This window comes from Silurus meridionalis, chromosome 1 (genome assembly GCF_014805685.1).
Source record: "Silurus meridionalis isolate SWU-2019-XX chromosome 1, ASM1480568v1, whole genome shotgun sequence".
Taxonomy (NCBI): domain Eukaryota; kingdom Metazoa; phylum Chordata; class Actinopteri; order Siluriformes; family Siluridae; genus Silurus; species Silurus meridionalis.
The window spans coordinates 5,757,812-5,818,759 of NC_060884.1; the positions used below are offsets into that span (position 1 = coordinate 5,757,812).

General features: G+C 38.5%; 2 protein-coding genes across 4 annotated transcripts; both read left to right on the plus strand.

Annotated features, from left to right (window-relative positions):
- The first annotated feature begins 14,926 nt into the window (after positions 1 to 14,926).
- On the plus strand, positions 14,927 to 16,798 carry LOC124388690 (myeloid-associated differentiation marker homolog). The gene has a single exon (XM_046853622.1). It carries the CDS (start codon positions 15,159 to 15,161, stop codon positions 16,023 to 16,025), a length of 867 nt encoding a protein of 288 aa, XP_046709578.1. The 5' UTR covers positions 14,927 to 15,158; the 3' UTR covers positions 16,026 to 16,798.
- A 3,687-nt stretch (positions 16,799 to 20,485) lies between these two features.
- Positions 20,486 to 60,446, plus strand: LOC124385254 (testis-expressed protein 2-like). Of its 3 annotated transcripts, none has more exons than XM_046848473.1 (13): positions 20,486 to 20,638; positions 21,172 to 21,264; positions 43,060 to 44,540; positions 46,866 to 47,066; positions 48,089 to 48,401; positions 49,902 to 50,119; positions 50,506 to 50,655; positions 52,604 to 52,703; positions 54,147 to 54,267; positions 56,473 to 56,595; positions 57,248 to 57,457; positions 58,031 to 58,151; positions 59,676 to 60,446. In XM_046848473.1, exons 3-13 carry the CDS (start codon positions 43,080 to 43,082, stop codon positions 59,820 to 59,822), a joined length of 3,165 nt encoding a protein of 1,054 aa, XP_046704429.1. In that variant the 5' UTR covers positions 20,486 to 20,638; positions 21,172 to 21,264; positions 43,060 to 43,079; the 3' UTR covers positions 59,823 to 60,446. The 3 variants fall into 3 exon arrangements, with proteins under 3 accessions (XP_046704429.1, XP_046704447.1, XP_046704439.1); XM_046848491.1 differs by having other exon boundaries at positions 56,479 to 56,595; XM_046848483.1 differs by lacking the exons at positions 20,486 to 20,638; positions 21,172 to 21,264 and adding an exon at positions 32,216 to 32,301.
- Positions 60,447 to 60,948: the final 502 nt, after the last annotated feature.

A 60,948-nucleotide genomic window follows, 5' to 3' on the forward strand; every position in this document is an offset into this window, starting at 1 on the left:
GAGTTTTGTTTGCAGTTTTAAAGTCATGTGAACGGTTAAGTCTTCCTGCTGTTCTTGTGGTTTTGTGGCACCAAATTTCTTCTCAGGGATTAAATTCACTCTACTCCACTACTCATGTCTACTCACCAATCCACCTTTTTAGTCCCTCCACATTAAGTCCTCATTTTCTTTCATTATAACCCCCATTCCTCTGGGAATATATTCCACTAGATTTTGTAGTGTGTTTGTGGAGATTTTGCTTCAGCCACAAGGGTGTTAGTAAAGTCTTATGTAGGTGAGGTGAGGTGTTAAAAGGGGTTTTGCAATGCTGGAACAGGTTTGGGTCTCAACATGAAAGGAAAATGTAATGCAACCGCATCCAAATACATACTATATAGTTATACAGTGACAGTTGGGGGAGAAATCACACATGGCCATATACTGTAGGTGTAAATAAATACAAAAATAGTACTTATAACAGCACAAGCATTTAGTTGTGGTGTGGTGTCTAAATCGTATACATTATATCTCAAGATCTAGGTGAGATATAGTAAGATGACTGTAGAGCCAACTGTGTCCTAATATCATTTCCAAATATTTTAAAGTAAAGAAAAAAAACTTGACCAGCTTGTATAGCAGTATAGATTTACTGTCCTTTAAAAATAACTCAACATACAGCCAATATTCTCTAAATGGCTGACAACAAAAGTAAGTACACTTTTGTGAACATGTCAAAAATGTGTCCAAAGTGCCAATATTTTGTGTGAGCACCATTGTTATCTAGCACTGCCTTAATCCTCCTGGGCATGGAATTCACCAGAGCTGCACAGGTTGTTGCTGGGATTGACATCCACTCTAAAATGACATCACAGAGCTACTGGATGTTACACACATAGCACCTCCACTTTTCGCTTGAGGGAGGCCCACAGGTGCTCAATAGTGTTCAGGTCTGGAGACATACTTGGCCACTCGATCACCTTGAGCTCCCTCAGCAATGCAGCTGTCATCTTGGCAGTGTGTTTCGGGTTGTTATGTTGGAAAATTGACGTTTGGGAGGGCATCATGTTCTGCTTAAGAATGTCACAGCACATGTTGGAATCTATTTTTCCCTAAATTAACTGCAGCTAACCAGTACCAGCAGCACTCATGCAGCCTCAGACTAGCTACCACCACCATGCTTCACTGTAGGTAAAACAGTGTCCTGTTAAGCAGACAAAAACATGAATGAATAGGACATGCGTCTTTACATTGTTAAACGACGTACATCACTTAGGGTGTACTCACTTTTGTTTCCAGCTATTTAGACAATAATGGCTGTATGTTGAGTTATTTTCAGAGGACAGTAAATCTCTACTGCTACACAAGCTGCACATTGACTACGCTAAAATATCTACAAGTATCATTTCTATAGTATTTTCCCTTGAGAACATATACTAAAATGTTTCCTAAAATGTGAGGGGTGTGCTCACTTTTGTGAGATGCTGTATATAGTAATAATCATTTTGCCCTTTTTGAAACTCCATTTTTCATCTACATTTTTCATGGTTATAGTTTGTAAAAAAAAAGCAAAAACATACAATTTAGCTTGACAGGAAGCTGCATCATCTGAATTTCATAAAGGTCATGGATGCTAGTTAACTACAGTTCATGTATTTGCTAATTGTATGCAAAAAATCCCCTTCAACTGTTTTAAGAACAAAATGCAGCCAAAGAAACCTTGATAAAAATGAGATGTTGATGCCAGGGATAATTGACCACTATCTTCCAAATAGTTAAATCTATGTTGTTGATTTTATATTTTTTCTTAGCTGTATTTGTAAAATAGAGGCCCAACTGTAGAATCCCCCATTTATATCACAGTTGCATTTATTCTTTAGGGCAACAGTTTATAGCCCGAAAGCACTGTATCATCATTTCCTGCTAAGCATAATGCTAAGTTCCTACCTCCCCAGCTCATTTCGATTTTAAAATAATACACTATGCCTTCGTTTTTTCTACCGGATGTTCTTCGGGACGCAATATCAATCTTTCCATGACATATGTTCAGACTATTAGACGTTTAGAAATTCTTGAGGTTCTTACATAAGCTGCATAAAGCATCGCTTGATTTATTAATACCTCCGCTGGCCTAATTCCTTCTTTCATGTCCTTTTCTTTATCTGGCAAAACTTAAAAGGAGCAAGAAGGAGGAGTGAGCGATAGCACACTAAGACGAGAAAGAGCTGAGCGCAGCACCCTAAAAGTGTGATTAGGAATTCACATGCGCTTCGCCTTGAAATCTACAGGGGTCCTTTGAAGGTTCCTTAATGAGAACGAATCAGAAGCAGGGTGGAAGCAAAGTGGAAGCGGAGGAGAAGAAACGGGAGGAGAAAGCAAAGAGCGATCCCGTGCTTTGATGGCGGCGGATCCTGCCGGGGTGTAATGGGGAAACGCTGTAGTCCAGGCAAAGGTGTGGGTTTTAAGGGGTGGGGTGGGGATGCTGGGTAGTTTTTGGGTAGTGAGTATTTATCCATAGCAAGATCACTGTTTGGGCAAGTGTCACATAAAAAAGAGGAAACAAAGAGAGGCTTGATGAGAATATGATGTAAAATACATAAAAAAAAAGCATCTACAAGGCAAATGATCCCTGTAGAACAGTTAAACTCCCAACTCTCTCAGCTATTAAATCTTAAGACCCTTACAGAGAGCTTAATCACCACTGACATAAATAAAGTAGCGATTTGAGACAAGGACCATTAGACGTTAGTTTTGCCTTTAGACACTACACTAAGTGTTTTTACTGGGTCATTCGCTATCATAAGGCATTCCCCAAGGCTCAATTCCTGGTCCTTCTATTTTTTAACCAGCATATGCTTCCATCAACTGGTGCAATTAGCAAATGTATTGTTTTTTTCCCCTTATTATAGGCAGATGGCATACAAATATATAATATATTTGTCTTAAGCACTTAAGACAGTGCTGTTAAGAAAAAGGCAGACATTGTTTTTAAAGGAAATGAAGCATAAAGCAGAGGGTTCTGAGAACGTTCGCAACCAGGGACCCCTTTAGCAGTAAAATGCAGATTTATTTTCCCGAACATTTTCTGAATGTGTACAATAATATTTTGTCTATGTGTTGGATTTATAGATACTTCTTAGGTCCTGAATTTCCCACCAAAAGAACAGATTGGGTTCTTGTTGTATTATTGGATTAAACCTTATTCTAATTAGTATAAGTCTGATTAATTATATGAATTATATAAATGTTTTTTTTTATGAATCCTATTCAAAGAGCATTATTACTATATATATATATATATATATATATATATATATATATATATATATATATATATATATATTTTTTTTTTTTTTTTTTTTTTTTTAAATGAAATCAAAACTTTTACTTATTTATGCATATACATATGGTTGGTGGGTGAATCTAACAAATAATAAGGCTATGTTGATAATTAGAGGCAGACCAATAGTGGATAGTTAAAACAAACAAACATTTCATGTGAAATAGTATTGAACTTTATTAAAAATAAAAATAAAAAAACAGTACTGAATCATGAAAATGTGCTAAAGTGAATAAATATGACTAAATTCATTAATAAATAGAATTATATAATTAATAAATTATATATAATAAATATATAGTAGCTCTCTCCGTGCAGCACGCAGTCTCACATGAAAAAAGTATGTGGTGTCAGTGATTCGCCTCTAGAGGCCGCTCTCTAAATGACAGTGAACCGTAATCCAGTAAAACAATCTGTATGGATTTTAGCCCCAAGTTTAAGCAATCAATCATTGGTACCTCAAGCTCTATTTTTAACAAAGACAAAATTGAAGGCCAACCTTTATTATCAAATACATATGATAGGAGTAAAACATATTTCATATACAAATTTTAAAATATGATTCTGGCATTGTTCAGAGGGCCATTCCAAATGTGGGGCCACGCACTGTAGTTTGGGGACCACTGCTCTAGAGATTATACCCTATAGCACAAAAAACAAGAAAGAGGATAATGTCCAGATGGTATAAAGCTGATAGGAAGGCTACTGTAAGTCAAACAACCACTCTGTATACTCATGGTGAGCAGAAAAGCATTTCAGAAAACACACGAGGCAGGTGTTTTTATAAACCTTTTAAAGTTATCATTTAAACAGGTAATTACTTGTTATATTTCTCTCTGTGTCGTTTACTAAAATCACTTATTTTAAAATTACATAAAGTTAATTATGTTCATTGTAGAATGACTTTGTGCAGTGTACATATGTACAGTGTGGAACATGGTATGAGAGAGAGACCAACACTGAGAGAGAGAGAGAGAGAGAGAGAGAGAGAGAGAGAGAGAGAGAAAAAGAGAGAGCTCCTGCACTTCTGTCTTATCTTTCCGAATCAGTGGGAGTTTGGTGACTCTTTGAACCGGCTCAGTTTTGAAGAGGGTTGTTCAAAGGAACCTGTTCGCTTATGAGCCGTTCATCTTTTGCCTCCGTCTTTTCTCTTTCCTCTGACAGTCTTTGAAATCTGTCACATTCTCCTCCAATTTAGCAGCGGGAATCTTCTCCCTTTTCCCCCCACAATGCACATCACACTTTTAGAACTGCTTAAAAGCTTTTTGCCAGCTCTTTTTCAAGAGGATGGGATTAAAAGTTTGCCAATCACACCTGATTATAAGGTGCTTCTAGGCAGCTCTGGGTTTTTTTTTTTTCTTCTTTTCTTTTTTTTTCTTTTTGTGGTCAGAGGACAAAACTTTGAGTAAAACTTTTCCATGAAGATTTAAAAGGTCTCTGGTGTTGATTAATGATAAATTAGTTGCAGATTAGAGATCATTTTAAGGCGTTTGTGTCTGAACAGATTTTGAACCAGTTTTGTAGTTGTGAAGTTTCTTAAACGAGTTCTTTTGCATCAAGTTTCAGTTGTCACCTTCCTGATGGCCTCATATGAGATTTCAGTAAGTAATCTCTAGCTGTCAAACTTCCACAAACATTTCATATTTTTCTTTCTTTACTTATTTTTGTATTGTTTTTAACTCAAGCTCTCACACTGAGCTTTCCAGTGCTTTTTGCTTTATACCACCAGGGGGCACTAAAGAGGAAACCTGATAGGGTCTCAGAAACAGCTTAATTGGTCTGCATGCTATTACACTCATTATCCAGTCTCCAATGCTCATGATATGATCAGCAAACCTAAAATATTTGTGTGTATTTGATTTAACGTGAAGTAAACTGTGAACATTTTGTCCTCAAAGTTGATGTGTTAGAAGCAGGAAAAATGGGTAAGTGTAAGGACTTCAGCGAGTTTGAAAAGGGCTAAATTGTGATGTCTAGACAACTGGGTCAGAGCATCTCCAAAACTGCAGCTCTTGTGGGCTATTCCTGTTTGCAGTGGTCAGAATCTATCAAAAGTGGTCCAAAGAAGGAACAGTGGTGAACCGGCGATAGGGTCATTGGCGGCTGAGACTCATTGATAGTGAAAGCTGGCCCGTGTGGTCCGATCCAACAGACAAGCCCCTGTAGCTCAAATTGCTGAAGAAGTTAATGTTGATAATGCTCGATGGGTCAGGACCAACACAGAATTGGGCGGGTGATCATAATGTTATGCCTGATCGGTGTATATATACACATAAATACATCTATGGCATTTGGACACCCTTATCCAGAGTGACTTACAATTATCTCATTCATACAAGTGAGCAGCTACAGGGTTATGGGCAGCTTGGTGTGGCTGGGATTGGAACTCATGACTCAAGCTATCACTGCTATGATTTGGCACATGCCATTAAACAGAGCATCTTACAACCAAGCAGGTGAGGGTTAAGGGCCTTGCTCAAGGGCCCTGGAGTGGCAGCTTGGTGGTGCTGGGATTTGAAATTGTGACGTTTCCAATGCCTTAACCATTGTGCTCCCCAAATTAATAGTCTTTGGATGTAGATGTCTTTAGATATATTTAAACATTCAATTTTTCTTTCACTTGAACTAGGAGATCCAATCTTAGAGTGTAGAAGATATGGTTTACAGTGGTTGGAGTGGAAGATTTTGAGAGGTCTGCCATAGTGCTCTGAACTCACCATTAGACGCATTAGTGGGTCTAATGGTAGCACCATTAGTGCTCTGAACTCAACCCTACTTTGGAGATGAATTGGAATGCTCTCTGCACCTCAGGCCTCTTCAACCTACATCCGTACCTCACTGTACTAACACCCTTGTGGCTGAATGAGCACAAATCTCCACAATCACACTCTAAAACCCTAGTGGAACATATTCACAGAAGAGTGGAGGTTATTATAACAGCAAATGGGAACTAAATGTGGAATGGGATGTTGAACGAGCACATACAAATCTAATGGTGAGGTGTCCACTAACTCTAAACAGTAAACAGTGTAGCTTTAGATATACATTTCTGTTCTGAAGAATGCTTTAAGAAGACATCAGTGTCAGACAGAGTGTGTTTTATTTAGGTTTCTATATATTCCTATGTCTTTTTTTGTCAGCTTTGTGGGCTGGGATGCTTGTCATCCTCACAATACCTGTGCGTGAAACAGACAGTGTGTGTGTGTGTGAGTGTGTGTGTGTCTGTGTGTGAGTGTGAGTGTTAACCCCTGCAGCGGTGTGTCCTCTTTCTGCTCCTTTTCTCTCAGTGTGTGTGTCTGCAAAAGTTCTCATTTGCTGACAGCACCAACAGGACAGCACCGCTCATGCGGAAAGAAACTTTTCCACAAACTTTGTGTGTGTGTGTGTGTGTCTGTGTGTGTGTTAGAGAGAGAGAGAGAGAGAGAGAGAGAGAGAGAGAGAGAGAGAGAGAGAGAGGAGGAGGGATTTAGTGCAGAGTTTGGCACTAAAGCTGTAGCTGCATCTGGTGTCCTGTGTCTACACTACATCTTTGATCACCTGTCAAACTAAACTCAATGACTGGATTAAAAGAATGAGAGAGAGAGAGAGAGAGAGAGAGAGAGAGAGAGAGAGAGAGATGTTGGAGAGAGAAGAAAAACAGTTGGTCGTGGTTGTACATTTGAAATGCTTGTGGAAAAACCTAATTTCTCCTCCTCCTCCTTTGTCTCATATTCCATCTCTTCCTTCTTAATCTCTTTGTTGTCATCCATCCTCCTTTTCCTCTATTTCTTCTCATCTTTAATCCAGTTTTTTTATACAACCTTTTCTTTTTGCTTTGCCACCCCTTCCTTCTCCTCCTCCTCATTGCCTTTTATTCAAGTTCCTTTTCTTTCCTCTTATTGTTCCTCACTTGTTTCCCTCTCCTTCATTCTCCTTATCCTCATCTTTCTTTCCTTTTTGGTCAAAATCTTTGTCATTTTTTCTCTTTTTGCTTTTTCAACCACCACTGAATTATTACAATCCTCTTTTTCTCGTCCTTTTTGTCTCTTTTTCTTCTTCTCCTTCCTTTTAATCATCATCAGGATCATCATCATCTTCTTTTCTTCTTCTTCTTCTTCTTCTTCTCATTTATCCCACCAAATTTCTCATGTTTTGGTTTCCTCTTTCTCTTATTTGTATTTGTATTTTTCTCAATTACAAGCTCACGCCCAAACGCTATTTCTTTGTCCTGCCTCTCACCCGATTTATCTCCCTTTCCTCCAATTTCCTCTGACATTCTTCTCCTCTACCTCCTCATCGCCATCACCTTCCTTCCTCCTTTTCTCCTTCTCTCTATCCTCATCATCCCCAACTTGTTTTTTTTTCTTCTCCTGCTTTTTTCTCCACTCCCTGACCCTACTCATCTACCTCCTTTTTTTTTTCACTTCTTCTTCAAATCGTTTTTTTCCTCCTCCTTCATAATTTTCCTTCTGATACAGGAAGCACAGACTAGACTGATATCAAGAGCTCCTCTGTCCTTTCAGTGTGGGCTAATAAATCCCACTTGATTAATCAGCCTGGCCAGAAAGAAAGAAAGAAAGAAAGGAGAAAGGAAAGTGGAAAAAGAGAGCAAGGTCAATAACAGAGAGGCCCCGGGGCCCATGCAGCGTGGCTCTATGGGAAGCCGGTGCTGTAAATCCAGACCTAAAACACAATCCTTCTGTGGCTTAAATACCTGCTGCTGCTGGCAAAGCTTCCTTCAAAAAACACACACACACACACACACACACACACACACACACACGGTCTGTTTCCGTCACTACTCTCCAGTCTTCACTTTTCACTTTCTTTCTTTCTTCTTTTAACTTTCCTCTCTGTTTTTCCACCGTCCTCTCTCCTTCCCTCTTTCTTTTCTTCTCTCTTCCTCTCTTTCTCTCTCTCTCTCTCTTTCTCTCTCTCATCTGTTTCACATAAAAGAAGGAAGCAGCATGGTCTGGACCCCCCTCCTCAGTTCATCTTATTCTGTTTTTTTTTCAAGGAGAGAGGCAGAAAGAGCAACAGGGGGAGAGATGGAGCGCAAAAGAAGCCAAGGCCAGCAGGACGCCGCGAGGGTGAATAAAGATCTGCCCTGTTCAGAGGGCCGGCGTGAATAATGGAGTGCTTAAAAGAAAGAGAGTTTAAGCTCTCCGACTGCACCGCGGAAGGAGGCGCATAACTTGGCTACTAGTTTCGCCGATTTTCCCAGGAGTTCGAGCCAATTTGACTCTCTACTCATGTGTGCGGTGTCTTTTAACAACATAAAAAAGGCACAGTATCATGCAAACAGTCCCGTACACCCCACACGGGATCACACAATGCAAGAGGCAAGACTAGAATATACTATAGAACTAAAATCAAAGCCTCTGAACTACAGTATATTCTATTCTACCTTATATATCATTTAGATTTGATATTATAACTTGCCCAGAGGTGTGACTGGGTGTGACCTCAGCATAGGCTCTGGTTCTGACTCTGAAGATAAACGAATGGCTTAATATTCAATGACCAATGAAGACATCCGTTGTGAGCAATGTAACAGATTTTTGATCGAATTCCAAATGCTTTACAAATACTATCCGAATTTTTAGTCAAGTCTCCAGCATCTACACTTCTGTCATCATGTTATAATGCCATAACCTTAGCATTGATCAGTGTATATACATTTATTCATTCATCTTTCATTATTTTATCCTGGTCAGGGTTCGAGGTGGAGCTGGAGTTTATTTGGTATAAGGGAAGAGAATTAGATTTTTAGCTTAGCCGTTCAGCCTACTTGCATGTTTTTGGATTATGGTGGAAAGAACAGAAAAAGATAAAGAAAACACACAGGTACAGTCCCCAAATTTCAGCATCGAACTGGCATGAAAAGGCACTAGGGCTACCAGCTCTACCACTCTGCTGGCTCTGATTCTTCAACCATGAACCCAATGTATGCTTGGAACAAAAGCACGGCAGCCAGTGGCACTCTTTTAGTTTGGGGTGTTTGGTGTTTGGGGTGCAAGTACACAAAGAATAATTAAGTTGTACGGTTAATTACATCAACTACACATGAACCACACTCTGGCATTCAGGGTCGTTTTGTAGCTTTTGCTGGCTTAGTGTCTTTTGTTGCTCCTCTGGCTGTTCTGTCTGTCTGTGACTGTGTCCTGAAACAGTGGCGACTCTTTGATGTTGCATCCACACACCCCTGCCGTCTTTCCCCTGCACGGCGTGACAGAATGTCGCTCTGGTTCAAAGCCCCGTGTGTGTTTGTGTATATATGTGTATGCGTGTCTCTCTTCTTTTTTTCTTTTTTTTTAACGATTAGCTTGCTAAGCTCCACATAATGACATGAACCGACTGAAGTGTGCAGTTTATTAATGGCATAAAGGCGATATTATTAGGCCGGTGAAAGACTATTGGCCGGTGGGCCTTTGGGCTGAGCAGCAGGGGTCACCATCGCTTTGATCCCAGTCGCTGTTAAATGCCTTTGTGAAACGCTGGCAACGACAACAGAATGGTAGAGGAGTCAATTATTAACCTCCCTCCTTTCTTTTGCTATCACTACTGTTTGTTGTTGCGGCCAATTTTATTTTATTTTTTTGTGTCTTTGGTTTGTTTGTTTTTTCGCCCTGAGCTTTAACTAAATGTTGCATTCCTGGCAGTTTATGGACACTGAAACCAATAATTCACATACAATCGGTACATATACACTGCTGAATCCTGGGCATCATATCCCTATAACCCAATCAGATGCCGGATACATACAAATTCATTTGGTAAACAAACCACACCTTCTTTGCTCAAGAAAATCCTATTAGTTCAGAAAAAACATGCTTGTACCCCACAAGAAATTAGTTTGACATGTAAATTTACAGAATTGTCAGAATACCCAGTGAAGTGTTCCTCGATTGACCGACTGTAAACTGTGGAGTTTTAGATTATGATTGTGGATTTTGCGCATTTATTTCAATTTCAGACACTATTAAAGGAGAAAAGTCCTTGTGTGCCTATGACTGACGGAAGAGTCGGACAGAATGATGTCTGACAGAAAAGTATTGTGGGACCAAAATCAGTTACGAAGACAAGGAAGCATTGTCGTTGATGCAAGGATGTGAAGCACTGTCTCCAGGTCTTGGCTGAGTCTTTCCACTTGCCCATTGGTCTGGGGGGAAATGGCTCTGTCTGGCGATGAATTAGGGACCTCGATCAGACACTATATTGCTGAGGAGACTATGTAGACAAAAAATGTGCTGTAACAGAAGTTGGGCCATTTCCTTTGATAAGGGGAGTTTGGGAAGAGGTATGAAGTAAGCCATCTTGGAAAACCGATCTATTACCGAAAGGATTGTAGAATGGCTGGCCGAGGGGGGTAGGCTGGGTACAAAATCTAAGGCTATGTGGGACCATGGTCAACGGGGGACAGGAAGGGAATGAGGGAGACTAGCTGGTGAGGATCTTAGGGTCCTGTACTGGGCGTAAATGGGACAGGTGGCCATGAACTTTGATGGTGGGCCACCAAAAGTATTGCTGCAGTAGGGAGTGCCCGGGTGGCAGAAAAGGCGAGAGCCTGGGCAACCGTAATTGAAACGCTTGGCCGTTCGAGGATAGAAGGCATTCCAAAAATAGTACGTGATCTGCAAACCGGCAAGGATAAAAAAATTAGAGTCCGAGGAAAGCAGCGCGAATTCAAGTGTGGAAAATAAAACCAGTAAATTTCAGTGTATGGAAATTTATAGCAATGTATAGCATCGAGGCGTGAAACAAAGCTTGTAAAAAAAAAAAACGCATGAAATTACATACAAAATAAATAAATAAATAAATGTTGAAATATCTGTGGAAACATAATATGAATTGTGTAAGAATCATATATACTATATGGACAAAAGTATTGGGACACCTGACTTTTCCAGCCATTTTTTCCCCCTAAAACTGATATCACAAAGTTGGAGGCACACAATTGTATAAGACATTACAGTAGCAAAACATACAGTAGCATTAAATGATCCCTTTACTTGAATTAGGAGACCAAAATCTGTTCCAGCATGACACTGTCCCTGTGCACAAAACAGTTTACATGGGTTGATCCTGAACCCTATTTAAACACATTTGGGATTAATTGAAATGCTGACTGCACCCCAGACACTCTTCATCAGTACCTGCCTCTTCTAACTCCATTGTGGCTTGAGGTCTTTATAATGACAAATTGGGAGTAATGTTGAATGGGATGCTCAATATGCACATACCAATCTTATCTTTAGGTGTCCACAATTTTTTGTCCATATAGGGTATGATTCCTGCTAAAAGAAATGGAGGAGGTGAACACTCGGGTGGTGTTCTGTGCTTGTGCCTCTAGATGGCAGTCCATCCACAACATCCCAAATTGTGTACAATGTATGAAAAAATGGGCCAAACCCAAAAATGACACAATATGATGCTTTTAATGGTATTAAGAATTGAACTATTGGTCAAACAAATCAAGAATGAAACAAACAAATAATAAAAATAATTTAGAATGGTAGAGATTCTCTATTTAATTTGGGTGTTTTGTCTTCAAGTGTATTGTGGGTAAACCAGAAGTTAATTTTAGTGTGTGTGTTGTTCCAGTTAGTGTTGATAAGCATCAAGCAGTTAATGTGGAGTTGATAAATGTTGTGAACCTAAACATGTGTTGAATTTGACATCAGAATTTTACATTTTGTAGACTATACAAGACTATATAAGTAAATTTATCAGAGTTTCTAGCTTTTTTACCTTTAAACAATTTAATGCAGCAAAAGTAAACAGGCAAATGGTGGCACATGAGAGTCCCAGGAGTGCATTTGTTTCATTCTAGCTTATTTTCTGACTTTTCTTTTTGTTTTTAGGACTATTAAAGTTTAATATTTTGCCCTTATGGCCAAATTGTTTTTGCTAAGTACTAGCATACTAGCACTGATAGGAGGTCTTTGAATGCAGTTGCATTTAATTGTCTCTTCACTTGAGTTAGGAGTCTGAAACCTGTTTCATGGCAATGCCCCTGTGCACAAAGCAACAAGTGCAAGATCTTGAGTGATCTGCTATACAGCTTAGACCTCAACCCTGCTGAATACCTATGGGAATACACTAGTAACTGGACTTTACTTACACCCATGTGGCTGAATTATCACAAATCTTCACAACCACACTCCAACATCTAGTGGAACATCTTCCCAGGAGAGTGGAGATTATTATATTATAACAGTAAATGGTGACTAAATATGGAGTGGGATGTTCAGTAAGCACATACAGTCTACATATATCCAGTATACTAGCTATTACAGAGTACTACTAATACATAATGATATACTAAAAATAGCCAGGCACATACTTACAATAAGGGGGAATTTACATTTATCAAGTGACCTACTTTGAAAGGTGGGAAAAAAAGGGGAACTTTTAAAGAAACCTGAACACCCATGGGGAGAATGTGAAACTCCACATGTAAAACACTGAGCTCAGAAACAAACCAAGGATCCATTTATTATTATTATTGTTCTTTTTTTTATTTGCACACACTGAATTCACATATTTGAGGTTAGTACTATATAGTGAAGCGTTTCTGTCATGCTCGATTACCTTGAATAAAAGAGGTTTGATAAAAAGGAGTCAACCAGCTAATCTTGTGTTTAAGGCCCCTTTTAGCCTGTCATGAAACTATCACTATGCAAACAGCAATCATGCATGAGTATAAGACTTCCTGTTTTTAGCACTAAGCTATACCTGGGGATTGTTGTCTAAAAATAACATTTAAAAAAAACCCTGAGAAGTGACAGTTTTCTTTTTTACAGCGTTCACTTGAACACCCACGCAAACCTTTATGCATGCATAAGACACATACACACACGCACATATTGTACACACTAACATGCAAGCCCACATTACAGCTAAAAATAAACACACAGGTGTTCGCAGTTTTTCACGTTTGCTTAAACACATTTGTGTAAACAGAGTTGACATTTTAAAATCAGTTCCCTGAAGCGCAGAATATTAGCATTTTATTAGAAACTCATAGACCGCAATATACAGTATAACAAAATGCATTTGAATCAAAACTTGTTAGTATCATCCTCACATACATAGAAAGTGCATTATTTAATTTGCAATTCACAGAGGTTTTATTCACGTTACTAGCATGTCTTTATATGCCTGATTGATTCTTTTAAATTTAAAATATAAGGTGTTTTTGTAGGAAAATGTTCGGCATTATTTTTCCTGAACATTTGATTGAATTTAATTGAAGCTCATTTTATAGCGCTTTTAAAAGTAAACATTACCCATTTATAATGAGAACTCAAAAGGGAAGCCATCTTTACCCTAGAGTGTTTAAAATCTCTTATACTACATTTTTTCCTATACATACCATATACATTGTGTGTGTGTGTGTGTGTGTGTGTGTGTGTGTGTGTATATATATATATATATATATATATATATATATATATATATATATATATATATATATATATATATATACTGTATATAAACATATGCCAATATTATGGACGTTCTGGGAGTTAATTAAGCTCTCTTTAAACCTTGCAACTTTCATAAAGCAGAAAGGAAAACCGAAACATTTGCACCATGTTGGGTTGCAGAACCAGTACTGAGAATGAGAATATCTGCAATGAAGGAACAAAAGTGTAAGATCCATTTTATAGCGAGTTTTGTATGCAAGAACTTGCCTAGTGTTTTTTTTTATGTGTTTTGCTTGTTGAGGAGGTTAGAGATATGGATATCTAGTTTTCCACCACTACCGGAAACAAAACCCCAAGTGAGAGAGCATCTATTGAAAGGCGTTTCTAAGAACTTTAACAGTTGATGCTGTATTAAACTTATTTGCTTGACCCAACACTTTTTTTTTCATTCACTCCAGTTCGTATGCATGTAAAGTTTATTTTTGGTGAATATGTGTGGAGAATGTGTATCTCCTCGTATCTACTTCCTGCTGTGTCACTTTAACATCCTGATGTGCCTAATGCTTGTACTAGCTCAATGTTCACTTTATTTGGTATGCTGGGTGAATGTGTTGTATGCTGTTGAATGCATGGTTTCACCCCTGATTCATATTCAACTTTTATGTGGCCTTCCTAATTCTAAACTCAAACCGCAGCTTTGAAAGGTGAAGTTCGCAGCTGTAAACATCAGTCAAACCCTTATATCAAAACATACTGTTATTTAATGATAGTTGATACTTGAAGTAACTGACTTTCAACAATATAAATAAAGTGTTTGTATGCTATCATTTGTATTTTAAATGTACTTTGAAATGATTTTGCTTCTATTTGAAGGAGGGAAAAGGACCAAAGCAGAGAACATGAGTCACATTGTTTTCCCCATTGTATTTTAAGGACTATTGTGTGGCATTTAGCAATAATAGACCTATGGAAAGCCTGTGGGTTTGTTTTCTGTAGCCGAAAGCAGGAGGGTGAGTGGGAAAGAGGAAGATTGCAGTGCTCTGAAGCCTTTAATGTGGTCGGCTGCACAGGGGCTACAACAGTACTGAAGAAGCGACTTCAGGAAGTAGGAGTAGGCGTGCAAATATCCTGTTGTATGTGCGGTGTGTGTGTGTGTGTGTGTGTGTGTGTGTGTGTGCACTTGCATGTCTAGGAGTATATTAGAATGAGTGCAGTGACACACATCATCATAACCAAGTCGAAGACTCACTGTGGAGGAGACGTTAGAGCGATCGCATGCCCTGGAGGGATGTTTCTGATTTGGATTCTATGGAAAACCGGAATATACTAGTACCGAAAAGCCCTTTGAATGGATTATGCGTATAGATAAGAACAGGGCAGGATAAATCACCTTATGTCACAAGGAAAGGTGTTGCTTCACCGGTAGCATCATGCCAGTTACATTTGGAGAACTCAGCACCCTTACGACTCCACTTTCGGTAGCCCGTCTGTGCGCTTTGTTCTTCAGCTGCCTCACTTTCAGCCTGGCCCCATCTGTGCACTATAACCCTCAACATATCTATTTTCAAACCTTCTACAGCTTCTGCATGGTGACATGGTGCCTCTTCTTTGTCCTGACCTTCCTTGTTGTGGTCATCCACTTCATCCAATTCCACAACCTGTTACCACTTTCTTGGAAGAACCTCACGGCCACCGTGGCGACTCTTGGTGCACTTATGGCTTTTTCTGCCTTCTTTGCCTTCACGTGGATCCTAGTGGATCAATCGGAAAAGTCTGACCCTAGGAAAATAGTGGTCGCTGTGGGCTCCTGTCTGACCTTGCTGGCTTACATCACAGAGCTTGTGCTGATTCGATCGCAAAGTGATGGCCAGCAACGAGGCTACATGGCCACCGTACCTGGACTGCTCAAGCTGCTTCAGGTCTTTGGAGGATGTGTTGCCTTGGTGCTCCTCTGCATCCAATCGTATCATTCATGGATGACCTGTGTGTTGGCTGTGGCCTACAGTGTGTGTCTGCTTCTGTCTGTGGCCACGGTCCTAGTGATGTTAATGGACTGTGCAGCTCGCAGCCCGGTACCATTTGACCGCGTCCTCGCCAGCTTCAGTCTACTGGGAGTAATCTTTTATACCACAAGCACGGTGGTTTGCTTCATACGAGCACTCGAGCACCATAATGACAATGGCAGTGAGAAATGCAAAGTCTTTATAATGAGCGAGACAGTGCTAGCATGCATCACTTTGCTGGCGTACACGGTGGACCTGGCGTTCTCTATTAAACTGCTGCGCGACCGAAATTAAGGACAGACATCCTGAAAAATGGAGGACATGGATTGTTATCTAAAAGCAGGGGTGATGTTCTTGGTAATCCAGTATTATTTAAACAATGCATGGTTGTGTCTTATTTGTTAATTATGATGAACAGGCAAACAGTCTTGTATTCTGAGAAATACTGTTTACACATTTTTTTTCTTTACTTTAATTCCAGCTGGAGTTTCAGTTTGAGATAAAAAAGAAAAGTTTACGTCAGTCTGGGGGGTTTTTTTGGGAGGGGTGGGGTGGAAAATTTCAGATCTAAAAACACACTAGACTGAAAGTGCTAAAAAATACCTTTCAAAAATACTGTATATGTGTTCTGCCAGTGGCTTAATAGAGTCATCCATATCTAGACTTAGTTTCCATTTAATTAAAATGTCTTCATTCAGCTCTTGTTTAACTGTTTCACGTGAGGCAGCTGCTTAATCAGCAAAATGTTTATTGTTTAATATATTGATTGATTAGTGTTTTATGGATTTTTAGAGATTAACAATGGATATATATCAGATTGGTTTGAATTTGGCTCAGGTGCACTATGTTGTCTTGATTTTGCGAATCTTTTACTACCTGAAAAAGAGTAATGCCAGAAATGGATCATTAACCCCAGTATTAGTACTGTATTGGAGTGGAAAATGTGAGAACGGTGCATCCTATTACCATTTATCTGCTGTGTGTTAACCTATTTTTATTGTGATAAAATAGAAGCAGAAAACATCATAGAAATAAAATACATAAAATAAAGAAATTGGACCAATAAATATGTTTTCAGTCAAATCTTCTGGAGTAGTTTCGAACCCTTTAACTAAGACGACGCACTTGCTGGTGCTGATCTTGGTTTATCTAGTGGTTTTAATATTCTGCTGAGGTTTTTAACACTTCTGCAGGGCGTGCAATGACGATTTGAGTCCTACGTCAATGAAGAGAAGGTGCCGTTGCTTTTGCAGGTTTTCTTTTTCTTTCTCTCTCTCTCTCTCTCTCTCTCTCAAAAAAAAAAAAAAACCCCAACAAACCCTCCAGTGAAAACGTCTAAGTGATGTTTTGGTTGTTTTGTCCTTTTGTAACGCAGAGTTTAGAACACAATTATTCACTAGATGGCAGTGCTTCCTTTTGTCTGCTCAGTTTAGTGTGTTTGTGTTATTGTTATCTTAAGGGCCAGTTGTTTTTCTTTCTTTTTTACTTTCTAACTCTGAAAAGTAACAAAGAGTAAATGATGCTAAAAAGAATAATTAATAAAGCATATGTTTGTATATATATATATATATATATATATATATATATATATATATATATATATATATATATATATATATATAGAGAGAGAGAGATCGAGAGAGAGAGAGAGAGAGAGAGAGAGAGAGAGAGGAAAGACAAAAGTATTGGGACACCTGGCATTTCCAGCCATATGTGATTCTTCCCAAAACTGTTACCATGAAGGAGGCACACAACTGTATGGGATGTCTTTGGATGTAGTAGCATTGAATTTCCCTTTCCCTTGAACTAGGAGAACCCAACCTCTTCCAGTATGGCAATGGCCCTGTGCACAAAGCCAGATATGGTTGACATGATTTGGAGTGTAAGATCTGGAATGGCCTGCTACAGAGCTCTGACCTCGACTCAATTGAATACATTCGGGATTAATTAAAACACTGTCTGCACACTGGGCTTCCTCACCCTACACCAGTACAAATCTCCACAAGAACACTGTGATCTTGTGGAACATCTTCAACAGCAAATAGGGACTAAATGTGGAATGAAATATTTAAGAAGCACACATATATATATATATATAGATATAGATAGATAGATAGATAGATAGATAGATAGATAGATAGATAGATAGATAGATAGATAGATAGATAGATAGATAGATAGATGCACACTTTTCACATTTTCATCAGCTTTTTTTCCTCTCTCAGAGCGCACACTTCTGGTTCCAGCACAAAAGCGATTCTCTGGCAAAAACAATAAACATGCACATCAACATCTAGATAAGCCAGAGGCATTTTGGAAAGAGCTGCTGTGCAATAACATAGAAAGTAAGTTTACATAGAAGGGAGAAAGGTCACCTAGTTAACTGATAAGCATGGGGATGGATATCGGGTGGAATTATTAGAGTTTGCGTGGAAGCTAGGAAAACAGTGAATTGCACAGGTCAAAAGAAAGAACATGCAAATAAGCCCTCTAGCCAGACTAGAAACAGTGAAACTGAAACAGTACAATGACAGAAAATAAATCTCAAAATGTACCATGGACTTCATCAAGAAAGGCAGTCAGAGGCTTTTAAAAGGACCCTTCATAGTCCCTTGGCATGAACATCACTGAAAGTCTGTAGGTAGATTTTGAACATGCTTTGTGTAAAAGACAGCCCAGGAATATCCTAGAGCTAGAAGCATTTTTTGCAAGGGAGAGTGGGTGAAAATGTTTAAACATGAACAGAAAGATTCCTAGCTGCCTGTTTGCCAAAATGTGTAGCCATGTTAATTTGAACCCTGTAAATGCTAATGAGTATAAATTCTGGATCAAAGTAAAAGAAAGTTGTTTTATTTCACTTTCATTGTTGACGTCCAGGATTAAGTCTAGAATTAATGACAGGGCTGCATAATTGGACCCACCAGGAGCTTTTTATATCAAACAACTGGGAATGTAGTCTCTCTGCAGGAAACTCTTCTCTTGTAAGATATTCTAAAAAAGATTGAGAGGGAAGTGAGATCCATTGGAGTGACCATACCATAGCAACGCATGTGCACCACAGCGAAGAAGAAAAACATGTTTTATATGTTCAACATTTTTACCAGTTTTATGTCTTTTTTGAGTTTGTACCTGGAGTGAGCAGTGAGCTGGGAATTTGAATGCTAAATGAATACATGTTGCTTGAAGGTGTTGCTTTAACCAAACAGATTTTGAGTCAGCGACAACCTGGACCATCTAGCAGGCGTACAATGACGTCGACATTTTCATGTCTTTTGATTGGATGGTCAAAGAACACACGAGTCAGAGCTCGCAAGTCACACATAAAGCAAACTGCACATGCTCAAATATTTTCGTGTGGATTAATAGCTTTTTTTTATTGCACAATAGTTGACAGAGGAGATGAAATTGATTTGCTCACAGATATAGTTACAAGGCCATATTCAAGACGGACTCTCAAAGAAAAGGTGGACATTGTGATGAAAGGTCGGCCCAAACAATTCAAAACAGTTGTTAAGATTTTTGAAAAAAAAAAAAAAAGCTTTTGCATTTTCATTTCCCTAGAATTTATAGACATTTACACACAATAAAAAGAATTGACACATTTTATGAGATTAATATCGAAGCTTCTGTTAGAGATCATGTAATGTGTTAATTGGGTTTCTTGCTTTAGTAATGGCATTGATTCTGACTGTATGAGAGACCTGTTGTTATGCAGCGCTCTGTTATACCGCATTTGTGCATAATATTAATGGTTTTCTATAGCCATGCCGTCGTAATGATGGGATTAAGAGGTGGGTTGATTGAGGGAGGACATCATTGAAGGCCTAGGTTTGACCCCACCACTGGGATCCTAGAAAATACTCCCTCAACTTGGACTCAAACGTTTGGAAGTTCTAAGAGGTCATGTAATTTTTTTTTTCTTTCTTGTTTTCTGATCTCATCATTTTCTGACTTAATTTTTTTGTGATCTTGACATAACAAAAGTTGTTTTCTCATTATAATTACTTAATTTTCTATTAGATACAGCATCGTGGATAATAACAATAAACTTTTGTGGTGGCCCACTGCAACAAATGGTTATAGTTATTATCCATGATGCTCTCTTTGGAAAATGAAAATTAAGTCATAATAACTTGAAAACAACTTTTGTTACAGTATGTCATGATCACGCTGCAACTGTAACCATACAATATGTCGTGAATATAAAGTCGTGATCATGACAAAACAACTTCTTTTATGTTCTAAATCAAAGAAAAGCGTCATGATAACGAGAAAACAAGAAAAAAAATATATTATAAAGCGTGGCCTCTTTAAACTTCCGTACAAACGCTATACACGTGATGGGTTTCATGAAATTTACACTCCACGGACTCAATCAATTATCGAAAAGTTCTCGAAATCTACTTTCGATTAGTTTCGCCTGAATTGGGAGTCAATCCGTGTTGTTTCCTTCAAGCACAAACTCTTGTCAGTTAGATTCCAAAGGAAAAAAATACTAAAACACAAACCCCGCCTCCTTTAGCTAACCATTGGCTAAAAGCGCTCGGCTCTAGTAGTTGATTGGATCAATAAAGAACGCCCGGACGATACGTTTGCTAATTGGTCAGGTTGGACGTCATTCATATTGCTGCACCAACCAAAAAGCGCATCGGAATAAGCTAGGCCCATGTCTCAACCAGTCAGAGATTGGGAGGCGGGGTTTATTGGAATATGGGTGGGAAGAAAACAAATAAACGCCTGTTATCGGCAGACAGACAGAGAGAATGTGAGAGAGAGCGGTTGTGACAGCGGCGCGTGCGAAAGAGAGCAACCGCCGCAGGAGTTAGTTATTGTTGCTAGCAGTGCGAAACCGACCCTGTCAGTAGAAAAGTGCTGTTTTTTGGTGATGTAGAAGAAAAATGAGGACGGTAAGATGATTTATTAGTTATTTGTGTGTTTTTCTAGATAAAAAAAAAGCCTGATTTAGGGGGTTAGTTTGAAGCCCAGGCATGACTGCTGACTACTTAGCGTTATTTACTCAATAGAGTAACGCTGGTGCGACTTTTTTCGCTTTTGGAGTTGTTTGTAAAGCTTAATTACACATAAACATGTCAGGAATGTCAATATGACTCCATGTTACAGCTGTCATATCAGTTATTTGTCTTATTTTTTCATTATTGTTTAATTTCTTAAACAGCAACTTTGCCCTTAAAACCCAACCTGTTGGTGCCCAGTGGTCACGTGATCTCAGTCTAATTAATATAAACACATAATATAAATAAAATTTGTCTCTTCAATTTATATCTTCGTGTTTGGTATGTAAGTTTAGTCAGTGACTTGGCATTTCACTTATCATTAGTCATGACATTGCTTTGTAAAGGGGTGTGTGTGTGTGTGTGTGTGTGTGTGTGTGTGTGTGTCTGTCCTCCTATAATGTTATAATCTTGGTGTGTGTTTGCAGGACGTACCTGACATCGTACCTGACATCGTCTGTCCCCGGATGGATGCTGGAGATGGACAGGATTAAATGGCAGTAAACGGTGCTGAGCTCCAGGTACAATTTTACGTATCCCTGTGCGTCTAATTTCCCACACTGAAGTCTCTCGAGGTTCTTGAGCCAAAAATTAAGAGATTGAAATATTTTTGTCAAATATGAGAACAATCCAAGACGAGAGACATGCGGTTGTCAGTATAGATACTAAATTAGTTAGTGTCTCTTTGCTGTAATACAGTGTTCCTAATCCTCCTCTTTATTTTTACATGAATGATCTCAAACACCAGGATAATCTTTTTGCACCTGGAACCGTCTGGAATAATCTTTGGTCAGTTGTTTGTGCTGTGGACGGTGACATGGGAAATCTTTTCAAATTGCGACATCTCGGATTGTCCGAGTGCGTGTAAACCTCAGGCTTTCCTGAACTGGAATGTGTTTAGTTTTTGCACGTGTCTGAATCACAAGTAAAATAGAAAATGACATTCCGGGTTTCTGACGGAGGGAATCTGATTTATCGACGGTTAATCAGGAGTCTAAATGAGGCGTCTAATTAAATGTCATTTTGCTGCATTGTACAGTGTTCAAAGCTTGGAGTTGACTGGAAGAGGATCTCCTTTAGCATGAATTACCGCGCTACACATTCTTGGCATGCCTCTTGTAAAACTCGTCAAAGGTGTTCTTTACTAGTTCTTCGCTTCTTTCTGGCCTTGTGATCCACTTCATCCCTGAGCAGTTCAATAGGATTTGGGTCCAGTGACTGGGCAGGCCAGTCCATGCTAGATAACAGTCCTGCCGACTGTTTGCTCTCTAAATAACATTTGGACGTATGCTTCAGGTTATTGTCTTGTCGTATGGTGACATTCGTTCCAGTTAGCTGTAATCCGGATTAAACTGCATGGTGCTGAAGTTTAAATGGTAGTTAGTTCAGTATCTATTTCATTTAATCCGCATGTATATAATAAGTTGGCATGTTCTTTCTTTATAGTTCTCAAAGAAAATTATTTAATTACATTCATGTAAAAAGGAAATTAGAGCTGGATTTTTAGGCATTTTTTCCTCATTTTTGTATTTTCTTAAGTATCTCTAACTTTTCGCTCAGATTTAGGCAAAGTAATTCAATCCAAATACACCTCCATTGCTAACAGTACAAACATTTAGAGCAAACCTGTGTTAAGAAGTTGCGAGAATTATTACTGATATTCCCGGATCTGTATTTGTGGTGGTGACATTGTATAGAACATAGTATTTCATATTAAGAATAGTGTAAATTTATAAAAGGTTAGATAAATATAATGAGAAATTTTAGCATCTAGTCAGCACTTTTAGAAATTATACAACTTGTGCAGTTGAATCTGGCCACAATACAGTTAGCTCCAGGTCATTTGCAATTCAAAACCATCTTGGCCAGGCCTTTCGAAGAAAAACTGTTATTTCGCAGTGCCAGGGTGGTTCCTGCTCCGTTGTGCTAATACTGCGTGTTCTAGAGGAAATGTCACGGTGCCACTGAGGTTTATATAAGCCACCGAGACTTTATGGGAGCTGGACATGGAACAGGTGAATCATACGGTTGATCTTTGACCACCTGTTCAATGGAAAAGTGAGCTCACCTGTACTGACCAGGATACGCAATCTTTAGCCTCACACCTACCCAAAACTACTGACTGGAGCTATGGGGTCCTTCTGTTATTCCTAAGAGGGAATGGGTGGATTTTTATGGCGGGTTTATTGACCCCAGAAATGAGTCACATCCTTCTGCCTTATTGTGAAATGTCAGGAAGTACTGTAGATATTAAGGTCGTGGTTTTGGCTGATTTTTGCTTGTCATTGAATTGGAAGAAAGCTTTAGTTGTATTTTACAGTTATGATTAAATATTTAAAAGCATCTGAAAATGACCAGAAGTTGGTAGACCCCAGACCATCATGCTCATAAGTGGATTATTATAAGAGCAAATTTAGGTAAACCTAAAGTATAGGATGTAATGTTCGGATGTCCACATATTTTTTCCACAAAATGTTATTTTTTTTTGGAAGATCAATTTGGACTATAAAATGATTGCGTTACATCCTGTTGTAGGAGATGGAAAAACCTTCTCGGAAGCACACAAAAGTAAAGTCTAACAAGGTTTTTAGTGCAAGTTTGGCCTATATACATGTCCTAGTCATAACCTACTAATAATAGGCCTGAGGGAGGTAGTCAGTTGTGATTGATATAAGGCATAGGTAGTATTTCCATCATTGGATTTGGTATGGCAGAGGGGTACAGGGCAAATGGGAAATTTGCTGGTGGTGGCAACAAATGAATTAACAGGAATGTAAACAATGAAACCGGTTGAAACACTGAAATAGTCACTGTTATACAGCCCAGTCAATTGGGTGTAATGTCCAATCACTGTTGGAGTTCTGACCCAATTGGTTCTTTTATTAACAGGAACGTTTGCGTATCCAGGGTTTAAGGAAGAAATTACAGATAATTGAATTTATTGTTTTTGTTTACACATCATAATGTTGTTTTTATGTAGGAGTGTAAATGGATGATTGGATTGCATTGTGTAGAAGGTAGTGGCATGTTAGATCATGATCTTAGGTTAATCTCTGTGGAGATTTGCATGTTCTCACCATGGGTTTTCTCCTGGTCGTTGTCATGCCAACATGACAATAGGTGGGCTGCTTATGCAAGATTGTTATCATGTGGAAGATCTGACTTTTTGTCTCTCACCCAGTGTTCTTGGAATAGATCCTGGCTCCATTATGACCATCATGGATACTAAACGCTCATCATGTTTTGTCTGAATTATTTATTCCTTGATTTATCCAGATTAAAGCTCTACTCGGCAGCGCAACCTTCAGAGCAGATCAGCGTTTCGTGACGGGCAAAATTTGTAACGCTTTTAGCGGAGACATCAGGTGCTTTCGTGTGACGTGAAGCATAGAATCGGCTTAAGCGCCGCATGGATGAGCAAAGCAAAGTTCCCAGAGTGGACCCTCGTATTTCTACTTTTGCTACAGTTTTCTATAAGAACTGATTTGTAGATTTATGTTAAATAGTATATGGACTTTAATCTCTGAACACTGGTGTGTTGGGGCTAATGGACTTTAGTATGGACAGTTTAAGTTCCTCATACCATCTCAGGGAGTTTTTCTCATCACTGGCACCATTGGATCACTCATTATGGATAAATAATTATAAGGAACAAACTTATAAGCAATAAACTTCCATTTTTTTATACAACCTCATAACTGCTTTATTTGTGTGAAGCTGCTTTGAGACAAGGTCCATTGTAAAAAAAATAAAAAAATAGACTGAATTTTAAGTTTAAATCACAAGTGTCCGAGAGCCAGGCCTTTAACCTTCAGTTGATTAGACTGCTTTGTGGCTCGGCTGCATTTAAAGTCGAGAATGTAGGCACTACAAAAAGTTGTTTCGGTTGATGTGTCCGTCATAATCAGTGGACTCTGATCTCTTAGCATGAACATTTGTGCTGCTTCAGTGAGAACTCGAGCATCGCTTAGATACAGCTTTCTATTTTAGTCCTGCAGTAAACCTGCTCATTTTCTATTAATTACTCAATGCAGGAGATAAAAGAAGTCAGAGTTTGAATTCGCAGTAACTGATTCTTCTTTTCAGCTATACATTTTATGGATAAAGGTTTGAGGACCCCTGTCTGTGAGATTGATATGTGCTTTTTGAACACCCCATTCCTCGTGTAGTTTGCTGTGGAAATAACCGTGGCGCTTTTTTATTTTTTGCCTTTTCAAAAGCTGTTTTGGTCAGAGGTCAGAGCTCTATAGCAGGGTACTCACGATCTTCCACTCCCATGTAAACCACATCTTTATGGATCTGACTTTGTGCACAGGAGCATTGTCATGCTGGAACATGGTTTTGCGGTCTTAGTTCAAGTGAAGGAAAAAAGTCTATGCTAGTACGTCTAAAGACTTTGTGATAAGAGTTTGAAGAAGAACCACATATATGGGAATGTCAGGTGTCCCATTACTTTTGTCTGCATATTGTATAGTTGCACCTCTTGATTTAATGTCAAGTGAAAAGTACTAAAATTGAGCAGCTACTGTTTTATCAGTGCTTATTTTTTTATTTTATTTATTTATTTTTTATAATGGCGGACACGAACATAAACATAAAACGGTTTATTTGAGGAAGATAATGGTCATAAAATCGATTAGTCTGTGTTAATGTACTGAGTAGTACTTTGTTTAGCTCGTAACGAAATATAAGGTTGTGCAGCAACATTGGTGTTTTTATTTGCTCGAATGATTTCTGATCTTTTTTTTTTTTTTTTTTTTTTTTAAACCTTGGCGTATATCTGCAACCTAAAACAAGTCGAGCTTAAACATCTTTTATCATGTCGTTCTAATGGATCTTTGTGCAAACAAGCATCGGACCATATCTCTAGGGGAGTAGTGTCCTCGACGCCCGCTGTGACAACATCAGGCATTGCATCATGGTCTAATCTGTATTTATATAGTCACAGTGTGTAATGGAAGGACACCTTAACAATAATGTGTGTTTTTTTTATTTTTTTATTTCATTTACATGGTGGAGTGTTTGAGGGTTGATCAGTTGGCTGGTCAGCTGTCTGTACTTCTGCTCTGGTATTTGTAAATCAGGTGTGACCGGTGTTCTTTGTTCATGACTGACTGGCATGCATTTCCTGCTTAACTGCTCCAGGTGAATTAGAGGAAAAGGCCCAATAAGCAGATAAAAGAGGACAGAATAAAAGGTTTTCTGTCCATCAAGATTGGCTTGTGGAACATCTCGGGTTCTTTTGCCGTAAATCCATGCTCTGTTTGTTTTCTTCTGTCATCAGCAGGATTATTGAGTGACATGAGAAAAGTAAAAGGAGATACACCTGTATCGAGCAGCTTGCACAGATCGGCTTCCTGCCAGGTGGAGGGAGGGAGGGAGGGAGGGAGGGAGGGAGGGAGGGAGAGAGAGAGAGAGAGAGAGAGAGAAAAAAAAAAAGAAAAAGAGAGAGCGAGAAAAAGAAAAAGAGAGAGCGAGAAAAAGAAAAAGAGAGAGCACTGTATATCAAATTACTCTGACTTGGCACTTGAGTGCATTTCCTGTGTAGGGTTTAGACGTGGAATATAGATTTAATTTTTTTTATTTATTCTTTTTATTTTAAATTCTTTGTATTATTATTTTTTTAACGATACATCAAGGATTTCGGCCGTGGCATAGACACCCTTATAATACAACCAAAAATATCCACAACCACGTACACCTGAAGTAGGGTTGCAACATTTCTGGAAACGTTCCATGGTAACTTTATTTGGGGAATTTTGGAAATATTCCAAATTGGAAACTCAAATGGAATTTATGGAAATTCATTCGAAAATGTGGGTAAATTTGTATAAACTACCATATGCAAACTTAATCATTTTGTTTGGTAATTGGCTGATGTATGCACTTTGATTAAATAATTTTGTTGCACAATAGCTTACACACAGCACAAGGAAGTTTTAAACATACATTTTTCATTAATGTAATTTACTCACACAATTATTATTTTTTGTGCCGGATTCAAGAAACGATCTGTTATGTTACGGATGAATGTACAGTGCATGTAGGGGGTACGGCTTGAATAGCCATGCAGGATGTGTGCTGTGTGCATATGATGTGCATATGATGTCCATATGTTTCTCATTGGCTCCGTACAGAACCCAGCTCAGATATGTAATCAGGGTTTAACAGTTCAGCAAATACACAATGTATTGCTATGAGCAACAGCTATTCACAAGAGCACAATGCGTTTATGTTGGGTTGAACGCTGTTCAAAGTTTATTGTCAGAATGTATAGCTGATATTTTTGCCATGACAACCAACTTTAAGCCTCTACAGTGCTGTTTAGGTCATAGTTCAGGTCCAAACTACAGTTGTCATTGGTCTATTGTTTATTTCAATTCGGTACGTTGTGTGTGTTTATTTTTTTTTATTATAGCTAGCAAAGTAGAAGTTTACGAATGTCTGTAAATTGGTACTTGATGGTATTTAGCTTTTGTTGTTTCCCTCTATCCATTTTGAAGCATTTAGGCATGTACTATTCTTATTGAATATAACATTCGGATTAAATGAATAATGTGCATCAGCTGGCTACACCCCATCACCGAAAGTTTGTGGACACTTGACCAAGATTGTGCGTATGTGCTTGTTGAGGTTTAGTCACATGTTTCCTGTTCTAGTAGCCTCCAAACCTCTAGAAAGGCTTTCCACTAGATTTTGGTTATGGGAGGTTCTGCCGAATAGTCAGAAGAATATAAAGGTCTGGGGTGCAGTCTGCATTTTACTTCATCCAAAGGTGTTGAGGGAGTTTGAGGTCAGGGCTCTGGGTGAGTCATTCAGGTTTGCACCAACCATGGCAATCCAGTGTCTTCATGGAGCTCGCGTTGTGTTCAGGCACATTGTCATGTTTGGGGAACATGTTCAGACCTCTTTGTTCCACTGAAGGGAAATGACACATTCTCTTGCCATGGCGTCCTATAAAAACTCCAACTTAGTGAAAATCGTTTGAGAAAATGTCTACATTTGGGCCATTGTCAGGTTTCTACAAACTTTTTGTCCATCTATTGTACATTAGTTACATTGGATCTTGTAGGGTTGCAATTGACAGCATGATGCACGTAGACACTGCATTGGAATCCTATGTTTCTGTTTAGGTTGTTTTCTACTGTGTTTTGGCAGCAAACAGGGGAAATGGTAGCTCAGTGGTTAAGACATTGGACACTGGAAGGTCACAAGCTGCCACAACCCTCAACTGCAGTTAACCAGAGTTGCAAGTCACTCCGGATAAGGGTGCCTGCCAAATGCTGTTAATGCAAAATCCTGATTGTTACTTGTCACAGGATGATTCTGTAGTGCAGCCTCTTGATAATTTAATCCAGGTTGTAGTCCGCTTTGCTTTGGCTGCCATCAAATAATCATGAAATTTCATCTGCTTGATAGTGAGACACAATACACTGAGCATATATTACATTGTGTCACATTTGTATCAGATGTTAGGATAAGTATCTGGATTGATGCATTCCTGTTCACTGGCTTTTATATTATTTTAGCACTAGGGTTTATCTGTACACCCAGCCAGCCAAGCGCAGCCTCGATCCTCCAGAACAGCAGCATTTTTGTGCTGGAATCCAGTCTGCCAGCTTTGAAAAAGAAACTGTTCAGGGTTACTTATCATTTTCTGCATAGTAGGGGGAGAGCTAGATGTTTCTACAAAAAATACAATTAAATAAAGCCTTTGTCATTAATACGTTATAGCACAGTTTCCCCGCTTGTTGGGTAGCTGTAGCCATGATACAGCAGGAGCAGAGGGGGTTAAGGGCCTTGTTCAAGAATTCAACAGTGGTTAGACCCTCATCGCTGAACCACCACTGGTGTGAGCTACGAAATAAGTGTAAAGTAGTTGTAGGAGGATCACAATGAGAGCTATAAAGAGGTGATTGATTCTGTGTTGAAACTACAGACATTGCACCTGTGGCATGAGCAAGCGGAGTGTCTTGTTACAGCAGGTGTCGGTCTAAAAGGAAGCCAGCTATAAACATGAGGAGCAAGGTGTGATACTGCCTAACCTGTGTAACCTGTACACCAGAAAATCCACTCATTATTCTGTTATGTGAAATTTATTAGAGTGAAAAGTTTTTCCCTCAAACAATTAAACGAGACTTGATAGATACTTAAGGAGTGTAAGTGATTTATGTAAAGATGTCTTTCCTTTGTGTTTCTGCTTCTAGTTGCATTAAAGCATTATTTGGCTTTCAGGAAACCTGCTATTGCCTACATACACTATATAGACAAAAGTATTGGGACTTTTTGTGAACTTCCTAGCACAAAGTTGGAGGCAGACAGTTGTATAGGATGTTTTTGGACGCCTTCATTTTTCCCTTCACTTCAACTGGAAGACCCAGGTTTCCAGAATTTATTTTTACCAAGTGTGAGCCCAAGAATCCTTAAACCAAATGTCTTTTTAATTTAAGTACACTATTAGGCTACACCAACAATAACGAACAAAATCTTATGCATATATTCATGTGTTTTATGAAAATCACAGAGCTGGTCTGTCACATGCGATTATCAGGACGTCCCTAAAGATGAGCAAGTGAAAGTGATGGAATGCTGTTTACTCTGCTTGGTTTGAACCCTTGTTGACATTGCTGGCATTGTTTTCAGCATTTAAGCCTCCTGTGTATTTGTGTGGTGTTTTTTTTATTTTTTTATTTTTTTATTATTAATTTATTTATTTTTGGCAGTTATATCTCGGTGAACTTTAAAGAATTTGCTGCGGCTCAAACAAAAAAGTAGTTTCAACATTTACATTCAATTCCACTTCAAGACGTTTTCATTTGCTAGTTTTGCTGTGCTAAAGAGTCTGATCACTTGTGATCTGTTTATACAGGTCTTGCTTTTTTTTTTTTTTTTTTTTTATTGTTTCATTTCTGTTAGAAAAGGTTGGTGGAAGTTCAGTGATCTGCAGTAGAAAGTGACTGGGATTAATGATTTAGCTGATGATTACATAATTGGTTTAGATTATGCAAGTTTTTTGTATGTAGCGGTGGGTTTTTTTTGTGGGTTTTTTTGTTTTTTTTAAGGTGGTATGAAACCTGTGTGGGCAGAACGTTTGAAATGTTATTTATTTAATTAATTATTTTACAGCATTGTTAAGTGTAATATGGTGCAACAGAAAAGCAAGACAAAGTTAAAAAAATAATAAAAATCAATAAGTTAAATATGTCCAGTGTCTGAAATCTTATCTTTAATATGAGGCTTACAATTAATACTAGTTTATAGGTTATTAGTTGCCATTCTGTTTGCCCAAAATAGTCACATGATCTTGTTTGGCTCAATACTAGCATTTGGAAAAACAGTAAACATACACCATATGGACATACGGAAAAAAGTGCTGGTACTCTGATTTTTTTTTTTTAACAACCATATGTGGATCTTCTCCAAACTGTTAGCACAAAGTCGGGTGTACACAATTTTATCAGGTGTCTTTGGTTGCAGCAGCACAAAATTTTCCCTTCACTTGAACTAGGAGAACCAAACCTGCTCCAGCATGACAATACCCCTGTACACAAAGTGAGTTTCATGAAGATGTGGTTTTACATGGTCTGGACTGGAAGATCTTGAGTGGTTACTGAGCTCTGACATCAAACCTATTGAACATCTCTGGGATGAATATGCACCCCAGGCCTTTGCAGCCTACATCAGTACCTAATGTGTTAATTAACTCCCTTATGGATGAATGAACTCTCCAGAAACGCACTCCAAAATATAGTTGAACATCTTCCCAAAAGAGCGGAGGTTATTATAACAGCAAATGGGGCTAAATGTGGAACCGGATGTTAAAAAAACACATGGTCTCATCTTCGGGTTTCACAAACTTTTGGCCATGTTTTTTGGCCATCTATTGATCCATCTTTCTATACTCTGCCAGTTATGCAGAAGCATCAATGTCATTTTTGCTCACATGAGCGCTTTGCTTTGTCATCAGATTGTGGGTTAATGAGCAGAAACCTGACTCGAGGCTGGATTTCCACACGGCTTTGCACCCGAGCCCACCTGCCCTCTCGCTAAGCAACGAACTCTAATGGGAAAAGCAACCTGTCCTGAAGATCAGATACCGTGTTATTGCTTTTCCATGATGTTAATGTATGATAATTGATGTTAGCCTGAGGTGTTCCTTGTGAGCACCAGTGAAACCAGAAACAAATCGCTTCTAAATGAACTCTAATGGGGATAATGTGCATAAGTGACAACCTATTCCCCTTTCTATGTCCAAACTAATCATATGCACCATGCATATTGTGTATTTTATGTCAAATATATTAGTGATCATAATCACATTTTCTTACTATGCTTCTAATGATTAGCAATTTTTTAAAATTTTTTGTGAAAGGCTTTATAAGCTGTGGTGCATGCAGCTGACTGACTTTTACTTCAACTTCGCTCCATTTTAAAGTCAAATATTTGACACTTTACTCAACTACATTTTGCGAAATCAGTCGTTCCTTTTTTATTTATGAGCGGATAAGAACGTAACTGGTCAAACACGCAGCAAGACACCAATCAGGGTCGAGCGCACGCTCCGTTTTTAACTTGTTTTGATTGCGGCTCGGTGGTGTCTACTGAGCAGGAACATACAGTTCAGAGTCAGTTCAACAGCAAGCAGAACATTTTGAGAGCAACATAATTATGGAAGATCTTCTTGACTCTAACTGGCCACAACACCCATTGGTCTTATTTGCATGATTCTTTTTATTAAGTAGTTGAAAAGAAGGTTTTGGGCTCATGATAATTTTAATAGAGATAAATCAGCATTTGACTAATTAATATTAATAGATCGGTGCGCTAACATTGGAGTCTTTTCTCATAAACAGAGTTGATTAAGCAAATCAGTCTTGTGACACAAATGATAAGAAAATTCTAGCCATAATAAATCATACCCAAGTACATTTAAAGGCAAATACTTTTGTATTTTGTTTACTTCGTCCACCACTGAAAACCAACAACACATGAGGAATTCGAATTGAATATGCATTAGACAGAAGACACGTTAGCCAGCATTGAATTGCATGCACATTCTTGTTTATTCGTGACCACGCACAGGGTTCAGATGGCACAGATGGAGCGTTTTAAAAAAACTCTGTCACACGAAATGACGATTTATGCAATAAGTCATGATGGAACACAACAATGAATTTTGTAACGCGCGTGTTTCTCTGATGGACTTTTTTTAATGAAAATGCTAAACGTGACTTAATGCGATAAGACAACATTTTTAAAAGACCAAACTGAACCAAACTGCTTGTCTGCAAATTGTATGTTTTATTTACTCCCTACTGTTGAATGTAGTTCGATTTATTATTCGCATAGACATACCCGACCATGCAAGTGCACGCGCACTACTGATCTCCCCGGTTTCCATAGCGACGATCTAAACAGCGGACGGGGTCACGTTGTATGACCAAATCAATTCGACCTTTCCGCTATAGGAGTAGATGTCGGCAGCCTTCACCGCTTTCCTCGTGTGGACGCACTCGGTCTCACCCGACCATAATTCACATCTGGATACGGTGTTTCAGGTAAACGTTTAGTGTTAATTGTCGCCTCGATGTCTGATTTAAGGAGTCCGGCAAGTCCAAGTTCTGGGTTATTTTTAGCTTTTATAAATATCGTATCTGTTCTGTTTTCGCTAAACTTGAAAAGTAAGTGTTATTCATTCCTGCTTTAAAAATGGCGCCTCCAGAGATGCTTTAGGACCAGACATGCGCAGTGTCGTTACACCGCGTTTGTTACTGTTTACTTCCTCGAAACTGTGATTAATCTGATTTAATCAGTGATTAAAATTCCATGGGATTTAATGGAAGTAAACTAGGAATTTTGCAAAACTGCAGTTTAGCCTATAACAGAGAAAAAATCTTGCAGGATAATCTTGGTTGAACCAGGTATAGGCAGCAATTATGATGCATGTATTTCAAATATAAAATATTTTGTCCTTTTGTATTGATTGAGTTGAAAATGGCTTTATATTTTGTATACTTTAGTTGAGTGTTTTTGTAGTTATAAAATATAGTAAAATACTTTAAGAAGAGACGGTGGCATTAAATAAAAGACAGGAGGTGGAGCTGGAGGTAGCAGAACTGAAGATGTTGAGGTTTTCGTTGGGAGTGATGAGAATAGAGAGGAATAGAAACGAGTTTATTATAGGGACAGAGCATGTGGGACGTTTTGGAGACATGGTAAGGGAGGTGAGATTGAGATGGTTTGGACATGTGAGAGGAGGGACATGGGGTATATCGGTAGGCAAATGCAAAAGATGAAGCCACCAGGAAGGAGGAAAAGAGGAAGGCCAAGGAGGAGGTTTATGGATGTGCTGAGGGAAGACATGCAGGTAGTTGGTTTGAAAGAGGCAGCTGTAGAGGCGGGGGGGGTATGGAGACAGATGATCCGCTGTGGTGACCCCATATGAGAGGAGCCGAAAGAAGAAGACTTTAAGAAGTCTACATAATGACTTCATAGAAATGCGGCCCCTGATTGGCACCTTGGTAGTTTGCTGGTTGAGATTAGAACAGAAATTTGATCCATATGGAAGAAGGTGCTCAAGGTAAGAAATGTGCAGGCTTTCATATAGAATGAATACAGGTGCCATCAGTTGTTTTCTTATGAATGACGTTCGTCATTGAGTCAGTGATGCTGATGCAAAGGAGCCATTCGTTACCAAACATCAAGTAACTAAAGTAGGATACAATTATGAGTCATTCGCAAACTGTTAAACATTAAACTATAGGTTACTTTAAAACTAAAACTTTGGGAGATCATAGGGATTATGTATGTGAATATTTTATATGTTAACTGATATATGTCCGATTTATTGCATGACTCTATTAAACATTGTTTACTTGACTAACTGAGTCAGTGTAATGATGAACGTACAGATCAAATAGGCCAATTGATGAAAGTTTTTTTAAGAGTTTTTTTGCTTCCTTGTAAAAGTGTTTTTAAAATACATAAATACAGTAGATTATTTGATACACTTTTTATATTTATACACTTAAGGTATTTGGTAATTTATTTTAAGATACAATGTCATGTTTCTTTGCCAACCCCTGCTAAAAAAAAAAAAACAGATTTAATGCAATTTTACTTGAATTTCTACCCTGCAACATCAATCACATGCACACAGCACACTTCCTGCAGGGTTATTGAGGCCACGCCCCCTACATGCACTGTGCATTCCTACATAACATACCACAGATCATTTCTGTCCAACATTCCCCACATGAAATTTACAGAAAATTTTCCGTCCCTTTGCAACTCAGAAGTTTTTTGTAAAACTCTGGTCTCCTGGGTCTTTAACTTTTTAAAGTTGATTACCAGGGATTTTGCACATGCTTCATGTTTACAATCTTCTAGATCTAAAATCTCCTCTGAGATTGTGCACCATGCTGAAAACAAAACATTTAAGAATTTGATGGATTCATCTGTGTTCTTGTCTTATTCTGGAAGCAATCACAGCTTTCTTAGATCCTTCATTGAGTTGCAGAGCTACAGAACTGTTGAATATTGAACGGTTGTTGGATCCCATCCGGCTTTAGGTTTGACATTTGTGTTCCGAGATGCTCGTCTGCTAACCACGATTGGAAATAGTGGTTATTCAAGTTCATTGTAAACCACTTTATCTTTCTCTGTCCTGAACAAGGAATTTCTACATGTAGAACATATGCTGTCTGTGTGTTCTTGCATGTTCTGTAAAATGCTAGGCATTGTTGCCACATGAAAATCCCAGGACGTCCCCAGTTTTTGAAATCGGTTCATCTGCCACCAACAAACGCATATTTTTCTACATTGTGCTTCTGCTACATAACGGGCTGAGAGACTGGTGAGTTCTTAAATTTAGCAACATCCACAGCTGTGGGGTTTGTGTCTATAATTCTACCATTATTTCCATTACTGGGTTTATAAAAAGCATTAAATTCATCTTAGTTCAACAGACTGAGAACTTTATTCATAATCTCTCTCGCTCGCGCTCTGTCCCCAATCCTCTTTTCCCGATCAACATAACTGGAGCGATTATAACCTTGGGTTATACCTGGTTTCTGGCAGAGCAGTAACATGCTTTATTACCAATTTGCACAGTGTTACATGATGTCCTTTACAAAAGAGCCTATGTGAACTGTGTGGGAGCCCGAAGACACACTTCAATAGCTGTCTCAGAGCAGCTATCTCATTTCAAAGTGCAGAATTCACATTTACGGGTTTTTTACGGCCTCATCATCTATAGGTTCGTTAGAATAATGCATCATTTTGGATCTCTACAGTCTTGAGTCAGTAGCTACTTTTCACTGAATGGGCACATGGTTGCTTAGTCAAGTGTCAAGCTCTTAGTCACTGTTTACAAAAATGAAAAGGATGACGCTAGTATTTATGTAACTGTGACTGTACAAAATACAGCCAAATGTGCCGAAGTATTACAAGTTCATACAATTCTACATAGAATCTATCACAACTGAGTCATATGTAATCATCAGCCTGCTGAAATTATGAAAGTATGTGGTATTGTCTTTTTTTTTTTTTTTTTTTTTTTGCCTTGTGACGCCTTGTCACACCCTTGTTGCCTTGTGACATAGTGCTTTATACGTGTAAATAACCACATAACCTAAAAAACTAGTCCATGGCCCAAGCTGTACAGATGTTGCATGTTATTTTCATTGAAAAATCCTCCCTCCACAGCTTTTCACATTTTTGGTACCTGGACAGTTTGTTTCTCCACGTTCAGCTGAAATACTTTGCCCGCCCTCTTGTAAAACTTGGCAAAGGTGTCCTTCAGGTGTGAGGTGACTGAGCAGGTCAGTATGGATGTATGCTTCAGGTCATTGTCTTGATGTATGATGAAGTTGGTTCCAATTAGATACAGTCCAGATGGAATTGCATGGAGATGGCTGCCATGTTTATTCAGAAATTCTTTTTTACTTTGAAAATGTTTCCTGGCCCAAAACGACCCCAAACCATTAAGTTTCCACCTCCATGTTTGACTGTGGGTGTTAGGTAGCCTGCTACCATCTTCTTTCCTGCTCTGTCTTGTATCAATTCTTCTGTTAGAAGCGAAAATGTCACATTTTGAAATTATATGTCCACAGAATTATTAATTTTTTGTTTTTGTTTTTTCCCTTTTCTTAATTAGTTGTATTTTAAAAAGGTCCCTGCATGAGTATTTATTTATTTATTTATTTATTTATTTATTGGGGATGAATGTGAACACAATGAGTCATCATCAGGGATGTAATCAAGAGAGGTTAAATACCGGCTATTAATGCACGTAACTAACAAGTCACAATCGCTAGGATTCGTCTCTTGCCTAAGCAGAATTAGAGAAGTCTGGGTCATGGGGAAGATGACGCAAGATAAAGGGCAACGGTGGAAATAACCATGTTTGAAGGTTTTCCTAGTGCACTTGTGGAATAAAAATGCATTAAAGATATTGGCTTATAATTTTTTTATTAAATACAGAATCCTAGTCTTCCTTAACTGAGAGTGACTGAGACTAAACCCAGAGAAAATGTGTGGGTTTATTTATTTATTTATTTGTATTTATTTATTTATTTTTATAGGTCAGCACAGCCAAATTATATTATAATTATTGAGACTGGTGTACCATATGCAAGAAATCTTTGTAGCCGTCATCTGTGTTACAGCAGCGGAGATTATTTAAAGAAAGATAAATATACAGCCAAACTTTTTTTTTTTTTTTTGGTCTGTTTTTGCATTAGAATAGACTCCATTTGATTCTCCTTAATCAGTAGCTCGATAAACATCAGGCTGCGTGAATGGGATTACATCGGCTCACCAGGGTTTAGTCTTTCAGTCCCGAGCAGGAATGCCCGTGGTGACTTGAATCCTTGCTGACCCGCTACAGAACTCTTCTTAAGGAACTTGCAGAGTACCTTTTCAGGGCATTGTGCAATCATCTAGCCTTTTGCAATCTGTTTAAGCAAATACTGTACTGTGAGACAGTGGGTCAAGTGACTGATAAGCTCTTGGGTACTGATACTTGTGTAGCTCAGTAGGTTAGAAGTGTGTTAGTCAGCAAACACACAGATTATCTTTGATAGCAATGACTGTCATTAACTTCGCTTTGATTTGTACATAAACACCATATAATGCATTTGATGTGAAAATGCTTCAATGAGGATCTAACGTTTCCTATCCAACTTTCAGTCCCAAATGATGCTTTAGAGCTACGTAAATGACACGGGCGTCTTGTGTGCGTGTTCCTTTTTAGTTGATGAAAGAGTAGTAGACATTGTATTTGAATTATACAGTAGACAACTGATGCTAATGCTGATATTTAGAAATCAGGGCAGCCATTGGGCCGATACACAAAGCTGTTTTATTTTTATTTTTTGGCCGATTATCCCAAAAAATGAAAATAATAAACAAAATAAATTCCAGTCATTTGTTTTACTATCCCACAATGTTCCTTGCCTGGAATTTAAACCTGTCCATGTGGTGTATGTTGAACATCAGACCTAAATGCTGTTTGGTCAACTGTGATATTATCTAAGGTCGTTAGCACACAGTAGATTACACATGCTTTGTTTTCATGATCATTGGTTAGTTGATCAGTCTGATTCGATCTCATTAAGTTTGTGTGCGTTTTTGCGTGCGTCTTTGTGTGAGTATTGTGAATGGTGGTGGTTTATCTCATTTCTCACATAAATGAGACGGGTTCAGTAGATTAAAGCGGCGCAGTAATTAAAGCGTCCCTGATTTAATCTGACATAGATGTAATTGTGTCTCAGTGCTGTGAATCCTTCAACCCGATTGGTCAGAAGTACATGTTCTGTAACAGCATGGCATGTACGAGGTGGTATCAAGTTTTGAGAGTAGCTCTGTTTACAATGAAGTACTTAATTTATCCTCGCGTACACCTTTTCCCCCCTGCACAGCAATACAATCCCAGCGTTCTTGCCACTTCTAGAACTTGTCCTGGTGGTCTTTCTTTCGAAGCGTACAAGCACCTTCTGCGATTCGCGCTGGATTTCCGCAATGGTGTGAAAACGCCGATCTTTGACCTTCATCTTTGGGAAGAGGGCGAAGTCCGCAAGGAGCCAAATCTGGCGAGTAGGGTGAGTGCGGGGATGAGATCACGTTGTTTCTGGCGAGAAACTCAAGTGTGACAGCGTGCGCACGTGATCAGAAAAGCACCAGTCGCACAGCTCCCGACTTATAAGGGTTGGTGCTCCTTTAGACTGTGTGTGCAGCCTTGTGCTGCCATCTGTTGGCGTGTTACCAAACTCCATTCCAAACTTTTGAAAACCAATTTGTACAGTAGCGCAGTAGTGTTTAATAATGTATAAAAGGAAAGTGTTTGTATTCTTCAGTGTATATGTATATATTATAGTAATTTCCGAATGTTTTGGAAGTTTTGGACTTGTTTTCGAGATCGAAAGTCTGATATGAGAAGACTGATTCAGAATTTCGACTCCGAACACAACACCTTTTTGTTTGAACTTTGAATCGACTCCTGTTTGATTTCATTTACGAGCGTGTTTTTGTTTGGGCACATAGAGACAGACGGAATTAAGGGCAGCTCAGAGCGTAGCAGCGTGCGACATGAGGCAATGCTTCGGCGGCAGCCTGTCGAGGTTTATAGCCGAAGAATAGTGTCATTGTGCTCGTGACCCTCATCAACCAAACTAGTACTACAAGGTTAGAGGTGTCCAATCTGTGTAGGATATCTTTGGATTTTCTTGAGCTAGAAAACCCAAACCTGTTTCTAGCATGAAGATGCACCTGTGCACAAGGCAAACTTCTTTTTATTCATTGGTTGGATTGGAAGATCTTGAGTGGTCTCCTTTGGAACCTTCTTAGGGTTTCTCTGGGTCTTAAAGTTTAAAAATCTAAATTGTAGGCCTTACAAAATCTTAAATTTGCTGTTTTGGGTTTTAAATCATTTAAAATGGGTCTTTATTTTCCGAAGTCCATGTAACGCTACCTCTAATGCTCATTGAAATGCTCCCTCAGCATTTTTTTTTTTATTTAATTTGCTACTACTACACATCTATACGACTACAAATGAGAGCAACAGACAAGCAGCCAATCAGCTTTTTGTTATTCGAGCGAATTGCTCTTGGATTGCAATACAAACTTAAAACAGATTTTATTTTTCAGCTATGGGGAAGTACAAGTTTCGTAATAGTTGGCTTGAAAAATTTATTTAGGGCTTTGTTAAGGCCAGTTTCTAACAACGTATGTGTGTTTTTTATTTTTATTTTTTTTATGTTGTTATCCAAGTCTCAAATTTCATTTTTAATGCTCTTAAAAAGTCTTAAATCGGACTGTGAAACCCTGCTACTGAACACCTTTGTGATGGAGATTTCAGGCCACCCTACTACCTGACTTTATTAAAAAGCCAAGGTGGCTAAATAAACACCCATCATCACAACCACACTCTATAGTCTAATGGAACATCTTCCCAGAAGAGTGGACGGTATTAACAGCAAATGGGGACTAAATGTGGAATGCGATGCTAAAAAAAATCCACTTTTTTGTGGATATAATGTACTTTTTATCGAGTCAAGATGTTGGTGATCATGACCTAGAGCTGGATTGCATGTAATAATAATAATACTTTAAAATATATGTGAAAAAACTTATAGTTACCTTATAATTATAAAGAAATAAAGAGTATTGTCATCTCGATCAAACAGTAATCCTATAATCCAACAAGTAACAATGTCAGATTGTACAGCCAATCCACAGAAAAGGGGGGTTTTTAATAAAAGGAACAATTTGTGAGTATGAAATAATGGATATTTTTGGTCCCATTTCTCATCATTGCTCCTGATCATTCGTTATGCGTGTGACCGTGAACAACGCATTTAGTCATTAAGGCATGCAGCTTGCACAAGGTTCAACTGGTATATAATGTTGTCTTTCTTATCAGTGTTACAGTTTTATTCTAATCTAAAGACTTCTACATCTGTCTTGGATAATCGATTTGCGGTAAGACCAAGAATTTATTATTATTATTTTTTAATAAAGCAGGTTCGAATGCTTTGTACCAGTAGAGTCCAGTGGTTTTTCAGTTCTAAATCCAGTGATGAATTTAATTGAAGAGCCGTGTTGCGATCCTCATTTCAGTAATTGCTTTAAAGCTTGGACTTGGCACAAGACCACTTGGAGACATGTGTGACCCAAGGTGCTTGGATTGTGTTGGCTTTTTTGGCATTATATTATGGTTTTGTCTTTTTAATGAAATTCTTTACATAAGTTTTAGCATTATTTTTTTTACCCTCTCTAAATCAGTCAGCATGGCAGTGCTTTTTACACACATCTGGAAAGTTGACGCCTACTTTCTAATGACCATTACTTTCACGTTGACGTTGGAAAAGATTCCAAGAGTTGCCATATAAAGAAATTTCGAGGAGCTGTCTGCGAAAATCAGTTTTTGCCATTTACCTCCTGTAAATTCAGGCTGTATGAACAAACCATAAAGCTTATTACTAAATCTGCGATGTCTAGGGGGTACGTTAATACACTGTATTGTCAAATGTTTGCGGACACCTGGTCATGGGTATGGTATGTGTTTTGAGCATCGCATTCCACATTTAGTCCCAATTTGCTCATAATTTCCTCCACTCTTCTGGGAAGATTTTCCACTAGATGTGTGCTTGTGGACATCGGTGCTCACTTAGCCACAAGGGTGGTAGTAAAATAAGATGGAGGATTGCTGCGGTGCAATTTCTCAGCGTTCCAATTCATCCCAAAATTGTTCAACAGGGTCGAGGTCAGAGCTCTAAAGCAGAAGATCTTCCACTCCAACCCATGTAAAGCATATCTACATGGAGTTTTCTTTGACCACATTGTCTTGCTGGGACAGGTTTGGTTCTCTTAATTCGAATGAAAATTTCATGCTACTGCATCCAAAGACACCCGAAACAATTACGGGGAAAGAACCACATATGGTTGGGAAAGTCAGGTGTCCCAATACTTTTGTCTGTATAGTGTAGCTAATCCCCTATGTGGGGCAATTTGTGGTGGTTGTGAGCTTTTCCACATTCTCATGAATACAGTATGAGAGTCTTCATAGAACCTGCATGAGAGTTTATATGTAAGTGATATGTAAGGTTTTGTAGTGAAGTGAAGATTTTTTTGACAGCAAGAGGTGGACTGTAATTCTAAAACTTGTTCACTTTGAAGGTCATGGGCAAGTCTGTACTGAATGACTCTCCATGGCTGTGGTCACTCTTCTCTGAGTCGATTATCGCCCATTGCAAAATATAGAAGTATTACATAATGACGGATTAGTTTTCTGAATGTGTCTGAGCATGGTGTAATTCAAGAGAACACCAGTTTTAATCTATGGCTATTTTGTGGTGATTTATGTGTGTGTAGTGTGATTTTGTGTGATTTAATGGCTGTATACACCATTCTGTTCAAGGCCATTAATATCTGTTGTCATCTCTCTTTCTAATGGCATTGGTAAAAAAAAATAAAAGAGAAAGTAAGTAAGATGATAAAATACAAAGACAATGTGTTCTGGGTTTCTGTCTACGCTACCCTTTTGCCGTTCACGTAGGATTTACGAGTGTGGGAAGCTTATTAAAAGCCAGAGGTCTCCGCTTTACGATGGAAATTACAGCTAGGGATTCTTTATTCCGACTACTCACAAACAGCTGTTTGTCCTTACATTTGTAGAAGTCGAGCAGTTTCTTTACTGTGCTCCACGAGGTTGGTTCAAACACAGCCTTCTGACTCCGGAATTGATTTTGTATGCAATATGATCCGAAAATTGCCAGTAAGTGCACTCCAGATCGATACGCTGAGCCTGGTTTAAGCGGCGTTAATTCTTGAGTCAGTCTATAAGAATGGTGAACATCTTTATTTGATCGGGCCACTTTTTACCTACGAGCAAACCTGTACCAAATAACTGGAATTGCAGTATTAGAAAAAATATGTCTTCAAAATACCAAGATTGTCCAAAGGGATATACTTAGATGACTTGTATAATGGCATTTTTATAAACTGTGTACAGTATATGTGTGTACAGTATGTATGTATGTATGTATGTATGTATGTATGTATGTATGTATGTATGTATGTATGTATGTATGTATGTATGTATCAGGGTTTCTATGCATTTAGAAAAATATAGAAAACGTATAGAATTAGATTTTCAGGTCTATGGAAAAGAGAACACTAAATATTGAAGTATTTGCGTTTCCATACCACAGTCAACCCCCAATAATTCGCAGTTTGGAAAATTTACGGGTTCTCATTTGTAACCTAAAATCCGCAGCGGGACCGAATGTTCAGGAACGTTAGGAATAACATTTAAAACTATGTTTTCACTAACAAATTTCATAATTTTTTGTATTAAAATGACATAATGTTTAGATGAATTTTCACTAAGGTACCATAGAGGTGGCGGATGTACGCATTTTCGGAACTCACTTAGGTCTTGGAACGTAACCCCCACGAGTTCCGAGGGACCACTGTATTGCCCTATTCGACTTTCAAAAATATCATAATTTGTTGTGTTTTTTTTTTTCTCTCTTTATAAAACAAAGTCTATGTCTACACTAATCACAAATTAAAAAAAAAAAACGCCACGTCCACACTTTTGTTTTCGAACGCTTTTCAAAAGTTGCTTATCCACACCGAAACCTCTGGGTTGCGTCCCCGTACTACGCATGAGCAAAACGTAGAGCAATCCGTCCTGCGTCTTTAACTTTCCGGCTCCGTCCACGCTGCGACATGATCCATTTGGAGAGCGTTTTCAAAAAGCTGCGGTTTCGTTGGCTGAAAATGGCATCTTGGTGTGGACAGAAGGTCAAAACAAAGAGGAAAATATGCCTTTTCAAACGAAAATTTATTTGTGTGGACATGACCAAAAGGTGTTTGTTAATGGACTATAGTTCTGTTTTGTAATTTGTTGATGAATTGCACATCTGTTGCTGTAGGATTAAATGTTTAAAAATTAAAAGTATGAATAATTAACAATGCACTGTTGTAGAATTGCAGTTTTAATAAAAATGCTGTGCATTGAACAGGTTTGGTGTTAATTTGTGTGAGCTACAGTTGCTACAGCCTTCTGGGCAATTATCTGGTAATATAATAGCACACATCAAAGATTCTGACTTTGACATACAATAGAGATGTGTATCGTAAGGCATGTTCTAGTTGGAATTTGAAATCATTATTTCAGATTTTGAACATGGTCTTAAAAATCTTGTGGGAATATTTAACGCATATTTAAGTTATGAAAATGTATAGGAACTCTGATGTATGTAGGTATTGGCTTGATTTCCTCTGATCTAAGTTTCTGTTCTGTGCAGGCTCTAACCCTACAGTGGTGATGGCTGGTAGAGAGGATGGTCCTGTTGATCCACCCCTGCTCTCATCCGTCAAGCCCTCTTCTGCTTCTAAACTAAATGTGCAGCGCTCGCTATCCCGAGAGACCATCACCATCCATTTCTCTGCAATGGGCAAGGAGGAGGACCAGGAAGAAGAAGGCTTATACGAACCATTAGACCTGCCGAGTCAAGGAGTCGTAACGGCCATGGAAGCAAGTGAAGACCTCATTCTTACAGGAGATGCAGAGGTGGCAGGGACATCTGCCTCTAATGTTGATTCAGCCATGCCAGGTCATCAGAACACTAATAAGCAGGAACAAAGTACCAGTACCTCTGTTTCCACTGAAGCTACAAAGGGGGCCGGTTCCTCTTCAGGCTCTACTAACTCCTCACCTTCCAAATCCATGTCTCTTCCCTCAATGGACAAGGCCTTTCTCCACCTCATGAAGTCTTTGTCTACAGATCTGGAGCCCCGGGTAGGAGTTCCTGCTCCTCCTTCAATGCGCCATCGCCATTTGAAGAATCTGGTCAAATCTTTTTCCACAGACACGACGCAGGATCCCACTGGATCGAATCGCGCTTCAGACTCCCTACTCAGTCTGCCTCTCTTCAAACAGTTTACCCAACCCCGATCTTCTTCAAGTACGGGAGACTCCAAAACTGCTCCAACGTCTCCGTTAACCTCGCCCGACAACCGCAGCTTCTCCTTCAAAGTGTCTGAGGTGGAGGCATGCATCGAAGACACCAAACGGCGCCTTTCAGAAGCCATTTCAGATCCTTTGCACTTGATCAGCAAGATTATTGGAGATGACTCTTCCAGTATTTACAGGCCGAAACCGCTTTCAAGTGCCACAGAACTGACCATTTTTTCCACTTTAAATGGCCATCATGAAAACAACAATAATTACAGCATCAAAGAAGAAGACAGTGACCTGGAGGATGAAGGTGTCTCCCCAGAGGCAACTGAGCTGGCCTCAGCTGTTGAAAGCAAGCCTATTGCACTTTCTCTGTCCTCTCTGGGACTTAGCAAGTGCTCCATGTCGGCATTGGCCAAGCAGGACGACGAAAAGTTCTCTAAACTCTACAGCGATGACTTGGATTCCTCTATGGATCCAGAAGTTCAGCTCGATCATACTGAAGACACAAAGACTGGAAATGGTGCTTCCAAGCGTCCTAGTCAGCACTATAACACTTTTAATGAAGATGAATTAGAGTTGGTATCAGCATGTAGTATTCCATATAAAACTTTGTTAGCTCTGACCATCCTTACCTATGGATACTTTATTCTCCCTTTGCCAACTTACCTTGGGGGAATGTTGCTGGGTGTCGCACTAGGATTCATGTTAGCTGTCGTTGTAGTGGGGCTAACGGGCCCAAATCTACCCCGAATTAGATGTTTAAGAGCGCAGCGGGATCTGTGCAATGTCTCCCAGTTGGACTTCAAAGAGCCAGACATCTTTAAGGTAGGTCTTGTCTTTCAAACAGTAGTTTGCTGAATGAGAGAAATTTGGCACATTGCTTTTTTTTTTTTACTTTTAGGAAGCAGATGATTAATTGCTCTTGAAGAGTTTAGCTCAGTCATTCTTTAACCTCTAACTTTATAAATACACCAACCAGGCATAACATTATGACAATATAGCATTATGACAGGTGAAGTGAATAACACTGATTATCTCTTCATCATGGTAACTGTTAGTGGGTGGGATATATCAGGCAGCAACTCAACATTTTGTCCCCAAAGTTAAGTTAGAACCCGTGTGGTCCGATCCAACAAATGAGCACCTGTAGCTCAAATTGCTGTTGTGAATGCTGTTAATGCTCGAAGGGTCACGAATTTGTCGGCAGCAAAAAGGGGACCAACACAATATTAGGCAGGTGGTCAAGTTATGCCTGATTTCTGCCCATAGAATTATGCCTGGTCGGTGGCATAGGTCGGTGTATGCTCACACTCATGACCAGAAAACTGCCCCAGACAGTTCGTGCTGTGTTATAAAGGGTCATTCCTATCATAAATTACCTTACAAAAGCACCAATTCTGAACAATCTAACCAATTATGTACAGAATTTATCAGCGCCTGTTTCGTTGTTGCAAATATTTCAACAAGCTTCTTATACATTTGAGGTCTATTGACTTATTGAGCTTAAAGTGTCAAGTAAGGCAACCTTTTGTACACTTTTATACCGTTTCATTATTTTATGTGTGTAGTTTATTCATATTGTGTAATAAAATGCTAGTTTTGGTGGTTGTGGAGGATCTTGTCTAGAGAACTTGGTTGATATGAAAAATCAGGCGTACTCCTCGATAGTCACATGTAAGCTAGGTGTCGATATATATATATATATATATATATATATATATATATATATATATATATATATATATATATATATATATATAACGATAATATCGTAATCGTTTTTAATGATTTGACATTATTGAGTATATTGCAAAATGCACCTAAAGAGCGCATGCATACTTTGCGATTAAGTAAATCTATTTAGAATGACCACAAAATTCAAGATACTTTTATATAGTTATTCAATAATCACATAAATTTGAAATGGTGGTTTTTTGTTTTTTTTTTGGAAAAAAAATAATCTCAGCTATTAAGAAAATATTATAAAATGTATATTATTATAATATTTATATTTTATTGTGTTATAAAATACTGATTCCATTTGGTTGGTAACAGCCAAAATGTCTTATTATTCTAATTGACTGATTAAAAGTAAGAATTCGGCTCAGTAGATGCACACTAAGCGCCCATAAAAGTAAAAAAAAACTAAATTTTAACTTCTTGGAAAAGATTATTCTCCATCACAAACTTTTTTTTGTCAATATCGCACACCACTAATGTAAGCCTTCTATTTAATATGAAATAGATTTAGCTTGGATTATTTAGTTAAAAGTTGTTTTTCATAGGTTTGTAAAGATTGTTGTATTTATTAATGAGTAAAACATAATGAAATGTTGCCATACTGGTTTCCAAAAAGCATTAATGGATTCTGGCTTATGGATTTGGCCAGGTTCTGTAAGTGTGAAAAGTCGAACAATATGCCATGCGGTGAACAAAAATGCAGAGAAAAACGAGCCGATTTAAGCTGTTGCCTTGATTTATTACTTTGAAAGACATCAATTATTATTCAGATAAGATTCCTGGCATCAATGAATGTGTTATGTTTATGTGCAAGATATTTAACAGACGCGCCCCAAATATAAAATAAATAATCCCTTGTAATTTGCCCAAATAGATTTGTTGGAAAATATTTTGTTATATCCTGAGAGATTTCATGCTTCATCTAGTCTTCGGAATGACAACCAAATTTGAAAAAAGTACAATAAAATATAGGTTGTGTTTAATTGGATTTGTCAGAGAAGGGACACTTCTGTGGTTTTCAGGTAAGCCGTTGAGTTCCAAGCCCTGACCACTACACCAAGTGGTCCTAATAAAGATCAAAACTGAATTTGTGTTAAGTGCAAATAGGATTGGAGACGTGGGGACACTTTCACCTTGTTCTTTTACACAGAGATTGTTTACGCTGTGTGAATCAATTGCAATAACGACAGACGTCGTCTGGCCACATTACATAACTGGTCAGTGTTATGTTCCGAACAGTACTGTTGTCTCTTTTCTGCTTGTATATCACGCCTGGAATTGCTGTATGACACCAACATCGAATCAAATTTGTTGACATTGTGCCTAAAAATCTGAGCTCTTTGTCACAATTACATGATTTAATGCTGCTTGAGTGAGTGAAATGTGAACCCTGTTGCTTTCTTCCTACAGGGTTGGATGAACGAGATTCAGAATTACAATCCAGAAACATATCACGCAACATTTACCCACTCTGTGTTCGTGCGCTTGGAAGGCTCAACTTTGCGGATCTCCAAACCCAACAAGAACATTGCCAGGAGAGCCAGTTACAACGAACCCAAACCCGACGTCACATACATCAGCCAAAAAATCTACGATCTTACAGACAGCAAGGTTTGTGTTTGTGTGGGGTGGGGGGAATGAAGCTTTAAACTTCTCACATGATTAATATTGTTTAGAATTAACCATATAAAGGGATATAATGAAATGGGTCGATTGATTGATCGGCCAGCCAATCAATCAGGCCGATTTTTGGCATTTTTTTGTCTGTATAATCTGTATTCCGCATCCAAACCGTGAAACCAGAAGAGCTAAAACTGTTAATATATAAATAAGCAGCGAACCTGCCATGATCATTATTAATGGATTCATTGTGGGGTTTTTTGTTTTGTTTTTTTCAATCATGTCTGCTAAGTTGCAAAGACAAGAGCAAGAATGACAACAATTGTGTTCTATTTTTTTCTCCTGTGCTAATTCGCTAATCTAAAATAGCTATTCGGAGTTCTTTTTCTCGCAACAAGCATGCAGAATCGCCTACCGACTTTCAAAAACCACTTGGCACTCCCCAATGGTCGACCGTCAGCTTGTTGTGTCCCAGGCTTTAAGTTCTTATTATTAGTTTTTAATCTAGACTTATATTTTTCTTTGGTTAAATATGATGCTGCTTTTAAAGAGATAATAAGAATCACATTTGAAGAGAGAATGAAAGTAAGTTTTTGGAAGTGTACTGTTAGCGAGTCTTCAACCAGCTTTAATTCCTGGTAGGCTCAGGGACCAAACCCTGCTAACAAGTGCACTGATTGGAGAGGCTCGTGTTGTTCAATAAATGTTTAATTTCTGTATCACATCTTATTTACTAACTATTAGATTTTATGAGGTGAAGGGGGGGAAAAAAGAAAACCGGTCAAAGGAAACCTGCATTAAAAATGGTGATTTCTATATATCGGCATTGGCTAGAAAAAAACCCATATCGACCTCTCTAAGAGTATACCTTTTCTAATACATTACATGAACATGATTTGTCAGAAAGAGGAAACTACCAGGAGAAGTATTCAGATTATGAATTTCCGGGTTTTTTTTTTCCCTGCCCCAGGTCTGGAAGTGAATCTAATTTTAACTGATCATCATCTTTCCAGGTGTCCCTGGTGCCCCAAGGTCTCGCCAGGAAGCGGGTGTGGAACAAGAAGTACCCAATACGCATTGAGCTGGCCAAGCAGGACGACTTTATGTCTAAGGCAGACGCGGACAAGGCCTCAGAAGAGAAGGACAATCAGGACATTGCAGGCTCACAGGAAAGGGGAAAGGTGGGTTCAGATCGTGAACTGCCCACCATCTACTTGTTTGGAAGAACAGGAAGGGAAAAAGAGGAGTGGTTCCGGAGAATTCTTCTGGCTTCGAAACTCAAATCTGAGGCAGCTAAAAAGACAAGTTTGACAACTAGCAAGAGCGGTGAGTGTCTCAGCTGCAATCAATAACAGTAACACCAATATTAACATAAGTATAGATATCTTTAACGAGCCCTATAAATCTAAAGCGAGCATTCTGCCCATTTAAAATCAAATCAATGTGGAAGACTTGCTTGTAATAGATTGTTTGTGTGCCAGTGTTGTGAAATAGCACAGTTTAGTGGGAGTGTGATCAGTGCTATATGCCAGTACCGTGGGTGCCAAGGGACCTGCTTGCTTTTGGTTTGCTTATTATTTTCAGCCATTTTAAACGCTGGGCACAAACACCAGAAATGGTCTCCATCGGGTGCTTTCAGAAACTTGACCCCGGAGTGCCATAGTGTCCTTTTTGACCATTTCCCTTTTGATGAGCATCCAGTTTCACCAACATGCACTTGAACTGATGGATCTGATTAAAACAGAACATGTTTACAATCACTTCTGTTAACTCAACAACAAGCAGTTGGCTATTTTTTGAGGTTAAAAAATCCCTCCTATTAAATTCACTAGATTTAAACCAAATTTGTACTACGTGATTTTTATAAGCCTATACGCTTTCTTTGCGAAGGAGTTTCCAGTATTTTAGTGGTTGCATAATACAAACAGGAAGTGTCGCATAGTTTTACTGTACTTGGTGCAATATTGTTCAAACTCCTACCTTTACAAAAAGACACAGAATGAACCCACTCTTGAACTTCGTTGTATCCCAGAGAACCATATGGATGGATTTTGTGGGGGTGTGGCATTGGCACATCACCGTATCTAACTATTATTTACTGTTAACTTTTTGTCAAAACCTGTACTCTAATGTCCATGTACACAACTCCATGCCGGTGCATGTCATTCAAGTGTTTCCTAGAAACAGTGAAATTGGATTATGTCCAAAATTTGACTAAGATGATATAAGAGCATTTTCACATTTGATGTTTATTATTTGTATAATAAACTCCACCCTTCTGGGAAGTGATGCTTGCATGGCATTAAAACAAACTCTTCTAGGAAGATGTTCTACTAAATCTCGGAGTGTGTCTGTGAAGTTTTATGTGCATTCAGCCAAAAGCATGTTTGAAAAATCAGGAACTGAGCAACAAACTTCAGCGTTCCAGTTCATGCCGAAGGTGCTAAGTAGGGTTGAGGTCATAGGTCTATAGCAGGCTACTTAAGATCACCCACTTTAACCCATGTAAAGAATATCTTATGAGAGGTGGTAGCTTAGTAGTTAAGGCATTGAACTTTAGATCCGAAGTCCGAAGTTGAAATTCCCGCCACACCGAGCTGCCGCTCCTGAGCAAGGCCCTTAAACGCATCGCCGCTGAATCTGAATGAGATCAAATGTAACTGGCTTGTGTCAGTTCTTTTTGGTTGCTAGTGTAAATGTAGGGCTGTGAGAAAAGGCTTTCCTAAGCAGTAAACAAGAGCCCCAGTTTCAGGAAGTGATGTGATTTTATACGTGTTACATCCAGCGGATATTTAAAATGCCTATTCCATGTGTGTGTTTGCGTAGCTCCAGTGTTGACCCATAGCCGCAGCAGTAGCAGAGGCAGTCTGGATGAGCTCCTGTCATCCCAGGTAGCTAAGAGAGAGTCGAATGCAAGTGCTAAACAGAAGTCCCTTTTGGAATACAGCGTCTACATGGCCAATTATGTCGGCGCATCTAAAGCGACCAGTGCCAACAGCAGTCCTGGAGAAAGCCCACACGGCAGCCCCGGGATGGGGAAAAAGGTATCGCACAAAGAAGTGTGTCGATTGGTTTGCTTGTGTTTCCACACATTTCCACAGAAAATTATAATATATTTTTATATATGATAACTAGATTTACCACCTTTTTGGGGGAAAAAAGAGCAATGTTATTTTGCAGTGTTTTTCTATTTGATGCATTTTTTAGATTATGACGGATGGATGATTTTTTTTTTTTTTTTTTTCACCTACAAAAAAAAAAGAAGGTCCCATGATGGTAAGAGGTCACCTGAGTGTGTTATGGAGTCTGTGCATGAATGAGATTGTGTGTTTTCCATTTAATTTGTGCCTTATCGTCAAATATGATGCGTAAGTCCGTATACCGTACGTCCAGACACATTTATTGATTTTGGTTTCTGCCTGTGAATCAGCTGCCAAGCAGTCCAGTAAAAGAAAAAGAGGAGGCACATTTGAGCTGGCTGAACTCTTTGATTGGCCGAATCGCATGGGATTTCTTCAAGGAGCAGCACTGGTCTGAATGGGTGTCCAAGAAAATCCAGATGAAGCTCAGTAAAATCAGGGTGAGCATTAGAAATCTTTTTTTCTTACTTCTTTTGCTGTTTTTCCTACCAGCTTTATACTGTTGGTAATATTGTTAGTATGTACAGTCATATCAGGTACAGGAAGATTATAGGATAGTACAGTACTGAAATTTCTGTTTAAATTGTCTTTATAATCCCAGTCATTCTTGTACAATTCAACATTGGTTCATTGTATAATAAGCTATGATGATTTATCTTCTGAGCTGGATGGGGATTATCAGCTCTGAATTGTACTAAAACTTTTCTGCTCTCTGTAGCTTTCATACACGTATTCATTTTGTGTGTGAATCATGTATAGATTTCTCAGCAATGCTATAAAAATGAAAAATCTGTAGAAGGAACAACAAAAGAATTTACACATCTCAATGCCACTACAGGGCCTTGAAGCAAAAGGTTGTGGTTGTGCACATCTGAGATTTGTATGTGCTTTTTGATAGGGGTCTAACAGTACATGTATTCGTACTGAAGTTTTTTCGGTGCAGTGCATTCTGTACACGTGTGTACCAAACCGAGGCAATCATTTTTACGTGCGGAACCTCTAGGTAAAATCGGAGTTTCCTCAGGAACGTATTAAATGGTGGACCGCACTCTTGGTGCATTTATTTTTATTATTATTATCAAACTTAATAACACACAAAACACTGCCAGGGGTATTAAAAAATAAACTAGAGTTAGTGCAGTGGCACTGTGGCTATTAACTCCATATCGGATTTGTTTGATTTGTTTTGCTCATGCATGAAAACTCTAAAGAATCCATAGTGTGTTAGCTGCTAAAAGGGACGTGGCTAGCGGCTAAGGCTAGTGCTATGGATTGTTTAGAGTTTTATAAAAAAATTTATGTCAAACACACACACTTACTGTACATACACATCTGTATCAACCAAATGGGATCGAACAAATTGTAAACTATCATTTTTAATTTGTTCATTTATTTCATTTCTTCTTCTTCTTCTTCTTTCGGCTGCTCCCATTAGGGGTCGCCACATTGCGTTAATTTGATTTATTTTATTTTATTTTTTATAATAAAATATTCGCAAATATTTTATATATTATATAATCAAGCAGGCCTTTTATTGAAAATTGTTTTAAAAATCTAAATAGTTGTTCACGAATGCTATTAATAATGAACAAGAGTTCATTTGCGTTTTTTTTTTTTTTTTTTTTTCCTCTAACCGTACCGAAATTAAACCGAACCGTGACTGAATAACTGAGGTATGTTCCTCAAATTTGTGGAAACAGTTTGGGGAAGAACCATGTATGGTTGGGAGAGTCAGATGTTCATATATGTGTGCATGTGGTGAATTTATATAAGGGATTGACATTGAATCTATTGTTAAATGTGCAAGTCTTTATTTGAGTGGTCTGAGAGGCCAGAGGTCATACTGATAATCGTTTAATTATAGCTTTTGTTCAGAAGCTCACATTATCTCAAATTTTCCATTAGAGTTTTTCATACAAGCCTACATGCCAGTTACCTTTTGAATAACTTCATACAGAATTGCAAAAACAAATTCAGTAAATGTGTTGCGTTATAGACAAGGCAGAGATGGAAAAAAATGTTTTTGCACGCTTTTCTGCACTGAGACCACATGAGACCTGAAAGGGAACATCAGAAAATCTGGCTTTTTCTCAGAAGGCATAGTTAACACATGCTGATGATACCACAGAGCATTAAAAATTTTTTATTTAAAAAACAGCTCTAAGAATATTGCTCACCTGAAATCATATAAGAATAATAATAAACTGGTTTGATTTTGTTTACATTTGATTTAACACAACTATAAATGAATTAAAAGAAAAAGAAATGCTATGGTATAAAAGGATTATAGGTTGTTAATGGAAATGACTCACTTTCACAATAGTAAGAATATCCGTTACCACATTCTGTCACTTTGTCTGATTTGTATTTCTTTTTTGTCCTTTTCAGTTGCCTTACTTCATGAACGAGTTGTCGCTGACCGAGCTTGACATGGGCACGTGCACTCCCAGGATCCTTTGGGCCTCCCAGCCCTCAGTGGATCATCAAGGTGAGACTAGACTATATTTAGCTGCAAACAGTTTCTATAGTAATGTAGTAATGAGGGTCTTTGGGGCCTTTGTTTGGCAGAATTACTGTTACAGATATTGTATGTATAGAACATATTTCTGTTTTAATTTTTATATATATATTTGGGCAATTATGTGTGATAATCTGTGTAATAATAATTACTTACATGTGCAGTAACCTTTATATATATTATTGTTGTCTGACCTTTTTGCCCTCTGTTTCGCTGCTGCTACACATTTCCACACTGCTACATTCATTTCCACAATTAATCCTTACCCCTGGCATGATGATGAACATTTTTGGATAAAAGGCGAATGGTTGGAACATTCCTGTTGAGTCATCTGGCAAAATGCAACTTCCTTGTTCCCCCTCAGTGCTTCTAGTGGTTCCTGATTAACTGTGGTGTGATCAAGTGTGTGTGTGTGAAATACCAAACTCATAACTTTTGACATCTGATTTGTGGTGATGTTATGTGCTGACAGAATCGCTCTCGTTCTCACGAAATGAACTGAAAATAAAGATGCAGTGCCTTTATTTAAGCATGATCACCCAGACACACACCGTGTTTCACTATGAAGTCTCCTGTTATATTAGACTGTTGTACGGATTTGTTGGCTTCTTCTTTTGTCCAGTCTCTGGTCTCCTTTCAGTCTGACTAATGCGATAGTGAAACCCGAATAACGCTGTAATACGTTGAAACCTTGCACTCGTAGGGAGGTCACGCTATAATAACAATCACTCGGATGTTTTGTTTGTATCAATAGAATAGTATCTTTTCTTTGAGCAAAATCTAAATCTACAGAAGTATCTGGTATACTATTGGTATACCTGACTCTTCCAGCCATATGTGGTTCTTCTCCAAACGGTTATCACAGAGTTGGAGGCACACAGTTGTATAGGATGTCTTTGGATGCAGTAGCATGAAATTTTTCCTTTAAACAAACTAGGAGAACTAATCCTGTCTCAGGATGACGATGCTTTTTGTGCACAAAGCCCGCACCATGAAGATATGCTTTACATGGGTTAGACAGGAAGATTTTAAGTGACCGGCAATAGAGCACTGACCTCAACCCTACTGAACACTTTTGGGATGAATGTGAATGCTGACTGCACCCCAGACCTCCTCACCTCACCTACATCAGTGCCTGACTTTACTAACACTCTTGTGGCTGAAAGACCGAATGTTCATGTCCACACTGCCCTCTACTGACTAAATGCTGTGCAAACTGTCATGATATAAATGATGACTAAATAAACCTCAAATCTCTCTCTCACACACACACACACACACACACACACACACACACACACACACAAAAACCTCTCTCTCACATCCATAAATCCTAATCCAGCTGTTTCCTACTTCATAAAGGTTTCTAGTATCAGTTGCTTATAAAAAATTTTCTCTCCCTCTGTATTTCAGGTCTGTGGTTTGATGTGGACGTCTCCTACAAAGGCTCGTTCCTCATGACTCTGGAGACGAAGATGAACCTGTTGCGATTGGGGAAAGAGGTCGAGGCTGTGGGCGAGTTAGGAAAAGACGGGTAAGACAAACACGATTTTTGTTCTCGGGGTCGAGCTTGATCATGTCACTCTTCAGGCAACAGATCAACATGAGTTAAAAGATTAATACACCTTATCAAACTAAAGCTGTTAAGTTGATGTGTTCTATAACCTGCAGGAGTCTTACACTAACTGTATAATAGCTGGCATCTGTTGTGTTTCGCTTTAAAATGTATAATAGGGTTATATAGAGTAGGTTATGTGTAAAGTTTGTGGACACCTGATGATTTAGTGGGAGCGCATCTGATTTAATATAAAGAGTTTCATTGGTTCACCTAAACCTGTTCTGCAATTTCATTAGTCTAATGTTATGGTTTTAGTTTTTTTGGCTTTAAGTTTTGGAAAAACCCAGGAAAAATCCATAAATTAGCCGTTTCATTGTTTAAGCCGCGGGGTTCAAAGCGTGGGAAAAAAGTAGCAGCTTATAGTCCGGAAAATACGGTACTTCAACCATCAAATGAAAGGAAAATTTCATTCCACTGAATCTAAAGACATGTCAGGTGTCCCAGTACTTTTGTCCATATAGTGCATGATCGACTTCTGTTTTCTTGTTACAAGCTCTTGGATTTATACTGATGGAATCATCAGACATTCGCAGATTCTTTTGATTGACCGGAGGAATTTTTGTTTATTAATAATGTCTTACTACTGTTTATACACAAGTTAAATCTGCTGCTTTTTAATAACTCGTGCACTACTTGTTTTCTCTCTTCATTCTCTCTCTCTCTCTCTCTCTCTCTCTCTCTCTCTCTCTCTCTCTCTCTCTCTCTGTGTGTGTGTGTCTCGCTCGCTCGCTCTCTCTCTCGGTGAGTAACTGCATCTTTTCTGATATAGTGTGGAGTTTCAGGCAGCAGAAGCATCACATTAGAGCTGTTGTGTTATTTTAATGCCTTCTGCTCAACCGAAAACTTAAATCATGTTTCAGCCTCAGCTTCCCAATGACTTGAGGGCCTATTGTATATGTTAACACGATTTTAAACCCAAAATGATTGACTGTATGGACAAAGGTTTGTGGAAACGTGACCATCATATTTTTGCTTGTGAGATTTGAAACCATGTTCGTTTTAGTGTTTTCGGGAGCTGAGACTGTCCTCATAAATAAAAATAAGCAAAATAATTGTGTTCGATTGTATTTCATTTTGCATGAAAGTTTGAGTGTTTCCCCTCTTCCATAAACCTGCATCGTAACCATTTTACTTCTCTTTCTTTCTCCCTCCTTCCTCTCTGTGCCTTGTGACTCCTTAGATCTTCCCCATAATCCTTGACCCATTTCAGTGAAACAGAAATAATCACACGGATCAAACTCTTTTGTCAAACTTCGCTCAGTTAAACAATTATTTCTTTTTCTCTTCAAATGCCTGGATTAGTTTCCAATTGTCTGGATGGAGAAATTGGTTTTGAATTATTGTTCGGGTTTATTTTTTTTAATAAGATTTATAATTGCCAAGACAATTAAATCATTTATTTAGGATTAGGGTTATAATTGGGTGAGCGTTAAAGCTCGTTTGACCCAGACACCAGATTTATTCGGCTCTAATGACATTGAGAATCATTGTGGACAATGTTGATTGTACAATTCAGGTGCAGTAATGAAACAAACAAAAAAAAAGTAGTTTTACACTAATGTTTTACAGATAAATACATTTAAAAACATTATTTTGCATCCACATTATTGAAGGTGTGGGTGTTTAGTAGATCATCTACATACTAAAAGCTAGACTTTGGTCCAACCCCAAAACACAAGACATTTTTTTAAACATTTTATATTTATTTATTTATTTTTTTTCCTCTTGTCTTTATTTATTGAAGCTTCTCGGTGCTTGTTGCTGCCCCCTCGTGGCCGGTTTATTTATATAAAAATAATTAACTGCAGAAATCTTTATTACTTTGGGGATAAAAACACCTTAATGCATTAAACTGCTGTTTTTTTTGTCTTTTTGTACATGAGTCATATATAAAAAACAGCTTTATTCTTTTGTGTGTGCATGTGTGTTTGTGTGGTAGATTTGTGGTTTATGCATGAGTCATGTCATATCTTCAGTCATAGTTAATGGGTTCTTTTGTTTCTTGCTTGTTTGTTCTGTTCATTTAGATATTTTGCACTGAGAAATTGAAGTGAAATTGTGCAACGGGCTGGGTTTTTTATAAGGTTATAAAAGTGAATTGTGTGTGTGTGGCTTTCTTAGGCATAGGCCACGGACCTACTGTCTGGCCAATAGCGAAGAGGAGTCGTCCAGTGCCGGGTCCTCTGATGAAGACAACGGGACGGAGAATGTTCCTGATAAAAACCTGCTTCCAGGTGCAGAGGGGTGAGTGTATTCTCTTGGTCAGTTTCTTTTACTACTTCCCCCTCCTCCCCCAGCACTGGTTTGCAAAATTTTCAAGACTGGAAAATTCACATGGGAATTAATGGGAATAAACTGGAAATGTACAAAATTACAGGTTAGACAATAACCGGGGAACTTAAATGTAGTTGAAAAAGTAAATATTGCAGGATAATTTTGGTTAAAACGACTAGATTTGATTCAATTTCAGTTGAATTTCTACCCTGCACATTCATCAATCACATGCACACAGCACACTCACTGAAGGGTTATTGAGGCCACGCCCCCTACATGCACTGTGCATTCATCCATAACATACCACAGATCATTTCTTGTATCCTGCACACAGTCAAAGAATGTCCATCTATCATATAAATTACATAAATATTACTTACATTTGTTTTAAACTTCCTCAAAAATGTCAAAAGTCAAAAATTTGTTGTTGTGTTTTTTTAAATCTGTATTAATAAATTCATATTCATTCCTGTAAATTCCCGTAAATTCCCATAAATTCCTGGTAAGTGTCCAACTGGGAATATTTCCAAAATTCTCCAGGAAAAGTTTCCAGAAATTTACCAAAAAATTTGCCACTCCTTTGCATCTCTTGTCTTGAACAAGTCCCTGTTTTGCTTCCCAGATACAGCGGAGTCCACAGGCCGAGCAGGATCAGTAATTTGGTGAAAAAGATAACCAAGAACAAATACTTCCAGAAGGCTACAGAAACTGAGTTTATTAGGAAGAAGATCGAGGAAGTGTCAAACACACCACTTCTGCTCACCGTCGAGCTCCAGGAATGTAAAGGAACGCTGGCTGTTAACATCCCGCCTCCCCCTACTGACAGGATATGGTAAACTCAGTCTCTCGTTACTCAGTCGCGCAGCAATATTGGAGATTATGGAAGTGTAATTCAGTATTGTAGGGATGCAGCTATCGATTTTATCAGTAATCGAGTACCTCTTATTCCATCGATTAATCGAGTTATCGGATAAGAAATAAGTTTTCTTTAAAGAGCAATACTAAGTATGCAAGAGAAAGTAACAGGTCTCTTTTAAAATAAAACAAGTAATTTGTTTTCTGTTTTTTTCCACTTCATCCATTTAGTGCATTTAATTGCCATATTACTTTAAAATGCAAATATCTAAATAAAAAATCATAAATAAAAATGTTTCTAATTACTTTTAAAAAAGTTAGCACACTGTACATGCTTTTCTTTGTTTTATTTTCAAATTATCCCAAACTTTAGAATCTTCTGTCATTTTCTTTGTCCAGAATCTTTTGTATTCGAATTACTTATGTTTCTGGAGGATTCGTTTCATCCTGACAGTATTGCAGTGAGAAGTGCAGGAATGGATGAATATAATGAGCTCAGAATTAGATAGAACTCTTAACGGCAGGTTAAACGGCGTGTTGTGTTTTTCAGGTACGGCTTCCGCAGTCCTCCTCTTCTGGAGCTAAAGGCTCGTCCTAAACTCGGAGAGAGAGAAGTGACATTCGCACATGTCACCGACTGGATCGAAAAGAAACTGAAGCAGGAGTTTCAGGTAAAGACTAGCGCAGATCTAGATGAAACACCATTGATGGACATGGTACATGAGGCATAATAGCTTAGTGGTTGGAATTTTGGGTTTCCTCTGATCAGAGAATTCAGTTCAAATTCCAGCACCACCAAGCTGCCACTGCTGGGCCCTTAGAGCAAGGCCCCAAACCCCCCTCAGCTGCCTGGTTGTATAAAAATAATTGTACCCCATATTATAGTTACCCTAAAAAGCTTATAATGAGTGGACTGTACCTACACCAGGCTTGAACTGATTATATACGAGGTGGTATCAAAAACCTTCGAGACTGGTTTTGTAACACGCCAAAAGATGCACAAGGCTGCACACACAGTCACAGGGAGCACCGACATTCATAAGTCTTGGACAACTGGTGCTATTCTGACCATGTGCATTACCATGCCTGTGATTTCAGCATCTTGATACAAAGAGCAAAACGTGAAATTGTGCGTGAAACCGGGCAAATCTGCCACAGAGACGTTCGACCTCACGTACGTTTAACATATGGCGATGCTGTAACGAGTCGTTCGAAGCGTTTTGAGTGGCACGTGCTAAAAGTCAACCGGAGATCAGGATGATCTTCAACAAGCTCAGCCCCCGACAACATTGCTGCCATTGTTGGTGTCGTACGGAACAGTCCAGCCATTCGTCACGTGTGATTTGCACACGCGCCGTGTTACTGCCAAGTTCGTTCCCAGGTTGCTGACCAGGAACAGAAGGAACAATGCATCCATGTCTGCCAAAGGACTTCATCAGCCAATAGGGGCCGCCAATAGTGCTTTATGCTGAAGGGGTTTTAAAGGTGTCTGAGGGAGGACATTAGGCGAAAGCGACCGGATCTGTAGGGTTCTAGTCTTGAAACTTTTTGATGCAACCTTTTTTTTTTTTTTTTTTTTATACTCACACCTGGAAACTGTTTTTATAAAACAATATACTTATTCTAAATATTCCATCATTTCTAAACACTGGTTGGCTTAGTGGGATTCTAAATCATAATTTTCTTACAACTGTATAATACTATCATCTATAACACCTTACTCAATTCAGTTTTATTTCTATAGCCCTTTTCACAATGGACATTGTTTTAAAGCAGCTTTACAGAATGTACAGAGAACAAAATGCACTCGTATTTAAATGTAATTATCCCCAAAGAAAAAGCCTGGGGTGACTTACTCCTTTAAATAATATGAGGAAGAAACCTTGAGGAGAACTGCATTTAAAAGGGGAACCCATCCTCATCTGTGTGACACCAAGAGTGTGAGAATAAATCATTAGAACATTACAATCACCAGAGAGTGAGAAATATCATGAGCCCCGAAACGTGTGTTTATAAGTAATGTCCTTTCCACAGTCTTAATGAATGAATATGGGTTCCTTATTCAGTCTGGTTTCTTCCTTCTGTCATCTCATGGAGTTTTTCTTCTACACTGTTGGCTAGTTTTCTGCTTTTCTTTCCTGCGAAATTGAAGCCACGTATCCGTATCTAAATTCCCATTTTCATAATTTCTACAGAAAGTCCTGGTGATGCCCAACATGGATGACGTGTGGCTCACAGTCATGCATTCTGCAATGGACCCTCGGTCAGACACAACAGGAACGGAGAGCATGGGAGCCACGACAGCACCTGAAGCTGACATTCTACCCTCCGAAGAGCAGTGAAGGACCTCTTTCACTTCCCGTTTTTGCCCAAACCAGAGCTGCTGATGGGGGTGGGTTCATAAGAGGGCCATCAGTTATTTTGTTTCTTATTAAGATTTTGAAAAAAAATTATAAGACATTGCTGCTTTAATCACTTTATCGAGTTTTGAGGTTCATTCCTTTTGAAGATGTCTACAAGGACAAATGCTGAAGAGTATGAAGAGTAAAGGGTAATGTAGATGCAGAAGGGACGACGAGGTGTGATGAAAAGCTATGAAGGATATTCTGTGTGTCCGGAGCGTGTAAAGCGTTCGAGCGTCAATCTGTGATTCATAATGAAGTGAAGCAAAGGTTTAACTCCATGCTTTTGGAGACCCACTGCACTACGATTTAGTACACACTAAATATCTTTTATTATTATTTTATTATTATTATTTTTTTCTCTCATGTGCTAACACACCTTCTGCTAATTCTCGCTCTTCCCAAGCTGAATGTCTGGGTAGCGCATTGGACCGATGGACTCTCAAAGGTTGATGACAATGAATTAATGGTTAGACCTTTTCATAGGATTGTATAATCCTGCATCAGATTTTACGAACACTGTGCCAGAGTACACTGCCCTTAATAAAGTAATGAAGAACGCTATTTAAAGACTAATTGTTTGTTTGTGAGAGATATAAGACAATGTATATGGGTATATGAAGGTATGCCCTGCATTTAATATAATTCTAGCATCAATGTACACTTTTAAACAAACAACTAAACAACAGGCTACTGGTGTAACAGAGAATAAACTGCTCTTTGTAAGTTATACAGTAATATAGCGAAATATTGTCAGTCTGTATGTAAATTGGAAGGTCTGTCGTTCAGTTGGTAGACAGGATGTCACTCGGTTACTCAATCCACCAGTCCGTTTGATATGTGCGTGACTTGGCTGGCTTATCTGTCCATCATGTCTTTTGGTCTGTCTGACTGAAAACCAGACGACAAACATTATTTTAGCACATGCCTCCTGTGACAACACTGTGTTTGTGTGTATGCAGTCTTGTACCATTCCATTCAATTCACAGTTTAAATCATTTATCAGCTTCCCACCTTGTAATTCATTTTGCCTTCTTCCAGTGTTGCACCTTTTCCCCCCAATCGG

Bases quoted from the DNA above. Each gene is read 5' to 3' on its own strand.
- LOC124388690 (XM_046853622.1), top strand. From the start codon at position 15,159: ATGCCAGTTACATTTGGAGAACTCAGCACCCTTACGACTCCACTTTCG.
- LOC124385254 (XM_046848473.1), top strand. From the start codon at position 43,080: ATGGCTGGTAGAGAGGATGGTCCTGTTGATCCACCCCTGCTCTCATCC. The intron at 50,656-52,603 runs GTGAGCATTAGA...TGTCCTTTTCAG, and splicing joins TGAAGCTCAGTAAAATCAGG to TTGCCTTACTTCATGAACGA. The intron at 52,704-54,146 runs GTGAGACTAGAC...TCTGTATTTCAG, and splicing joins GCCCTCAGTGGATCATCAAG to GTCTGTGGTTTGATGTGGAC.